General features: G+C 40.7%; 1 protein-coding gene across 1 annotated transcript; it reads left to right on the forward strand.

The window, feature by feature from the left end:
• Window positions 1–16,899: 16,899 nt before the first annotated feature.
• Window positions 16,900–60,141, forward strand: PIGU (phosphatidylinositol glycan anchor biosynthesis class U). The gene is made up of 12 exons (XM_089514066.1): window positions 16,900–17,094; window positions 19,589–19,653; window positions 20,442–20,501; window positions 23,966–24,028; window positions 28,495–28,604; window positions 30,684–30,784; window positions 32,221–32,318; window positions 36,132–36,286; window positions 37,780–37,923; window positions 44,916–45,040; window positions 48,302–48,444; window positions 59,607–60,141. The coding sequence occupies exons 1-12, from the start codon at window positions 16,965–16,967 to the stop codon at window positions 59,718–59,720; spliced, it is 1,308 nt and encodes a 435-aa protein (XP_089370192.1). The 5' UTR covers window positions 16,900–16,964; the 3' UTR covers window positions 59,721–60,141.
• Window positions 60,142–60,948: the final 807 nt, after the last annotated feature.

Here is a 60,948-nt window from a genome sequence, read left to right on the forward strand (position 1 = left end):
AAACTGACAAAACCACCTCTGAGTATTCCTTGCCTAAGAAAACCCTATGGAATCTATGTGGTCGCCATAACCTGACAAAGTGACCTGAAGGCACACACACACAAAGTCTCTGACAGTGAAGTTCCCTTTTATCAAATTTTTTATGCCTGCCCTGCCCCATTTTCCTTCTTGTCCTCTGTCTAGCTGGAAGGTTTTTAGCAGCATTGACATTGGGATGGGATGGGAGAATGGTGAAGGAGGCTTTAGGAAGATAGCAATTAAAGCTTGAGCTTGGAAAAAATGAGATTCTACTTTAGCTGATCCTACTGTAGCTCTGTATGCCTGGCTACAACAGGGAAGATAAACAACAGCCAACAAAAGAATGCCCCACTGAGCATGCATGAACAGTAAAGCAGAGAGAATACAAGAAAGCAAATAAATCTGACTAGATAACCCCATCATAGAGCTGTAAATCTGGCCACAAAAATTAAAATTAAAAGGAAAAAAGGATGCTAGGTTTCTAGCTCGCTCAGTCTCTCAAAACAAGTCTCCAGAGCCAACTTATGTGCCTAATTTCAATAACAACAACAATAACAACAACAGCACACACACAGCCAAACTGTGACCAACTTGCATCCAGCCCTTGTACCTCCTATTTTCCATCCCCTGTCTGTGTGCTTCAGTAGACATGTCTTCAAGTCTCCAGTGGACCTATGGTGACCTCATGAATTTCATAGGGTTTTCTTATGCAAGGAATGCTCAGAGGTTGTTTGCCATTTCTTTCCTCTGAAATATACCCTACAGCATCTGCTATTTGTTGGCAGTCTCCCATTCAGTTGCTAACCAGGGCTGAACCTGCTTAGCTTCCAAAATCATATGGGATCTGGCACGCTCATAGTATTGAGGCTTCCATCTCTTGCCCAGTAGCCTAAGTCAGTCCCTTCTGGTGTTGCTGCATTACTAGTGATGAGGAATGGAGGGATAATGCAGTCCAACAAGTTCTCGAAGGTCTCATGATTCCCATTCCTGGCCTAAATCCAATTGGTAGACCCAGTTAGAGTACTGTACTTCCAAGCTCTGAATGGGTTCTCCAGCTGCTGAGATTGCCTCATTCCTGTGTTGCCTTTTAGGTCTAGAATAGACCTTTGGCTGAACCCTGATTATCTCAGAGACTAGACCATCGCTCTTGGGTTTCTTTCCTGAGTCTGCTTCCATGAATATAGGCTCCCTAGAGACTGCCTACAAATCTTAAGAGAAGCCTTATTCATTAACATGCATATTTCAGTCTGCTTTTGTTATTTGCCCTCATGCTTGTATATGTAGCTTTCTACCTTTGTGACGCCATCAAGAGAATTTTATACATACAGAACAAGATAATTTATCTGAAAGGCCAGAAGAATTTCACCCAGGTTTTATTTACAGAGTATGTTTACATGTACAATCCCTTAAAATGTTCAGATACTGACTAAAGGATGTACAAATACTTCCTAGAATAGACCATTTTGAAATCTGGTACATACCACAAAACTCTGTGAGTTCTAAATCAAACTTAAGAATATTTTGTCCCAGTTTGTTGAGTGAATTTGTGGAAACAATAACATGGCAAGTGGATGTTACTTAAGCAGAGTAGAGTTGACCAAGGTCAAATAGAATAGATTGGTCAAATCCCTTGCCCAGAAATTTTCTCTTTGATATAGTAGTAATAATTATGATTATAGCTTCTATATATTGATCTATCTACACACAATAGACTTCTCAGTAGACTTGGTTTTCTTTTTATGAAGTAAAAAATAGTTTGGGAGGGGGAACCAGAGCAGACAGACCTTACTTGATGGGCAACAAATTCTGAGTCTTGGGGTGGGCAAGGAATTCTAGAGAACAGGAAATCAAGTGAAAGGAAAATGGAATGGAGTATCCTGGAGTAGGGCATGACTGGTGAGGATGCAGAACAGGAAGACTTCTATATTGCAACATTTTGTTGAAGATGTAATTTGCTATATCGGAAACAGAAGGTACTGGAGTGTCACAGGAGAAATTCTGCACTAGGAATTCGGTAATCAAAAGCAGCCGGTGTAGAAGAGGCACATTGATTTTGTCTAACTGGACATACATTTGTGGCTAGACTTTTCCTCAGCATGGTCCAATAAACAAAGGAGAGTGGACAACTTAATGGTTTCACTGTGGTTTTAGAGGAAAGGGAGACAATGGTGCTTTACAGACCACCCAAAAAGGGTGGTCTGCCGGCACCTCCGTTTCCGCTGTCGGGAAGCCTCAGCCTCCAGATGGCTAGGCTTCCCGGCCGCCGAAAAAGAAGCCCCCAAAAGGGGCTTCTTTTTGCGCCGTGCCAATGGCACACTCGCGGTGTCATTTCTGCGGTGTGACGTGTGGACGCTAAGCATCCGCTACCTCAAGATGGCGGTGCCCATGTAGAATGGGCGCCACCATTTTGTACGCACTCAGTGTGTATTAGGGTTAGGGGCGTCCGGAAAGGACGCCCCTTTCTAGCCCTAGTTCGTGCCATGCACGTACTTTCCGCCCGTGTGGAATGGGCCATTATCAAATAGAAACTTCTGAAAGGTGGAGGGTACTTTATTATCACTGTTTATCTTCCTCTGAATGTTTCACATCTTGTGGGACACATGCCAGCATGCACAAACTGTTCTCCAAACCCATACACCTCCTGATATTACTTCAGAGTCCCAGAGGTGTTAAGATGTTGCTTTTAATGGTGTTTGATACTTGTAATGGAAACTGGTAGCATTTCAACATGCATGGAAGAGAAAAGAAAGAAAGAAAGAATCTACTTCTATCAACACAATGTGTTGTTGTTGTTAGCCACCTTCAAGTTGACTTGATTCATGGCGACCCTGTGAATGAGATGTCTCCAAGCCCCCCATCCTCTATCTCTCTGCACTTAAGCAGGGAATTGAGCCCTGCTCTCCAGAGTCATAGTCCAACACTTAGCCACACTGGCTCTTTAAATTACCAACAAAAATAGTCCAGGGCAGGGGTTGGCAACCTCTGGCCCGCGGGCCGCATCCGGCCTGCGGGCGCCTTTCTGCTGGCCCCCAGTCCCTCCTGCCGCTGAAATCGCTGCCGATTTCGGCCGCTCCGGCCGCCATTTTGTCCTTCAAAATGGCGGTGAAGTCTCGCGCGACCAAAAAGGTCACACGAGACTTCGCCGCCATTTTGAAGGACAAAATGGCGGCACCCATTAGGAGGCCCACTGCAGCCTCTGGAGCCCTGAAACGGGGCTCCAGGAGCCGCACCGGGCCTCTGGGAGACCCGCTATGGCAGCCGGAGCCCTGAAACGGGGCTCCGGCGGCCACAGCGGGCCTGACTCCGCCCACCTCCCTCCTGGCCCCGCCCTCCCTCCTCCCTCCTATAAATGGAGGAGCGGGGGGGAAGGAGGAGGAGGCAGAGAGAGAGAGGGAGAGGGAGGGAGGGAGGGAGGGGAGGAGGGAGAGGGAGGGAGGGAGAGGGGGAGGGAGAGGAGGAGGAGAGAGAGAGTAAGGGTGGGAGGGTGAGGAGAGAGAGAGAGGGTGGGAGGGTGGGAGTGAGAGGGAGGGAGGAAGGGAGAGAAAGAGAGGGAGGAGAGAGAGAGAGCCACAGCCACTGAGCCAGGTGAGAGGTTTGTTCATTGGGAGAGGGGGTTATACTACCTGTGCCTTTGTGGTTTGAGACAGTGGCATGCATTTTTTGCTGTTTTGTGGCCTTGCCTAGTTGCTTCCATGCTTGCAAATATTGCTATTATTATTGTTGTTATCCCTTGGTATTCTCTTTGCAAAATCCCCCCACATGGACTTGCTTGCTCTTTTCTGGGTTGAGACAGTGTGCATGCATTTTTTGCTGTTTTGTGGCCTTGCCTAGTAGCTTCCATGCTTGCAAATATTGCTATTATTATTGTTGTTATCCTTTGGTATTCTCTTTGCAAAATCCCCCCACATGGACTTGCTTGCTCTTTTCTGGGTTGAGACAGTGTGCATGCATTTTTCCTGTGTTATGGCATTGCCTAGTAGCTTCTTGCAAATATTGTTATTATTATGCGGCTCCGCCCCCGGAGGGTGGAAACTCCGCCCCTGACATATGGCTCCACCCCCGGATAGTGGAAGCTCCGCCCTGGCATGCGGCTCCGCCCCAGAGGGTGGAAGCTCCACCCCCATGTGCAGCTCCGCCCCTGGAGGGTGGAAGCTCCACCCCCCAGCTTCAGCCCCCCAGTTGTCTGAGGGACAGCAACCCGGCCCCCGGATCAAAATGGTTGCCTACCGCTGGTCCAGGGTAGTGAACAGCCTGGTGCCTCCACCTGCAGTTAGCAACAGGTGAGTCCATCATCCACTGTCACAGTAGAACAGGAAGGGACAAATTGCAAACCTCCAGACATTGCTGAACCTCCATGCATAGTCAGCATAGCAAATGGTAAGGAATGATGGGAGGTGAAGTCCAACAGGATCTGAAGGACATGGGGTTGTCTATCTCTCCTGTAGAACCTGCCCCCATTGAAAATGAATTGTATATGAGGTACTGTAAGATACTAATATGAAAATGTGAAGTGGTGTAGTGGTTTGAGTCTTGGACTAGGAAACTGAGAGACCAGTGTCTGAATCTCTGCTCAGACAAGGAGACTCACTGGGTGACTTTGAGCAAGTGACACTCTCTTGGCCTCAGAGGATGGCAATGGCAACCCCCCCTGAAGAAATGTGCCAAGAAAACCCTATGATAGGTTTGCCCTAGGATCGCCATAAGTTGGAAATGACTTGAAGGCATGCAACAACAACCACAATAGGAAAAGAGGATGACCACATTCTAGATGGAGAGACTCAATCAAGGAAGTCATGGCCCTGAGTCTGCAAGACCTGAGCAGGGCTGTTGATGACAGGGTGACTTGGAGGTCTCTCATTCATAGGGTCGCCATAAGTTGAAGTTGACTTCATGGCAGTTAACACCACAACAGGGCAAACTCCAATTGCCCACAGTTGATGTGAAAGGGAAGGGGAAAAAATCTGGTCCCTTTAAAAGCAAAACCAACCCCCCCCCCCCTTTTTCAGGTAAAGAGAAGCAGACCCTGGCCAGCTGGTAGACCAGATCAAAACTACAGGCTATTAGTTGCCTGGCAACAAATTTTCCACTGCTATGATGGCTTGAGACCCATTTGTTGCCATTGGCAATGTCTCTTCCTTTCTTCAGAACTTTAACAAGAAGTAGAACAGAAAAAAAAGTTTACAAACGCCTGGCTTTTGGCACAAGCAGGAAAAAAGTGAAAAGCACACACAATGCCAAAAGTGAGCAGCCAGAAGATTCAGTCTGGAACTGGAACCTGCTCTGATCCTCAAAGGAGTTCACCCCCGTGAAGTCAAAGGCTTTCATGGCTGGCATCCCATTGTTTTTTGTGGGTTTTTCGGGCTATGTGGCCATGTTCTAGAAGAGTTTATTTCTGACATTTCGCCAGCATCTGTGGCTGGCATCTTCAGAGAATACTGGCAAGGAAGAGAGTGGGTATACCCTGGGTAGGGAGGAGTGATCCCCATGTTAATCTGTGTATTGTTCTGTTGTTGAATGGCAAGGCCTCAAGGTGGGAGGATATGCAAAGGGGGATTAGCATCTGCTTAATTGGTGATCACTGTCTGCTGGGAAAGCCCCTAACCCTGACTGGTTTTCCATTTCACCCTAGGCAGGCAAAAAGAGAGAGAGAGAGAGAGAGAGAGAGAGAGAGAGAGATACACAGGAATCACCTTTCTTTATTCATATCCAGCCAACAATACTTCCAAATTCTGAATCACATATTCTGTCAAGAGAAAAAAAAAATGCATCCTCTTTTACCGGCTTTGGTAGAGAGCACAAAAATGGTGCTGCTGAACTGGGAGAAGGTTTGGGAATGCCCCGCGACCGGCGCAAAGGGGGAGGCATGTTCTGCCCACTGTCTACCCTCTGACCTTTATCCCTCCCCTTGAACTTGACCCGATCATGATCGGGGCCCATGTTCACATTGGTTTGCACTGGGGCCTGTTACAGACTGCCAAAATAAAGCTGCTTCGGGTCTCTTTGGAGGTATGCTGTTTAAATGATGCATGCATCCTAAGAATCTGGAAGCTGCACCAAAGCTGCACTCCAGTGCTTAGGAATGGAGTGTGGCTTTGGCGTGACCTCCGGACTCTTAGGACCCATGCATTGTTTAAATAGCATACCTCCAAAGAGACCCAAAGCAGCTTTATTTGGGCAGTCTGTAACAGGCCTGGGTTTTCCAAAAAGAAATGGGGAATACCCCACTTTCAGAAAACCCGCACTGAGGGGGATTTGCCCCGGATCGGGTGTGCAAAGCCCCAATCCAGGTGTGCAAAAACCTGCACCAGTGGAAACATCCCACTTTTAATCCGGTTTGGGAGTCGGGGTAAAAGGTAGTCTGAACCACCCCACAGATCACCTCATTCAATGAGGTCTACTCCTCCACATGCATACATAAACTCAATACAACATTTTTAGGGGCTGCCACAGGAAGGAGGACTGGGGGAGTTCACTTCTTCCATCCCTGCTGCATCTCTAATCAGAGATAAAGTATTAAAATATGGACAAGAGAAAAATGAGAATGGCTAAGACCATCACCCCCCTGGTAGTTATGAACTACTAAAGCAGTGGGTTTCCCCATTGAATCCTTAGATATTTTGCCCTGGATAAAAATCAATATAAAGACGTCTTTGCTATTAGCTTTCATTGCTTTTCAGAGCTTCCTATTCTCCAGTTCACTATTCAGTTCTCTTTAAGCATATGACTCAGGATTCAGTGTGCAGAAAGGCTTTCATTTGTACTTCTTATCCAAAGGAGAGGTTTAATGTTATGGATATATGAACCTTGGACTGCTTTTTCATATTAGTGAAAGGAATAAAAAAGCCATTTGCCTTGAAAATCTATTAGTGCGAGAGTTCCTGACCAATGATACACTTTTCTCTAATGAAACACAAAAAGATGAAGTCTGCTGTGCACAAAAAACCTATCATCATTACTGGTCCTAGATTTTCACAGTGAGGGAGAATTTAATGAAGAATTTTAAACTGCTTGCAAAGGGGTTTCTACAAATGTATTCATTATGCAAGGCTTATACAATCCATTTAAGGTTTTTAAATAGTCAAACAAGTACACTGTGGACCAGATTTCTATCTAATTTCCCCCCGCCATGATTTGATGTGAGTTTGAACCTGATATGAAGCATTTTTGTCTGCTGTGAGGTCAGCTTCCCAAAAACTGTGTGACTATTATGGCAAATATGATCTAAACAAGAAAAAAAAAGTCTCCTCAACAATACATACCATATCAGATGGGTTTTACCATTTGACTAATGAACTTGCTAATAACACCAAGTGGTTGGTGGCTTTCTATTGGAAAAAGATGGATAGGAATGTAATCTTCAAAGCAGAGCACTTGTGAGCTTTATTAGATACCATTTGAATATAATGTCTTTGGCATGCTAGATGATTATTGGAACAGGGAGAATGATTATAAGTGACGGAAAGAAAAGAATAAGGACCTTTAGGAATAAAGTAGGTATGTTATTTATTTCTGACTTTCCTCCAAGTAGCTCGAGGTGAGGAGCCAATGAGATGCAATGGTTTGAGTGTTGGACTACAACTCTGGAGACCAGGATTAGAATCCCTACTCAGCTATGAAAACCCACTGGGGGACCTTGAGCAAATCGCATTCACTCAACCTCAGAGGAAGGCAAAGGCTATGAACAAATTCTACCAAGAAAACCCCATGGTAGGATTACTTTACAGTCACCCTATGAAATTCATGGGGTCACTGCCAACAGGTGACTTGAAAGGCATGTGCACATACATACACACACACACACACACACACACACACACCTGTTTTCCCCTGAGCATAGCCTCATGCAGGGTTTATTTTTCAGTACTTGTATTTGGCTGATATGAGGCTCTCTAGGTGAACTGCAAATGGTTAAGCCCATGGATGAAATTTGAACTTGGTGTAACTTCCCTGAGACAAACAAAGTTCTGTTGATTTATGGATACGTGAATGTTCTCTTTTGATTACTAGGAAGCCAGTGCTCTTTCATAGCTGATATTTATGCCTTGCTTTAATTTATTTATTTAAGTTAAAAGAAATAGGTGGCTTTAATAATCTCTCTGTGAAGAATTCAAATATGTTTCCAGATCGGGAAATATTGAAAACTTACTATTCATAGCAACAGCTTAATTGGCTTTGTAAGACGGTGTGAGAGGTGTGTTCAATTGGAGGAAATGAGAAGGGAAAATGCTCCTTCATATTGTTATTGTTGTTAAATAAAAGCTGTTCTACTGTTGTGGGAACAACTACTTTGCTGCCACAAAAACATACTTGCAGTGATGACTGTATGTTTCAAAGTGTATAAATAGCGCATTCTTTTCAAAAATGAAAGAAAGTATATAGCAGCATTTCCTAATCTTTAATCTGACTTGATTGTTGAGAAAACAGGGAGCTCAGCCTGTTTTTGTAACAAACATTCTGTTTGGAATAATTATTTATGGGACTGTGTTCTTTGGATCTGTATGCTTGTAAAGCTATTGTCATTTGGTATAATTAAATACCAAAGTCAGAATCATGCATGCATATTTCTGATTCGTATGTATGGTTGTGAAAACTGGAGAGTGAAGAAAGCTGTCTTTAAAGAGATTAACTATCTGAAATGTAGTGCTGGAGGAGAGCTCTACAGATACCATGAACCATCAAAAAGAATGGTAGCATGGTGCAGTAGATTGAGTGTTGGACTATGAGAGACTAGGGTTTGAATCCCAGCTTGGCATGGAAACCCACTGGTGACTTTGGACAAGTCACACTCTGAGCCTCAGAGGACAGCAGTGCCAAGCCCTTTCTGAACTATTCTTGCAAATAAATAAATAAATAAATAAATACATTCCTGTGACCTTAGGGTTGGCACTAGTCAGAAACAATTTGAAGACATACAAGGTAAAATCAAACCTGAAGTTTCACTAGAAGCCAAAATGACTAAATAGAGGCCATCTTGTTTTGGACATACAGTATTATGAGATGGCATGACTCCTTGGAAGAGACAATAATGCTGGGAAAAGTAGAAAGCAGTAGGAAAAGAGAAGGCCCAGTGAAGGAAGCTGCAGCCCTCAGCAAGGCTGCTGATGAAGGTCTCTCATTCCTAAATCTAAGCCCAATTGACACATCAAATAACAAGAAGGAGTTATTGTCAACACTATACCCTTGAGGTCACTATGGCCCTTGAGGTATTGTCCAACTCTATGATTCTATACCACACTGGCTTGTGCAATTGAAATTCCCTATTGTAATCCAACTGGCATCCAGACTGTGAGTAGCTCCCAAGAACCCCACCCCAAACTCTTTAACTTTCCCCCACATTTTCCTAGTGAGCACTCAAAGGAGTTTATCAAACGGGACAGGAAGCTCTCGATTTTGAAAGAGAAAATAGCGAGGTAAATTCAAAAATTCATGCAATTACGTGATTACTTATCACACCTTAAATTTGTTGTAATGGCCTCCCTGAACGCGACCCAGATTCTATGCAAAGTAAGCCATCACATCAGTGGGTTCTTAATTGCGAATTGGCACCCTTGCACATGCTCAGTGAGACTCCAGATGACTGGAGCATAGCATATTTAGGTGAGTGAGAGAGAGGAACCAAGGAAGCCCACAATTTACAAAAGAGATTGGAAGGGGGGGCGGGAAGAATGGTTGAAAGAACATGCTCTGTTCACATTAAAATGAGCATATATTCACTCTTGTCATGTTAAACGTGAATATAATGGTTATCCAATAGCTCCGGGTCCATGCCTCTTAATTAGCAAGCAGCAGTCCCTCCTCAGCAATGCTGAAGGACAAGCAGAAGCAAAATTGAAGCAGAATTGCAGTGTGGCTTCATGGGAAACCCCCCTCCAGATTGGGGGGGGGGGGACCAGGACCAAATGTGACATGTACATTACACCAAACAACAGCGCACTGAGTGCAAAGTTGCCTAGGAACAGAGTTTGTGACTTTGCTAGTTCACTGAATTTACTTAACTGTGGATTGACACGTGATTGCATTCAGAGTGCGTTCTGAGTGCCAGCGATCATGTGTGGTGACCTTTCGCTCAATAACGTGAATACGCATGATTCCATTCAGGATGACACTGGATTATATTTCCAATTTCAGTTGTGTGATATCGTCCAAAGTCTACCATACTTTGAATTTCTTTATCTTCCTCACATCGCTATTTTTTGAACTAAAACAGGGGTGGACCATAGGTCATCCCTACTCCACAAACCCGTTGCAGAAGGTTACATCATTCCTGGTGTGACTAGAAGTTACCCAACATTTTAATGGCATGTTTGTGTGGCTGTTGGGATAGTTTGGACTCATACCAGAAGAAGGAGGAGAAAGGTGTCATCAGCATCAGCATTGCCCTATAAAAGATCAAAAAGACAAATTTTATAGTACATCTTAATCCAATTATAACAAAAACAAACTTTCAGGTCTGTTAATATCCACATAATTTCTAGCTTCCATGGAATTAATAAAAAGGTCACCAGATACTAGAAAAACGGGTGATCTTTTATCTGCTCTCTTAACTGAACCCCCTCTGTTAGCTTAATTATCCCTGCAACTTTCCAAACTTTACACAACATTTGTTTAAAGTTGGATTAACATTACTCTTCCTGTTTCCGGTGATCAAAATCCTACAAGTAAACAATAGGTTCTGAATCATTTCTTTGTACATGGGGCCTGTTTCGTCCATCTACACAAATAGTTGAGGATTATAGGACACCCCAACTTGTATCATGCACAGAAATCCCTGTCCTCATCAGCATCCAGCTGCTTTCTCTTTCCCTCTGATCTTTTTTCTTCTCAACTGCCTGTAACACACCTTATCTATCTCATTAGTTTCCTCTCCCTCCCTCCATGCGCTGGTTCATCTTTTCCTTCTGATCACACCTTGCCTACCCTCAATAGGATGTAGGAGAACAAGTCTTCCTCTCACCTTGAAATAATGAGAATCTGAAGAGTTAAAAGGAGCCTACAGAGAAAGGCTTCTAAAAGCAAGACTTTTTTCAGACACTAGAGGCCCATTCCCGAGGGTCAATGTTGTGCAGTAGCTGGACCGAGACTCAAGGTGATCCATGTTCTAGTCCCTGCTTAGCAATGATGCCTACTAGATCATGTTGGGTCAGTTATTGACTCTCAGCCTAACTTTTATCACAGGTTTGTTGTGAGTGGGAGCTGCCAGCAGAAGGATGGATCTGGTCTTGGTTGCCCCCCCCCCCCCACCTTACGGAACAAAGACAGGGATGAGAGGGTGCTTGGACTGGGGCCCTTGGCCCTGCAGAAGTGGGGAGAGAGCAATCCAGAAAAGGAGGAAGAGGGTGCCACCATCACTGTAGCAGCTCCACCTGGCCTGATTCTACAAAACCTCCCCACAGGCAGTGTCAGGTGGGGAGAGAATGGGGTGGTGAGAGGTGCCAGCAGGCAGACAGGGCTCCTCACCATCCTTCCTCTAACTCCTGACTGCCTTGCTGCCCTCCCCTCCCAGCCACTGCTGCCGTCACTGCCTTTTCCTGACCTGGACAGCAACAATGCCAGACACTGAAAGGGCTGGACAGCAACCATGCCAGACACTGAAATTATGTTACTCTCACCAGCAGCTGCAGCGGGCAGATAGCAGAAGCACCCTGGCTGGCAAAAGGAAATGTCCAGGGCACTTTTGGGATGGACAGCCAACAACCACCCAACAAGTGTTCACTCCACTCTGAGATATCACCCGGTGAGGTCCGCATCGCTCTGCATCCCCCAAGTGATAGCCTCCACTTTTCTTACAATTTCTATTTTGATAATGAAACTTACAGAGTCTAAACACCCTAAAGACACAAGATCCCACTGATCTTGGCTGATAAACAGGGTCAGCCCTGTGTAGTACTTGGAGGGGAGACAACCAACGAATACCAGGTGCAGTAGGCTATATATCAGTAGAAGAAAGAGACAAAACCACCTGTAAGTATTAATTGCCTAAGAAAGCTCTATGAAATTCCTGGTGTTGCCATACGTCAACAGGCAATTTGAAGGCACATACAGAAAAGGCTGTCTTCCTCTGAGCATGGCCTCACGAGGGAATTATTTCTGATTACTTTTATTTGACTGGTATGAGACCATAAGTAGACAGGTGACTTGAAAGCACTAATATGCCAAGTGAGCTAGTGAGCTAGTGAGGCAAGCTACTCTGCTTTCTCCCTTTCTTTTGTTTTACTCTTCACACATGCCCAATTAGTGATTCTGGAGGCAGATTTCAAAGATATAGCTGTGTTAGTCTGTATGTAGAATCAGAGATGTATAGAGATTTTGTAGCACCTTTGACACTATCCTTTGAGACTTGTAGTCTCAAAGGTGCTACAAAATCTCTCTATACCTCTGCGGACAGATGTTTTCCTTGCCTGTTGTGCATAAGCATACACAGCTACAGTAAGATCACCTAGAGTAGGATCCCATTCTTTCCCAGGTCAAGCTTTATTGCACTGTTTACTGCAGACACACTGCTGAAACCCAATATGTAACTCTTGTCTTTTTCCAGCTTTCCTTCACCATATTCCCAATGCCAGTTTTGCAAAAAACAAAAAACAACTTCCAGCTAGATGGATGACAAAAGGGTTTGTGTGCTGGGCTGGACTCCTGTAAAGAGACTTTGTGAGAAGGAACTTCTTTATCAGAGGCTTTGGCCTATAGCTCATAATAATAATTTACCATTTCCCACCATCTACTGTGAGGATTGCAACCAAAATAGAACAGCAGAACAGCAGAACCAAGCAGGGTGACAGACAACATAGTCTCTGATAATCAAGCCATTCTGGAACTTCAAACCTATGAGCCCACTCTTCAGTGCACCACTACATATCTATATTGGAATGATTATCTACATTTATTGAGACTTATTAATTTTTCCAGCATAGCCACAGTTGGCGTGCAACATACTCAAGGCAAAAGTTGCTTGATACTATGAACAGAAGAATTCTTAATAATAAAAAAAGCTGTTCCAGAAGTATTCAGAAACACTGGAAATTTTGGCAACACACTACATAAATATTTGCTTTAGAAAGACACTCCAGAGAGAAATGACCTGGATTTGGAGTACTAAATATTTCACATTTTTTTCTAACAGTGATTCAGAGGCTCCTTAGGCTGAATTCAGCTTATATAAAAAGCACTTTGTTGTAAAGCCTGGATTTTCACAATCATAAGAGAAAAATCTGACAAATCTTGTACCAGATAATTCACCATTGCACTTCTCAAAAAGCAGTCCTTTAGTATATATATTGCATTGGACATTATACTTCAAGTAAGTAAGACCTTAATCATGACTCACAGGAGCCTGCCCAAATTTGAAACCACAGCAGAGACCCTGTTGTGTCTTCCACAACACAAAAAGAGGCTAGATTGATAAGTGCATAAGATTGAGCTTTCTCTTAAGCAGCACCACAGCTGTGGGACTTCCTCTCAAAGGAGCTTCTGGCAGGGTAGCCAAGACTATATTGGTTTTTTATGCCTTTGGTCCTTAAAACCAGGAGGGTTTTCTGATTCATTTACATATGTGCATTTAAAAAAAAAAAAGTTGTTTTAGTCTATTTTTAAATAGTGTTTTTACTTTTTTCAATTTCCTATTGTCTCTACATCACTTCAAGGGCATTGTAGGATAAGAGGTGATATATACATTAAATAAATACACAAATATATGACACAATGGAAGTAATGGCTGGATGATGTTTTCCGCATTAGTTTTATAAGATTACACAGAAACTCTTTCATTTCACTAGGGTACAAAAAATCTCTTTTTGTGGTGACAAATATGCCAATAGGCAAAATTACACATCCAGCCCTAGTTCTCAGACAAACGTAACACATGAGAATGAATGAGACATTATTATTTCACCCAGCCTAGCCTTGTAATGCTCAAAATTCTACAACAAAGACTTCTGCCATATTTAGAGCAAGAAATGCCAGATGCCCAGGCTGGTTTCAGGAAAGGAAATAGGCCCTAGGGATCATACTGGAAACATATGTTAGTTAATGGAGCACACCAAAGGATTTCAGAAGAAAATCAAAAAGCCTTTGATTGTGTGGATCATGGAAAACTGAGGATCAGTCTTAAAGAAATGGGTGTGCCTCATTTGACTGTACACAGAACAAGCTTTTATTGTTAGATCAGAATAGGGAGAAACTGAACGGTTTCCAATAGGCAAGGAGGATGGGCAAGGTTGCATTTTTTTCACCCTTTCTGTTTAACTTTTATGGAGAACATATCATATGCAAAACTAGATTAGACTCGGACGAAAGAGGCGTAAAAATTGGGGGAAGGAACATCAACAATTTAAGATATGCAGATGACACCATATTACTAGCAGAAAATAGTGAAGACCTTGGAATGATTAATGAAAAAAGGAAGTGGAAAGGCAGGTTTACAGGTGAACCTTTGTTGTTGTTATCCACCCTCGAGTTGATGTCGACCCTGTAGATGAGACCTCTCCAAGACTCCCTATGCTCCACTGCTCTGCTCAGGTCCTGCAAATTCATACCCATGACTGCCTTAATAGAGTCCATCCATCTAGCATGTGGCCTTCCTCCTTTCTGCTTCCCTCCATCTTTCCTAGCATTATTGTTTTTTCCAGAGAGTCATGCCTCCTCATGATGTGGACAAAGTACAACAGCCTCAGTCTAGTCATCTTGGCTTCCAGAGAGATTTCTGGTTTGATCTGCTCTAAGACCCATTTGTTTGACTTCTTGGCTGTCCATGGGAACCTCAGCACTCTGATCCCGCATTAGATCTCAAATGAATTAATTCTCTTCCTATCAGCTTTAACTGTTCAGCTCTCCCATCCATACATGGTTAAAGGGAATACAACGGCTTGTATGATTCTAACTTTCGTGCTCAGTTGTATGCCTTTACATTTTAGGATATTTTCTAGTTTTCTCATAGCTGCCCTCCCCATTCTTAGTCTTCTTATGATTTCTGTATGTATTTTATCTGTTTTGATCCCGCCTTGATCCGTAGGGAGAGGCGGAAATAGAAATAATAAATTATTATTATTCCACCTCAACATTAGGAGGAACTTCCTGACAGTAAGGCTGTTCAACATTGGAACACACTCCCTTGGAGTGGAGTGGAGTCTCCTTCCTTGGAGGTCTTTAAGCAGAGGCTGGATGGCCATCTGTCAGGGATGCTTTGATTAAGAGTTCCTGCACGGCAGGGGGGTTGTACTGCATGGCCCTTGCGGTCTCTTCCAACTCTACGATTCTATGATTCTATGATTATTATTATTGACTACAGTCCCCACTCTGATCAATATTTGATCCCTTTTACTATTTCTATTTCCTCATTGTCTAGGTTGAAGCTGTGTAAATTTTATGTGGTCATTATTTTTGTTTTCTTTATATTCAACAATAAGCCTGCCTTTGCACTTTCCTCCTTGATCTTCCTTAGTAGTTGTTCCAAGTCTATGACATTTTCAGCTAGTAGTATGGTGTCATCTGCGTATCGTAGATTGTTGATATTCCTTTCTCCTATTTCCACTCCTCCTTCTTCTGTCTCCAGTCCTGCTTTTCATATAATATGTTCTGCATACAAGTTGAACAGATAGGATGAGAGGATGCAGCCTTGTCTGACCCCTTTGCCAATTGGGAACCATTCTGTTTCTCCATGTTCTGTCCTGACAGTGGCCTCCTGTCCAGGTGAACTTTAAAGTAACAAAAATAATGACTACAGATTACAGGTTACAGCATGCCACCTGCAGTCAAAACTGAAGCACTGCATGAGGGGTTTTTCCCCTTTTCAATCATTGCTTCTGTATTAGTTGACCCCATCTTTTAGTTTAATTATCTTCAGGACAGTGCTAATTAAAAAAAATTAATATATGTTCTGTTTGCTTCCTGTAAAATACCAGTATAAGCCTTCTCAGAGGTAAACAGAGGTCCAAAATACACTGCAGAAATAATCCAGTTTGAGACTGTCAGTACTATGGAATCCTGGGAAGTGTAGTTTATTGTGGCACCAGAGCCCTCTGACAGAGAAGGTTAAATGTCACACAAAACTACAGTTCCCACGATTTCATGGCATTGAGGCAGGGCAGTTAAAGCGATCTCGAACTGGATTATTTCTGCAGTGTGTTTTGGGTTGACTCCAGTAAGAATTATTCACAGATAAAGGACTGCAGCCCCATTTATGAGAAGCTGTTAAAAGAACTCTCCCATAGAAACAAAACTGCCCCAAGAAATGTAACAGTAAAATAATAAACTGACGTTGGATTTCTAATTTTTAAAAAAACCACTATTTTTTAATATTTGGTGCTGCTTGGAGACAGAAGACAAAGAAGCATCCCGCTTTTATTATTGTTATGAGCCTTTGGGTCAGTGGCTCTCAACCTTTGCGCCTCCAGATGTTTTGGACTCCAGTTCCCAGAACTCCTAGTCAGTATGTTCATTGTTCAGGAATTCTGGGATTTGAAGTCTCAGGACCAAATCTAGAGGACCAAAGGTTGAGAAACACTGCTTTAGGTCGTTTCTGACTGAGGGATATCCTGAGTATTTTCTTGGCCAAGTTTCCTCAGAGGAGGTTTGCCATGGCCATCCTCTGAGGCTGAGAGAGTGTGACTTGCCCAAGGTCACCCAGTGCGTTTACATGGCTGAACCCTAGTCTCCTAGCGTCCTGGTCCAAACCATTCCGCCATTTCTAGTCATAAGAGCGCCCATATGTACATTTTATTACGGGGGGAGGGCAGGAAGAATAAAGTCCCAAAAAGCGAAGGCTTAACCACCGATCCCTATTTTGTCCCACCGCTTTCGCCGTCGCCTCCAGGAGCGCTAGAGGTTGCCGACAGCGCAAAGCATGCTGGGACTTGAAGTCTTGTGGCCCCAACCCCCGCCGTAGACACCCACTTCTACGGAGTGGTCCAGGAACTACTGTGGGCCTGAAGGCCGGCGCCCTGCCGCTTAAGATGGCGGCTCCCTTGGTGTTGGTGCTGTTGGTGGCCGTGACGGTCAGGGCTGTGCTCTTCCGCTCCAGCCTGGCCGGCCTCATCTCGGAACGAGTGGAAGTGGCCTCTCCTCTGAACGCCTGGAAGCGAGGTAAGGCCTGCAGAGCGAGCGAGGCGGGCAGGCAGGCACTGGACACCGGGCAGCGATGGGAAGAGTCGCCCTTCTTGGCTCCCTTTTCTCAAATGGGCAGTGCATAAATCATTTGTTTCGACCCTGTTTTAACTGCCATGGCTCCCTGCTGTGGAATTCTGGGAATGGTAGTTTGTGGTGGCACCAAAAGGTGCCACCACAAACTACCATTCCCAGAATTCCACAGCAGGGAGCCATGGCAATTAAAACAGAGTCGAATAATTGTATGATATAGAGAAGATTGGGATAATATAATTATGTATCTAGAAGTTAGACTGGTAGAAAGGAACTAACGAATCAGGAGTGTATGAGATATATATATATATATATATATATATAAAATGTTGGTTGGGGTATCCCTAGCTATATAATGGATATTGTTTTTGTATGGTTTGAATGATTGGTATAAATATATGTTCTCTTTATATATGTTTTTAAAATAGCTAATAAAAAGTACATCTAAAAACAACAACAATAATTCTGGGGAAGGTAGAAGGCAGTACAAATAGGAAGACCACAATCCAGATGGATAATCAGGGAGACTATGGGCCTGAGGCTACAGGACCTGAGCAGAGAGGAAGAGGACTGGAGACATTTCATCCACAGGGTTGCCATGAGTTGAGGTCGACTCCAAGGCAGCTAACATCAACAACAACAACAAACAGGTTGAGTCTCCCTTAAACAGAGTTCCAAAATTGCAAGGAAGCTTCCTCTTGAAAAATGGTAAGAGCAGAAGAATGAAGCATCTCTGGAATACTGTACCCAGTTATGGGTGCCTCAAATCGAGAAGGATGTTGAGAAGGTGGAACGTGTCCAGAGGAGGGCGACTGACATGGTGAAAGGGCACGACTGCTACATGAGACGCTGAATGGAAGAAGGATGGAGCTGCGGCCAACAAAAGCAAACCTTGTGAGGCGGAATCTCTCTTCCTGTGGGTCATGATCATCTGCAGCAGGGCTTCCAGAGCAGGTTCTGTGCTAGCCTGGAAAGGGCCACACAGAGGTGGGACTTTGATTTCTCGCAAGATATACCAGAAGAAGGTCTTCTGTGTGGCTGAGATAGTGATACCTTCGCTTCCTGATAGACACAAACCTTATTTCATGCAAAAAAAATAAAAAATAAAAATAAACTATTGTGTATAAAATTGCTTTCAGGCTTTGTGTATAAGGTGCATATGAAACGTAAATGAATTTCATGCTTAGACATGACTCCCATCTCCAAAATATTCAAAAATCCAAAATGTCCCCAAATACTCTTGGTCCCTGTAGTTCCTTTTTAGCTGAATGGCTGAATGGTTATCATCTGCAGAAAAGGGACCCTGTGTTAAAAGCTATAAAAAGAAGAACATAGACAAATTGGAGCAGGTTGGAAAGAAATGGTCAGGAGTGTAGAAACTAAATCTTATGAGAAGTACTTAAAGGGCTTGTGGTCAAGTTCAACCTGGAGAAGAAAAGACCAATGGAGAAACATGACAGCAGTCTTTCAAACAACTTAAGAGCTGTCAAACTGAAGAAAGAAAAGACTTATTCTTTGTTAGCCTGATGGGCAAGTCCAAATCTAATGCCTTTAAGTTCAAGGAGGATAGATTTTATCACAACACTGGGAAACTTTGCTGGTCAGTCCAGTGGAAAAATCTAGCAGGGTGCCAGGCTCCCCTTTCTTGGAAGTCTTCAAGCACAGGAGTGCTCAAGCGCTTGATTTCCTACACTGATCAGGGGCTTGGGCTAAATGGGGTGGAAAGCAGCTTTCTGCTCTTTGTTTCTGTGTTAATAAAAATTATTGGCCTAGTCATGCAGTAGCACAAAATTTAGTAACCGTGTTACAAATGTTATTGATGTTGCATATAGATTCCCTAAAGCAATCTGCTAGTTATATCTAATATTGCTGAAACATTCCATACTGCAGAACCCAACTCCAGATATGAAGCACAGCATAGATCCTCAAAATTATAAGACATCTATGAAGCAGTCCACTCATCAACAGACGTTTGCATTCATGTATCTCAGTGTATTTGATCCAGTATTTTCTGATCATGATCAACAGATGTAGGACTTGTAAGATTATATCTATTACCTTTTAGTTCTGAAAATGCTTCAAATTCCTGTTACACAGTCATGTGAGAATCACAAGTCTTGGGTTCCTCTGATATGGCTTATATGTTTTGTTTCTTTCAATTACTGCCTATGGACCATGAGGTGCTGGTTCTGTGATTTTTTTTACACTGTCAGCTGGAATAGATTCAAAATGAAATGTGATAGGAATGTAAAAATCAGGATACTTGAGGGTTCCTAGAGCAGAGATGTTTTTTTTTTTTTTTGTCAAGATGGTCTCTTTGTAAGCAAGAGTAAATGGAGGAGGGCTCTAAGGAGTGAATTTTTCTCTGAAAACAATGGGAATTCACCCATGTTTCTCCAATCTTAAACATTGCTATGATTTCTTTATTTTCTTTTTTTAGTGGTTGAGGGGCTGGCCTTGCTTGACTTGGGCGTGTCGCCATATTCTGGAGATGTCTTTCATGAAGTAAGTATGCAGTGTGTCATTTTTTCCATAAATTTATTTGGATTCATGAAATCCATGGAATGCCTTTTTAGCTTGAAACCCCTGAAAGTGAAATTCTGAAGGACGCAGATTCTTTCCCCATATGGGAGTTGAGGGCTGAATGCAGTAGGATTCCCATACAGCTCAGCAGAGTCCCTTTCTGCCTCCCTGTGGTTGCATGTAGGTTGCATGCGCACTGCAGAAATAATCCAGTTTGATTTAACTGCCATGACTCAAGGCTATGGAATTCTGCGAATTGAAATTTTGTGAGACATTTAGCTTTCTCTGTCAGAGAGCTCTGGGGCCACAACAAATTACAGTCACCCCTCCGTTTCCGCGGACTTGAAGTCCACTGTCTCGATTATTCATGAAGGGGTGAGCTCCATTGGCTAAAATGGCATGTGCACGCATGGGGGCGTGCGGCCATTCAAGCCAAAAAGCAAAACTTGATTGTACCATTTTATATAAGAGACACCATTTTACTATGCCATTTTATTTAATGGGACTTGAGCATCCATGGATTTTGGTATTCAAGTGGGGGTCCTTGAACCAAACCCCAGCAAATACCAAGGGCTTACTTGTATTCATCTTTGATATTTTCCCTCTTTTAAATCTTAGATCATACTTTGTCTATCCAGCCAATCGCTGTAGCCACATCCCATTTTTCTTCTTCATTGGAATTGTTGGCAACTGTACCTTCAATATCTGACTTAAGAAATGACCATGCACCTTCCCTTTAATTTTTTGCTGTTTATCTTTTTTTCCCTTAGACTCCACTAATAATATATCTGTTTCACTTTCTGATTGATTACGCTGAACTAGTATTTATGGTGAGTATTGCTTTAACTGTTATCCATAGTATAATTGCCTCTCTTTCGGAGCTTATTTCTTGATTTCCTTGATTTCTAAGCTACATAACACCCTGGTCAATTATTTGATGTGATTTTTCAGGTATGCTGGAACTGCTGTAAAGCATCCTTATGATTATGGATCCTTGTCACATAAAATGGTTGCTATTCATGAGATTGTCATGGGGCAAATGTGTCATTTCTACAACATGATTTGCGTGCATTCTACAGGCAAACTGTGTCTGTGCTGTTAGGAAATAGGAGTTTCAGGCACCAGAGTCAAGCTGCAGTTTTAAGGACACTTAGGGCTGAAACAGACAGCTCAGTAAAGCCATCTTCTTGGTGGCATGGGGGCATGGCACCTTGCAACCAGCTTCAAGACACTGCAGGATGCTAAAAGCTGTCTTTTTGCCAGCTGAAAAAGGAGCAGATCTTTGCCACTTTTTTTTTTTGGGGGGGGGGGGATGGCTTCAAAGCAGATTGGGGTCACAGCATATGCTTGCCATGGCCCCAATCCAGCTTCAGCGGGGGTGGCTTGAAGCCATCCCTTCAGGGTGTCTGTTTCATCTCTTAATGAGTACATACAGTCCACGTGTCCCATTTTGCTCAGTAGGGCTTCTGAATTAACATGTTTAGAATTATGCCATTACTTTAAATGTAAATATCTTAGGGAAATAATGGATATAGAGATTGCTGGAAGATGTTATCCAGAATTATGAAGCTGGATGAAGCTGGCTGGCTGGGTAATCTCTTCCAAGTCAGTCTACCTGGATTCTCTATGCAGCAGCAGTCAAGGCCTGGTAGGGCTGGGGAGGTGAAGCTGAAATGTACTTCTGGGATTCTATTGAACTACTTTGAATCCTGTGCTGGGGAAAGAAAGGTGGGAGATAAATCCAAAAAATAAAACAAGCTCTCTTGATCATTAATAATGCAGCAGCATAGACACTGTTTACCTCCTCCACAAGCTCCTCTCCATCGTGACGCTTTTGGATGAACAGGTGTTTGGGACAGGATAAGCAGTGTTAGGCTACCCTTACTCTAGAGTGGTTGACCAAGAAGTGTCATTTGTATTGGCATTCCTTTCAAACAAATATTATCTTGGAACATGTTAAAGCTTTTCTTTATCATCTTTTAAAAAAAAATGATTGCTGACATTTTTGGAGAATTGTTTGCTAAATAAAACAGGAAGAGGACCATCAGATATAAATGGAATATAGGAGATAATAAACTCCAGATATATTTCTGTTAGTGACAATGGAGAGTTTGGAAATTAGAAATTCCTGCTATAGGTTCCTTATGAATCACAACTCCAAAACTCTAGTGGCTTAAGTAGAAATAACGCTGTGCAGTTATAGTAACATTAAAATAGTATTTTTGTGCTGAACAAAACAAACTAAATTCACAAGTGGGACTAGTTATAGTTCATTTCATGGCATCCCTGTCTTGGTCCAGCTTGTGTACTACTTACCTCTGCATTACTTGTTTCCTATCCAGACTGGGAGATGAGACCAAACCTTCCCTATACCAATTAGTATATCATGGTATTGTCTTTGACTATAATTCATGTGCATGTAATCCAAAGCAGTTATGACCAAATCATACAATTGATATGGAATGAACTTTGCCAGCAGGGGCTGAGGACACAGTTGGCTCTCATAATCTAAGGATGCCAAACAGCAAAAGGGAGGCTTGGACTAGAACCAGCTGGTATGAGTCCATTTTAGAGCTGTGTCTGCCTGAGACTAGTGCTGGAAGCAACTTGTCTGTTTCTTGGCCGGCATATCTGTTTCCAGCAATTCAGACCTCTGATTACATGGCTGCCTTCTTTGATTCTTGAACTGTGTTGAACTTGCTTTTTGTTGATCTCCTTGACTTGGACTGCTTGACTTTCTCAGACTCCCACAGACAAGGATGCTTTCTGGGTGCTGGTAATTTACTATTTTTCCCAGAACTATTTGTAAATTGTGTGTGTGTATATAGCCTGTGTATGTGTTAGGTGAACCAGGACACCAGTTTTAACATTTTCACACCAATTTTATGTATGTTTCTCGACGTATACATACATGGACACAGCAGGTCAATCTAAACATTCAGGAGCAACAGCTTCATGAGCTGCAAAGCAGAGCTCAGGCCTATGTGAGTTTAGCCGTCCTGTAAACACTCTCTTTTCTTTGATCACTGATCGGGGTAATGGGGAAACAGAGTAAATGAAGAACCTCTTCTGGCCATAAGAGCCTCATTCTTGTTTCATATGTGCAAAATTGACCTCAGATTGTTTCATCTTGAGGGCTTCAGGACCAGTTCTGTGCTTTCCAAATTTAAGAAAGGCACACTTTTAAGTTCACATTGCTTTTTCTACAACATACTGAGCCACGAAACCTGATAGTAGAATAAACACACGAAGACTCATAGAATCATAGAGTTGGAAGAGACCTCAAGGGCTATCCAGTCCAGTGTTCTACCATGCAGAAGCACCTGTGACATATGACCATCCAACCTCTGTTTTAAAAACCTCCGAAGATGGAGACTTCACCACCTCAGAGGAACTGTGTTTCACTATCTAACAGCTCTTACTGCCAGGAAGCGCCTCCTAATGTTTAGATGGAATCTCTTTTCTTCTAGTTTGAATCCATTTTTCCGTGTCCTGTTTTCTGGAGCAGCAGAAAACAAGCTTGCTCTATCTGCAGTATGACAACCTTTCAGATATTTAAAGAGGGCTATCATATCACCTCTTAACCATCTCTTCTCCAGGCTGAACATATCCATCTCCCTAAGTCTCTCCTCATAAGGCATGTTTTCCAGACCCGTCACTATTTTGCTCACCCTCTTCTGGACATACTCCAGCTTGTCAACACTTTGAGACAAAGAGATGGTTCATCTGAAGTCAGGTGTCTGAACTGTAAAAAATACCCTGAGAGGTCAGTCTTAAACAAACTGGCTTGCAGCTCTGTTTAAGGATGGTTTTGTTTTGAGGATTAAGATATAAAATGGTATTTACCATCTAATAAGATTCAACCCTTAGCAAATAAATATTCCTCCTTTTGTATACTATCATATGTTAAAAAGAATCTGTGATGCATTTTTTTCTATACACAAGCATTGTTATGTTACAGCTATGGTTACCATGCATTTATAACATGATTGATTGCATGAATCAACTGTGATGCAGACATTCTCTTCGACATTATAAATTAGATGAACATGTCTAACTACCTGTATGTTCTCAAGGCATCCAGCTTTCTAGGCTTTCCCATGGGCAGTTAATGGACAAATGATAATCCACATACCATACTGAGCTAGAATGTTTTTACACAGAACAGCTTATGTTATCTCAGAGGATAAGTTTAATATAGAAAATTGTTTTTGAGTCAGTGACAGTAGGTAATACATTGTGTTATTTTGTATTTTCATCTGTTTTTCATTTTTCTTATTGATCTTTTCTCCAGATAACAGATATTTTGACTGCTGTAGCCCTCTATCTGGCCATTCAGGACTACAACAAAGTTCTGGTAAGCAAACAGGGTGACATTTTGGTCATCTGTTTTAGGTGAATGCCTCTTCCTGCATGTTGAATATTGCTATTGTGGTTTGTTAACAGTAGTTGCAATATCTCACATTCAGACAGTATTGAAACAAACAATCATAGACAAATAAAAAAGAGGAGGGAGACAAAATATTAATTGATCAAAAGACAGAAGAAGAATACAGTTGGAGTGGTCTATGGACACCACATCTGCTACGTTGTTTGTTGGATTTTCATCTATGTGTATTTTTGCAGTATACTGGTAAAGTGAGGAAATGGAACAGATACTTCAGATATGTCTTTGAATTTCCTTAGGTTTTTCAATACAAAGCATAACAGTTCAGGACTAATTTGCGTTAAACAAGTGATGCAAACAAGGTCACAGAACGCTTGTTGCTTTTTAAATCCTCTTCCCATGTATAAACATGGAAATCACTGTTATCTACATATTTTGGGTCAGAATGTCAAAAGAGCTATTGTGCTGTATGTTCATATATTCAGTGTATTCAATAGTGAGGGATGGAATGATCTTTTTCTAGAAATAAATTGGTTCAGTGTATCCCCAGGACATGATGAATCTGACTAATTCCTTGTGAAATGTGAGTGTACAGAATGTGAAACTAGAAACTTCTCTCTCAAAGAGAGAACGTAAGAAATATTACATACTTCTTTCATGGACACTAATGGAGTAGAATATTCTGATATTGCAGTTCATTTCCAGTGCCTATTATCTTGATTAATCCTTTAATTACTAATAATAAGGCTGCATCAATAAAAGTATAGTGTCTACATCAAGCAAAGTAATAGTGCCATTCTATTCTGCTCTGGTCAGGCCCCACCTGGAATATTGTGTCCAGTTCTGGGCACCACAGTTTAAAAAGGATGTTGAGAAACTGGAGTGTGTCCAAAGGAGGGCGACTAAAATGGTGAAGTGTCTGGAAACCATGTCCTATGATGAATGACTGAGGGAGCTGGGGATGTTTAGCCTGGAGAAGAGAAGGTTAAGGGGTGATATGATAGCCCTGTTTAAATACTTGAAGGGATGTCATATTGAGGAGGGAGCTATCTTGTTTTCTGCTGCTCCAGAGACTAGGACCCGGAGCAGTGGATGCAAGCTACAGGAAAAGATATTCCACCTCAACATTAGGAAGAACTTCCTGACAGTCAGGGCTGTTCAACAGTGGAACAAACTCCCTCAGAGTGTAGTGGAGTCTCCTTCCTTAGAGGTCTTTAAACAGAGGCTGGATAGCCATCTGTTGGGGATGCTTTGACTGAGATTTCCTGCATGGCAGGGGGTTGGACTGGATGGCCCTTGTGGTCTCTTCCAACTCTATGATTCTAACAAGAATTAGAGATGTTGCAGTTTAAAACACAATGTGTATTTGTCCAGTAAATCTCAGTATAAGTTGTTATTTGATCTCATTTTCATTAAGTTGTGGAATCAAAAAGGTAAACTAAAGAAACAATGATTTTAACTTAAGCTGATCTGAAACTCAAATGGTTATATTGGCTTACCAAGAGAACTTTGGTATAATTACCTCAATATATTTCTCAATTGTCCTCCAACAAATTTGATGCAAACCTGTAAAAAAAATTGTCATGGTACAGTCAGCTTTCAATATCCACAAGGGATCCATTCAGATATCCAGACTCCAGATGGTTGAATCTGTGGATGGCAAGTCCGCAGATACTGAGAGCCAACTGTATTTTGTTTACTGTATTTATTTAATGTATTTTCATTTGCACAATCATGTATATTCATATTTTATTTATATATTTTCATAAGGAAATAACATCATTCAAGTTAGTACAATTTTATTTAAGTAAATTCAGTATTGTTCTGGACTGCAGCCAGCACACATAAACAATGCTGATAAGGATGTCTCAGCAAGGTAATTAGCAAGCACTGGAACCAGTCCACAAACCTTGCAAGGAGTCAGAGTTAAAGAGCAATCCGAAAGCCAGAGCCAAAGTTAGGAAAACGGAGGTCATCGTAGTCAATCCGGTCCAGGGTCAGGGCAGCAGAAGGTAGCAAGAGTCCAGTCCATTCCAAGGTCAAGAGTCAAGACAACAAGGAGTCAGGATACACGGAGCCAGTGCCAGCAGCAATCACACCAAAGGATCATACAATAAACTCTGGCACTGAGTTGGTGTCTCTCTGCTCATTAAGTAAGGGAAACTCTCCCCCGTGCCATCTGAGGCTGATTTGCTAATTGCCTCTCTGCAATCCTCCTGGATCTACGCCTGCAAGCACTCTCAGCCCTTCTTTACTTGAAGGAAGGCACGTCCAGGCATGATTCCTCCCCAGCATCACCACTAGGCTGTTGCACCACAAGAGGAATCCCACCAGCACTAGGACCTGGCTGATCCTCCTCCTCTAGGGTTGGGAGATCAGGGCTGGACTCTGGCAAAGCAGGATTAACACCTGGTGTAGCCTCAACTACCTCTTGCACTGGAGCAGGACCAGCACCTGGTGTAGCCTCAATTACCTCCTGCTCTGCAGGTGCCCCATCCTCCTCCTCCTCCTCCTCGACCTGATCTTGACTGGCCATGACAAGTATTCAACTCGATGCGTGTGTAAATTTTTCACATAAAATGTTGGGGAAGAAGAGGGATCAGAGCCCCCCCCCCCCCCCCCGAGCAACTCTTAACACTCCCTCAAGGGTCCTGTCTCATAGTTTGAAAACCACTAGTGTAATGTTTTCCCTTACTGGTCACACAGAATCCCCACTCTTCATTTAAATTTCCCTTTGATTTCTCCGATCTTGTGAAAGAGGTCTCTTGTTCTTCTTTTTTTGTTGTCATCTTCTATTTGTATCCATTGATTATTACAGACGTTATCCTTTTTCTGTTCCCAAGTCACTGAACAGTTGCAGTCAGGGCAATGACACTATTACAGTTGACTCTCCATATCCATGGATTCTTTATCCATGGATTCAACCATCCATGGCTTGAAAATATATTTTGAAATATATAAATTCCAGTAAGCAAACATTGATTTTGCCATTTTATATAAGGGACATCTTTTTAGTATGCCATTGTATTTAATGGTTTACAAACCAACGAAGAAAATCCAGCAAAAGCTTCGCTCAGCCAAGGACCAGAGAGACCCTCTCACACTCACAGGAGTTTACTGCATACCATGCAGCTGCGGACAAGTCTACATAGGGACCACTTAACGCAGTGTGCAAACAAGAATCAAGGAACACGAGAGGCACTGCAGGCTGGGCCAGCCAGAAAAATCAGCAGTAGCAGAACATGCCACAAACCATCCTGGGCATAAAATACTGTTTGAAATCATTGAAATTCTGGACCATGCCAACCACTACCATGTCAGGATGCACAGGGAAGCCATTGAAATCCACAAACATCTGGATAATTTCAACCGGAAAGAAGAAACCCTTAAAGTGAACAAAATTTGGCCACCAGTCCTGAGGAATAGCAAAATAAGGACTCAGCAAATGCAAATGGGAAACCACTCAGAGTCAGGGGCTTTCCCAGCAGATAATGATCACCAATTAGCAGACGCTCATCCTCTTTTGCATTAGCCTCCCAGCCTGAGGTCTGCCATCAGCACAGAACAATACACATGCAAATCACTCCTGCATTCCCAGGCTCACACAGTATATATATATCCACTTTTTCCAGGCAAGCATTCTCTGAAGATGCCAGCCGCAGATGCTGGTGAAACGTCAGGAAGAAACTCTTCTAGAACATGGCCACATAGACCAAAAAACCCACAAAAAAACTATTTAATGGGACTTGAGCATCCACGGATTTTGGTATCCCCAGGGTGGGGGCTGGAACCCAACACCAGCAGAAATGAAGGACCCACAGTACTTTTGCTTCTCATACGTCTATAACTGCTGGAAGAATTTCATCTGTCATCCATTGATACTTCTCTCTCATTTAGGCTGCAAATAGTTTTTTTTTTTACTCCTCCCTGCCAGTGTCCCAGACATCAGTCCAGAATCCTTTTCAGTTCTAAATCTAAGGGCCTAAACTGACAGCCCTTTGTGTGCCAGATCAGGACTTCAGCAATCGTGGCCCAGATCTGGTGTTTTTCCAGTCCCATGCCTCTCCTTTTGGAGCCGGAAAAAGGGCACCTTTGCCGCTGCAGTGGCACTTTCTGACGATCCTTTTGGCATGTGTCATCTGAACGCCATGCCAAAGGAGCACCGTAATGCTTCCCATTATTCAATTAGTCAATCTTGACTAATTTCTTGATCCCAGGCTCAGTTTTCCTACAATCGTTGTCTTTGCAATTAGCAAATGGCTGGACTTGATTTAGTGTGTCTACCCTTGGTGAAATTCACAAGTGGATTTAGGCTAGGGATATATAAGCTGGATATTAGTCCAAAACCTGTTGTATTTTCTACAGACAACATGTTGATGGCTAGGATAGCTGAACTTAATGTTCATTGACCTTTGTCATTTTATCTTCCTCTCCAGTTTAAAAAGCAAAAACTACTAATAGAACTGGATAAATATGCACCTGATGCGACTGAGCTTATCCAGACTCCAATGGAAATGTATTATATTCCTCTCAAAGTAGCACTATTGTAAGTATTGTCTATAGAAGATGCAAGTCTTCTAATGCACAGAATATTTATTGTTACTATTCATGTTTGTTTAGATCCAGGGAGTTCTCTACAGGTGCAGTTCTGTGCATACATCAGGGCTTTTGTGTCCCAGCTTTTCTGTTGCATATCCACATATTCCTTCTCACCAAATGTTATTGTGAAAAGATGCCTCCTCGAAAAGCTTGGGATGTGGATTGCAGGTGTATAAATGTAGATGGAAAATGGGGACCACTGAATACACAGTTAGAAGAAGCACCTTGCATTCATGCAAGAATCTCCCTGGATCCTGCCCATTGCTTCTTACATAATTATAATCATGAGCAAGAATGTCCTTGTCAAAAACTCACAAAACAGTTCTACCATTTTGTGTGGTGAGGCTCAGTATCATATCTGAAGTCCTATTTAATTAGGCAAAAGAAAGGGAAGAGCAGCATTTAGGCTTCTTAGCTTCCTCCTTATCTTTGTTCTTTTCTTCTTTGTAATGAACTTACACCTATTGGAACCAGATTTGCTTTGCAGTGAGTTTCTTTGACTTGAATGGATCCTGAATATCTCAGAATTGGCCTTCAAATCTGATGCAGATCCATAGTGGGGGTTAGCCAAAAAACAAAAGCAAATTTCAAGCACAGATTGTCTCTTTTTGCATCCACAACATCCTTTCTTAGTCCCAGTAATATACTGTCATAGTAAATATTAACTCAAAATTTCATTTAATGACATAAATCTAGCCATAATTACTTTGATTAGAGTGTAAATATATTGCGGTGTCAAGCTCTTGATTAAGAAGCTGTATTATAAAAAATTTAAATTGTGGGTGGGGGGAATATTCTGTGAGGAATAATGAGAGTTTGTCTTGCCATCTCTGAATTACTTTAACTTAGAAGTAGGCAACTGGGAAAAGAGGGGGGGGGATAATTTCCTTACTCCACAAATATAAAATTATTTATATTTCTCTGATCCACCTGCCTCCCTTGTTTCTAAGTTGCCTCAGACCTCTTGTCACTCAGCACCTAAAATCGTCATTAGGCAAAGTGATAGGTGGGTGGACTATCTAAGTCCTGGAAAGCTCACATTATAACAATGAAATCCTCTGCATTTCTATTAGTTTGTTACTCCAGTTGAGTTAAGCAAGACTTACTCTTCAACATTAGAATATGATTCAGGAATGGGAAATTTACTCTTCCAGTTGTTGGTGGATTGCAGTTACCATCAGCTCTAGCCAGCTCATAGCCAGTGGTGAGAAATAATGGGAGTTGGAGTCTGACAGGATCTTCTAAATGGTTACACTGGTGTATAGGTTTGCATTCTTGAAAAGTCGAGATTAGAAAATGGGGGGAGGACAGGAATAAAATTTGTATTAAAAAATCACTCTATCTTCAAACTCATGTTCTTTAGTTTTATTGCACATAATTGGTTTGGCAGCTACAAACCTAGTTAATCCTCCTTCCCTGAATCTCCATCTCCACGTTCACCAAGCCCATCCTCTGTCAAATCAGTTTTTTAATACAACAGACAGCATCCCCTTCTACAGAATAAGATTGTGTTTAAATGTACTACTTCTCCTCTGATATTTCCCTTTCCTTCTTCAACTGTGTAATTAAGATTTGCTGTGCTGGGAAATAAAGAGATTTGTTTGCAAGAGTGAAACTCACCTTGGCAGTTCCCCAAAGATTCCATTTCAATTTAGAGTCTTGGATGATAAGGCATGTACATCCCAGACTTAAAAAATAAATGACAGAATTGGTAGTGCTTGCCATTCGTTATTCCTCAGCTTCTGTTGTAAATTTATTCTATATTGGATCATTAATGGACAAGGAACTTAATAAAGTAACGTGAAAGAAAGACAAGCAAGATGTGATGGGGAAGCAAGCGATAGGTGTGAGCAAGTACTTAGGGCCTGTATTTGCTGGAGATGAGAATTACAGTAATGGCGAATTCTGAAGGCTTCATAGGTGAGGTGGGTCTAAAGAGAAATGTGAAGGAAAGGAGAGAGAGAGAATGTGCACACAACATATAGGTTTTCTGAAACTTTAACTCTGGGTGTCTTTTCTTTTTCAGCTATCTTTTAAACCCATACACTGTGATGTCTTGTGTTGCAAAGTCCACTTGTGCTATCAGCAATACTGTAATTGCATTCTTCATTTTGGCAACAATAAAAGGTAATGTACTTGGAAAATATACATATCTCTGCTTTATTTCCCATAACAATTTATCTATGTAACATGTGAGCACAAAAAGGTTTGCAACTGTAGTTTCAGGTCAATGAGATCAAATATGTTTGTGGCTCTCAAAGTCTATTGGCTCTGCAGTAGTTTTCAAGTGGTCACTGTGATCTCAGTGTACAAATAAATAGGAAATTTGGAAGGCCTTTTCTGGACCTAAACTACCTTTTTCCACATTGTTTGAGGTGTTCATCACTGTTGTCTTGAAATTCAGCCACAAAAGAAGAACATTTTGTTCTGCAGAGAAAAAATACACGGAAAGCAGTCCACAATTCAGCAAAGTACAAGATCATTACATCCAGTGTAATGTAATTGTTGTGTTGTTTCTATTAGCTACTTCTAATATCCAGACTGATGTTTCTGTCAAAATACTGGATGATTCTGAAGGCTGTGCTATCTTAAATATTCCAGTTAAAAGCATTGGCCTGAATTCAACTTCATACTAGTAACAATTTGCTAGTGTTGATGGGGCTTTCTCTCCCTCCCTCCTGCTGCCATTTGCACAGCCTTAAAACCTGTTTGAGAGGGATTTCCAGCCTACCAGAGTATCTTATGGGGAGACTGTTGGGGAGAGGAAGAAAATCCACCATTGTTACTCACGATTCCAGTGACAGAAACATTTACAATCAGAAGAACATCCTTTAAGAATTCCAGGCATTTTTAAAAAGTATGAATATCTGGCACATGATGATTTAGATACATACAGCATATCCATTGTGTGTGCACTGAAATATAGGAACAGTTTTAATCACCTGACAGATAATTTCATATTTAATGACATGACTTAGCAACACATTTTAAAATATAAATTGTGCTGATACTTTTTTATTTATTTCATTAATTTTATTTAAAATATTACTGCAACATTACCTTTTCATTATGGGCTCAGCTGGTCTTGCTGTGAAGTTGTTTGTTTGAACTGTAATTTTTGAAAAATTTAAGCACTGCCTTGAACATATTCAGAACTGCGGTCACATCCATGCCACAAGTTCATTTGCTATTAGATTACACCTGTTTACTGAATTCAAGAAGGAAAATAGCCTTTTTGTGCAAGTAGAGAGTTTTACTGACATTAATGATGCTGTGTTCACTGTTGGACCTGGGCTGTAGCATATATGAACTGTGAAATGCAAGTATGCATAAAATATACATTCTTCCAATTGAGAACCACTGTCCAGACACACCATTAATTTATATTTCTGTCCAGAATAGACACTGAAGATTTACTGGCCTGAGTATTTAAGTACATTTAATGCCTGGAGATTATTATATCTTTTGTGTTGGCCAAAAAAGTATCTTTTAAAATCCAGTTTAGATATGCAACATCTTATAATTACTATATGTTACACTGATAATATTTTCCTGTTTTGCAGGCAGTGCCTTCCTAAGTGCTATATTTCTTGCCTTAGCAACATACCAGTCCCTGTACCCTCTCACTTTGTTTGCACCAGCCCTTCTGTATTTATTGCAGGTAAATATTCTAGAGAAGAAAAAGCTGCCTTCAATTTCATATCACCAGCAAACAAAAAGACTAACAAATATGGATTGATAGATACTGCAGTGGCAGGTCTATTAGCAGTTTGCAACTGTCAGCTGGTAGTCAGATGGTTAGAATCAGAAAGCAGCCTGCAAATTGCTCACAGGCCATCTTTGCTGAAGCACAGCATTCTCCTTGTCTTTTGTCATCAGCATCATTGAGCAAATTGTGAAACACTAGCCTTTTACTTCTGCTGATCTAACTCAAGTTAGGGGAGAATTGATGACTGGCCTGTCACTTGGAATCATCTAAGCTGAAGGAAAAACTGTATTTTGGCAAAGATTTGGTTTTGTTTGCCTCTTTAAGAAACAGGCAAGTTGTGGTTATTGAAAGCATCTGATTTCTCCCTATGTGAATGTTGACCTGAGTCCTTCAGGAAGTCAAATGCTGATGGAATCGTTAATTATTCATGTATCATATATCCCTGTAAGAAAGAGCAAATTAGCTTCTCAGAGGGCAGAGATCCAGGGATTGATATTAACAACAGAGCAGCCCTAACTTAGTCCTGCAGAAGACTGGTCCATTCCACTGTTAACTTGTAATTCCCAGGTGCTAAGGATTTCACACTGACGTCTGTTACTGAAATACAAGTGCTTTCTGAATTATGAATCCACTTCCATAAGAATTTTAAACACTTCACTATAAAGATTTTTCTTGAGGTTAGCTGATTTTTGCAGAATGTAATGAGGGGAAGAAAGGACCTTAGATACCATCCTGAGTTCCTTGAAAGAAAGGTGGGTCTGTTTAGACCCATTACTGTCAGGTCAAGTGTGCATTTGTCCACATAGTAATAAAAAACAAATCAGTAGGCATAAGAAAGATGTAAAGATAGGTGGGTGTAGCCTTATTTTATCCCTCTTCTAGGAATTAAAAGGTAAGCTAGAGCGATGATGTATATCCATAGTTTGCTCTGTGCTGTGATGTAAAGTTACCACTTCTACTATGTTATTGTCAGTGTTTTGCACTTGGTTACTGGCTTCAGTTACTTAGATGGAGGTTTCCGCAGCACATTTTCTAAAGCAAATTTTCACTTTTACTGAAAATGCACAAGCAGACTGATGTTTTAAAGTTACAGTTTTAACAGTTTTTCTTGGACATTGTTCCTATTGATTTCAGTGGGACTCCTTAAACATAAGCATGGCTGGCAAGCATCAAGCTGTGTCTGCAGAACAGGTGTCCTTAGCAATACAGTGGGCCTTTGTTATCTGCTGGGGTTTGGTTCCAGGACTCCCCGTGGATAACAAAATCCATGAATGTTCAAGTCCCATTAAATACAATAGAAAAATAAAATGGTGTCTCTTATATAAAATGAAAAATCAAGGTTTGGTGTTTGGAATTTATACTTTTTTTGAATACAGTATTTTCAAGCCATAGTTGCTTGAATCCGTGGATAAAAAAATCCATGCATAAGGAGGGCCAACTGTAATTAAACTGCTTGTTAAATGTAAACAGTGTTGTTAAACTTAGGATGCTATTGGTTTATGTCCCCCAACCCCAGCCAAGAATTTTGCCTTTTATTCTTAAACACAACGTGTATGGCTATGATGCAGTGTTGGCAACTGTGAGATAATGTGAAATGTCTTTGGGCTCATAACAAGATTTTTTTAAAAGAAAGAGCTGCCTGTCTTTTAACTGCATGGGGGGAATCGTGATTTGTTTGGAGAAAATCTTTTAAATTTTAAAATTAATGTTTTTCTGTATTGTCTTATGAATCTTGCCAGACTTGTAAGTTCATATGGTTGTGAACTGATTCAGAAAATGGTTTTTATATTAACTGAAGTAGGATTCATTTTGATAATTTTTTTATAAACATTGTGTGCCACAGGTGTTAATGTTTAATAAATTCTTAACAATTTGGGACTGCACACTTTCATGGAACAGTATCAGAATGTCAGTAGTAATTTCTGACTGAACCATATGTGAATCACATTTGGATACTACGTTAGTTTGTTTATTCTTTAGCTGTGTCAAATAAATAATTCTGTTGTCACAACCTGAAATGTTGTCACAACGTGTTGTCACAAAATCTCAACTGCTGGTAAGTTCAGATCTTAAATTTTGGTTTTTCTGTTCAGCCAGAACCTCCTTGGAGTGGTAACAGTGCAATCTTGACTGAAGGATGAGCTGGCTGATTATAATTAGACATAAGTCTCTTCTACTAACAGAAATTTCCTTTTGCTAAAAGAACTTTTTTCTGCTGGCTGATGTCAGAGAATTTCTGGTAGAACTACTCTGCAGGCAAAGATCTGCAGAGAAGAAGCAACATGAGACAGAAGTCATGTTATATCAGATCCAGGTCTCCTGCAGTCCAGAGACATAGCCCAATGCTAGCACAAGGTTAGGCCAGGATGATCGTAATCCCAAGTAATTTTCAACCCACCCATCCACCCCCACCCCCGAATAGTAATGGTTTGGATTGAGTATAGCTTCAGTGCACCTAGTGTTGATTCAGCTGGCGCTTGGTTGTCTTGACAATTTATTAAACTCTAGTCTAGGGTGTCAGTACCAGCTCATCTATCCATCATTCTGACACAGCAATATAAGACTTTGACAAGCCAACAACTTTCTTTGAGTGCCCTCACCTTATTTATACATAAAGAAATGTTTTAATAGCACCTTTCCTTGTGTGACAGTCCGTAAACTTAACCAAGTTATTCTGCATTTTAGTCCTGTTTCCACGCAGCAGGTTCCCGATGTCTCTGATTTTGAATTTGTTTTCTGTTTGCTTGTCCTGAATCCAGTTCTTGCCCTGCCATTCTTCTATCATTTGTTTATTTCAGTTGAACTCCCCCTTTCTCCCAAAGAGGAACCCAAGACAGCTCCCAGAGTCAATTAAAAAACCTTCACAAGAAAAATTTAAAAATAATTAAAATCACCACATAACATACATACAAATGTTTAAAAAGATAAATAAAAATTCTAATAAGAGGCTCTCATTAAAAGTCCACTTTAAAAAAAAGATATTTACCTGCTGGTGAAGGGAAAGCAAAGAGGGGGCTACCTTAGCCTCCTGCAGCAGAGAGTTCCAGAGGAATATTCATCAATACAGTTGTTCTTCTGCTATTGTCTTCTCTACACAGCTGCTCTGCACTGAATGCCTTATGTCTCCAGCTCATCTTATTTAGCTTCACACATAATTTCAAATCTTCCTATTTTTGGATCCTCCAGCTTGTGTAATTTCACATTTAGATCCTTGAGTGGAGTGATGAAGGAAAATTGCAAGTACCTGTGGTTGCCAGTATTCTAACAGTTCTTGTCTGTAGCTTTTTATCCCATGTTTTGCAATAAAATATTTGAAGGATACTTGCTACCATACTATGTGCAATGTAACCTGTATGACAAATTTCTGTAAAACTACACAACCACTAAATATAACTATAAATGAATAGAAATATGACCTTTATATAATATTTTAAAGTGTCCAGAATGGTTGGAACACATTACCTCTGTGAGATAGATCAGTACAGTTATTCCCATATTGCATACAGGGACTGAGGATAAAAGAGTTCCTGTAAGAATTATGTACTGGTGACTTCCTGATTCATAGTTCTGCCCCTTGGTTATTCAGTACACTAGTTTCCAGGATTTTAGTATGTATACCTCACTTAACATAGCATTATTTGATTTCTTATAACAATATCAGACGTAAAGGGCTATGTCATAAAAATGAAGGCCTCAAATGATTTTTTGTTGCCAGTGAAATTATGAGTTAATTTCAGAAACTTATTTGATGTTTCTTTCCTGTAGCGGCAGTTCATACCAGTGAAAATGAAAAACAAAGACTTCTGGCTTTATACCATGCAGTATACAGGGCTCTATTTGGGAAGTATGGTGGTGATTATTTGCCTCTCATTCTTCCTTCTCAACTCTTGGGATTTTATTCCATCTGTTTATGGTTTCATGTGAGTAGCACTTATTTCTCTGCACTGGTTCTGTTCTGCTTATAAATCAGTTGTCTCTTTCCTAAACTGTTAGTTCATAATACAAAACCAGACAATAATTAAAATAAACCAAATCAGGCTCTCTGTTGTTAACAAGTACATGCTCACGTAAAACAGAAGCGTAGATACATTTGTGTACTAATTATCTAGAGCTATGTTGACATTTTACATATGAATTGCACACAGTGCTGGTTGAGATGGATATAATGGTGGTTTTGTGGATCGACAGAAAGTGCAGCCTGTAACTCAGAGCAATCTTAGTACCTTTTCAGAAAAAGGATTATTACAAAAAAGGAGTATGTTCATCTGATGGGATATTTTATTATAGAGTCAGAGTTTGAACTGCATTATCTCTTTGGTGCCTTTGTATTCTCACATGCTTCTAGTCAGTGGCTTCCGCAGCAATGGTGATGTTGAAATAGGAGTTAAAATGATACCCGTTATTGTCCCAAGTCGTTGTCACTAATTCTGTATGATTGTGCTGTAGCAATTGGCATAGTTGACATCTGGCTTGCAGGTAATCACAATCCCTGGAACAATGTCTTGGATCATGTATAGGTTAGACATGACAAAAATGTGTTACAGGCTAGCAAAGGAAATGCAACAAGAAACTCCAAGATACAGTTCTGTAAAAACAGAGCTTATTGCAACCCTGAGGTAAATTTTAAGACTTTAATATTTTGCTGATGAGAAAAACAATGTCAAATGTTCAATCCCCTAAACTAGTTTTGTATTTGGCGTGTTTCCTTTCCATATACTTGGAGACATAGTGGCTTAGTTGTTATCCTTATGCTCATTCTCTTTCTGTGTAATATTTTAAGTTATATATCTGCATTAAAATGTAAACAGACCATTCCCTTCCCTTCTTTTGGAATGTTGCTATAACCTACAATAAATACTGTGACATACTGTGCAGGCTGCAATTCTTGTGTCAGTTACTTGGAGCCTGGTTTTACTTTGATAATTCCATATTTTCAAATATTTACTGAATTTGTGACCAAGATTTTTGTCCTTGTTCCTTAAAATACTTTGAGGATAAAATATGCCAAGAGCCATAAAGTTTCCAGATATTTTCAATCTGAATGTAAAGTGCAGAGATGGATCCACTTAAATGAAAAGTGTCCCACAAGCAACATTTCTCTTCTTGATAGTTAACTGTTTTTTATCAGTTCTACTTTTCATTAATGGTTTTTATATTTACCTAATAACAAGGCACTACTGTCTGTTCCTTGGATTTGCTGTTGAGACCAATAGATGGCACTGTTTGGAGTTGTATTTGAGCTGTAAATGCCTTACTGGGAAAGGGAACTAAAAAATTAGAGTAACTGAAAATTCACTACCTCTGTATACCTTGGGAACAGTTTGGCTTTTTTTACACTATATTCTTTACCGTTTTTGAGTCTTCAGTATGATCATTCAGTACAGTAATTGTGATATTCCTTTGTCAATTCCAGACTTTCTGTTCCAGACCTGACACCCAATGTTGGCCTCTTCTGGTACTTTTTTGCTGAAATGTTTGAGCACTTCAGCCTCTTTTTTGTATGCGTCTTTCAGATCAATGTCTTCTTCTACACCATTCCCTTGGCAGTGAAACTAAAGTAAGTAAATTATTTATTCAATGCAGCGTGTAGAGTGAAAGCTCCAAAGAGCAGAAACAGAAAACGCATGTTCATTGTTTTTAGTAGCTGTGACCTCCTTTTTTAAAAAAAAATGTAATATTTCTGTGTCCTAAAAATATAACCACTGTTAATTCCAACTGGGAGGAAAAACAGTTGTGGATTAAAAAAATTAGGAAGTGGTTGTAAACCCTGAGTATTCTTATTTATTCTAAGAAGATCAAACGTTACTGGCATTATCAGGTAATTGTCTGTCCCCATAACAAAAAATTCACTGCTGATGGAACTGTTCAGCCTCTCTGCAGAAAACCAAGTTATGTCACTTGGATGCTGTAGTGGCCCTTGCAGACAAATCTCCAACATATGGTGCCCTGTCATAACTGCTTCCCTACTTCAGAAATAACAAAGGGTTTTTTGCTTTACTTTGTTGAACTTCTGCCATTTCTAAGCTGATGGGGGGGGGGGGGGGAATGCCAGCCACACATTTTATCATGTACAGAATATAACCAAGCTGGATTTCCTGTGGTGTGCTATTATATAACGAAGCTAGGTGTCCTGTGATATACCATTATATATCTGCTTGATCCTTCCAAGCAGCACTTGTTATTTTGCCACTTTTGACCAAAGGGAAAAGCTGTTCCTCAACTTAGCAGTTTCATTAGCTTCTCTACGTTGTGTTACATCCAAAAAATAGTGTGGACTATTTCTGTTCTGATACAACACATTATATGGGACACAAAAATGTAAAAAAATATAATACATGTATTGGGACAGTTTTTGTCCTTGTTGCTTTTTGTACATAATCTCCTCAAACCCTGAAACTGTATGTGACAGGTAGCTCAAACTTGGTAACATTGATTAAAACTCTTCAGGTGACCAGAAAAAGACTACCTCTTAGGTTCCATTCTAGCTGAATTCTACAATAAATCTGAGATTCTAAAATGTCCCATCTCTTAGGATGAAGTCTAAACAGACAGTTTTATGACCAGCTGTCACTCATAACTGACCTCAGGTCATTCTGTCAAAGGGTATCTATTCTGGCATATCAAGAGGATATTTTAGGAAGCATAATTATTGAGCCTGTTTGCCTACAGACTATAAAGGGTTGATTCCACATAGAGTATAATTATCACTGTGCAGTCTTATTGTATTGAAGTCAGGATGGCTGTATAAGGATAGAAATAGTGGCAATGCTGTCTATTCAGGGAATTGGGATTCAGCCTGTATTAGATGGGGTTACACTCCCAGTGAAGTCTCAGGCTAAGAGCTTGGGTGTGCTCCTGGATTCCTCTCTGAGCCTGGATGCCCAGGTTTCAGCAGTTACCAGGAGTGCATTTGCACAGCTAAAACTTGTGCACCAGCTGTGGCCATTCCTTGAGATGCCAGATCTGGCTACGGTAACGCACGCCTTGGTTACATCCTATTTGGACTATGGTAATGTGCTCTATGTGGGGCTGCCCTTGGAAACTGTTCGGAAACTGCAGTGGATGCAAAGTGCTGCAGCCAAGCTGTTGATGGAGGCTGGCTATGGGGATCGTGTCACTCCCTTGCTGAAACAGCTACACTGGCTACTGGTCCGTTTCCGGGCAGAATTCAAGGTGCTGGTTTTGACCTGTAAAGCCCTAAATAGCTTAGGTCCAGACTATCTGAAGGACCGTATCTCTCTATAGAAGCCAGCCCAAGCTTTATAAGTGCGGTTGGTGAGGACTCAGGAAAGAGCCTTCTTGGTGGCTGCTTCCAGACTGTGGACCTCTCTGCCATGGGAGGTCAGGTTGGCCCTCTCCCTGCTCTCTTTCTCCCAGAAGCTGAAAACATTTTTATTCAGGCAGGCATTTGGTGGGTAGATTTTATTTGAGTAATGTGGTGTGCTGTTTTAATGTTTCATCATCTTTACTGTTTTAAATGATGCAGTTTTTATTTATGTTTTAATGTTAGCAGTATTTAATTTATTTTTTTAACTTTTCTAATCAATGTTTTAGCTTTGTCTTTTTAATATATAGTAACTTGCCTTGAATCCCATTGTGGGAGAAAGGTGGGATATAAATCCAATAAATAAATAAATAAATTTATTTCTGGCTTGCAGTGGCTTTCTAAGGCCTCAGATATTATTCAGGAATAAAATAACTCTGCTCCATTCAGTGACAGGTACTGAAGTTTTCTGAGAAAGGAGGTTTGTCCCATATTTCTGACTATCTCTAAGAAGAGCATGTTGCATCCCACCCCCACCTCCTGAGCTCTTTTTCTACCTCCCATTTTTGTAGGACAGGTCTACATCTGTTAGTCTTTAAAAAAAAAGATATGGCTTAAGTTTTACCCTAAATGTTTGAGGAACTGCCTCTGAAAGGGTATCAGACTAGATGACGTGGGGACCCACAGATCGCCTCTTTCGAGAGGCGTTCTACCACCCCTTTCAATGCCGGATTGGGGCTGCGGCAACCGCATGCCATGGACACGATCTGGCACTTTGCCAGTGCTAAAGGGACAGCAAAAAGCTGCTCTTTTTAGTTCCAGCAAAAAGGTGCCCTTGTTGCTGTGGTGGCGGCCTTGCAGCAATCCTTCAGCACAGCATGTCTAAACGCTATGCCAACAGAGCGCTGTGATGCCCCTGCCGTGTGGTTGAGCATGCAGTGTGATGTTGGCATGGGAGTGGTGTGGTGGCAGCTGGTGTGCATACGCCACACCTCCATGACAGTCTGTTTAGTTCCTTGGCCTTCTATTAAAGAATGGCCTATATTCTTTTGAATTTGTTTAGGGTTTGTAAACACATAGACCATTCTATTAGTGTTCAATTGAGCATGAGTAGAACATACTCTTTATACCTACCATGTTGACAGGGAGAGGCTTGGAGTGGCAAGTGTATGGGGATTAGGCCAACATATGCTGTTTACTTGAAACCTTAAGTCTACTCACTTTTCAAGGCTAAGTAACCCCAGCTGGCCATTCCTGTATTATACCTGGTATGCCTGACATGACACTAATACATCCTATTCTCTTACCCTGCCCTATTCTAATGCTTTAAGTATCAACAGAAAAAGTGCAGGACATAGTGGAAAATAAATTGATAATGTAAATCATCTCACCTTTTAATGTTGCAGTTTTCTTGTAAAAATTTTTAAATACTTTTTGAAATAAGAGTTTTTCTGTTGTAGGGATTAAGTCTGAAAGAAAATGTAATATAAAAACTGGAAATGTGGACAGGGTTATCTCATCTAGTGCCTGTGGTTTCAGTAATTAAATTTCTGTAATTTTATCTGAAGGATGTACATCTTACTATTGACTGCCTTTACCAAAGTATTACGGTATATCAGTCTAGTTCGTTTGTTTTTAGATAAGTTAACCACATTCCAATACCTTTAGCCACCTCCAGAGTAGCCATCCTTCAGTGGATTTTCTTCTCCCACCCCCACCCCCGGCCACACGTTTCCAGTTTCTTCAGTTACATTTGAACATTTCTCATATAATTGTGACTGAATTGAGGGTAGCAAGATGGGACTAGTGTCCCCATGATTCAGTGTTAGGACAAGGATTAACAATTTTCAGTCTATGTCTACACAGACAGCGAATTCATATGATGCAGCCCTGAGGGAGCACCGCCAAGCTGCAGCAATGCAGCTATCGCGCCCTTTGCAGGACGCAAAAAGGAGCCGCTTTTTGCAGCTCCTTTGTGCGCCCTGCAAAGGCCAGACCGGCCCCGTGGCATGTGATTGCCGTGGCGTGCGGTTGCCGCAGCCCCAATCTGGCTATAACAGGGGCGGCTGGAGGCTGTCCCTTCGGGGCTGTGTCTACAGCCCCTTAGTTTCCCCTTCTGTGTTGATCACATTCTTTTTCTTTCTCCCTTTTCTTCCTTCTGCTTCTAAAAAGGAGAGCTATGAAGAGATGTTGTTATCCATTGTACATAAACTGCTACAGCTGAGGAGCTTTGGACTGTAGCCCCATAAAGTCAGGAACACAAGTTTACCTAGCCATCTGGGACAAATGAGAACCAAAATTGACAGAAAATGGCTTAAAATGAAATAATAAAAGTATGGGGGGCTTTCTTATTGAAAAAACAGCTTTTCCACTAGATAAGCTGCCTTGGAGAAAGGGCATGGGATCTTCTTCCTTTGTAGTTTTCAAGGTAAGGCAGTATAATTCACTTCAGCAATGCTATGGCCATACAGCATTCACTTCATTAGGGAATGAATGAAACTTAAAACAAATTTTGCTGCCTTAATGCCTGTTTTTTACTAAAAAGCCAGTTTTTAGTTACCAGAAGGACATTTTTATTCCTTATGTGTCATTCTAGAGGCTTCCATCTTTTCCTCCTCCTCTTACTGATGTAATAATTTGCAGTCTTAGGAGATCCATTTTTGTCTTCTCAGATGGAGCCATGCCACACTGTGTGCTTTCCACGTGCTTGGAAAGCTAAGAATAGTATGGCAGGGACTCATATGATACTCTGCTGTGATTTCAGTGCAGTGACAACACCATGGTGTCACCATCCTTGAAGGTAACATGCTAGGTCTCTTTTAGGCCATATTTTCCCTTCTCAGCAGCTGATCATGGTAACACATTTCATGAGGTTAGTTTTTTTTAAACAAAAAACAAACTTTCTGTCTCCCTCCCTCACTTAACCTCATAACATATGCTATAAGGCCAGCTTCATATAAAATTGTTGAAAGGGATATGGCTGTGGTATGGCTACTTTTAGTTTCTAAGCATCATATTTGCTCTGTCATGATAACAGATCAGTCATGTTTCAGCCCAACATTCCCACCCATTACCTATGCTCTCTCTTGCAGTGACAACAGGGAGATGCCTTCTCCTGCGATCCCTGTTCATTGCCTGCTGCTCCCACTGAAGTCAAAATGAGGTGCCAAGCCATGTTATCGAATTGGGTGTGAACATTGTGAAGACAGTCCATGCCTGATTTGACATTTTGGTCCTGTGTCATGTAAACAGGATGCAGTGAGCCTGGGGGGAATTCAGAGTAAATAACCCATGTAGACAAGCTATATTGATTGCTTTGTTTGCAAGGCTAAAATGGAGACAGGTATATGGGAATTCCTTGGTAAAAGGACAGAAAATAAATATAACAAATGCACTGGAAATGAGACTACCAGACTGCAGTGTCATTCTGCCAAGCTTAATTCCTCAGTATCATTGTTCCAGATTTCAGATATTCAGTCAGACAGTGGGTCTTCTGGATCCCTTTTTATGCATCTTTTCCATCTCTTTAGTGTCCTTCTGTAGCTATGTCAACCAAACTCTATATTACACTCTAAGTGTAGGAACACCATAAATTTATGTAGCGGCATTATAATATTGACAGTTTTATTTGTTATACTTTTCCAATGATCCCCAACAAAGTTTTTTCCCCCACTCCTGCCTGAAAGCTGTCATTTTCCATTTCCACTACTTTTCCATTATTTTTTCCTGGTCATTAATTAGCAGCTCCTACCTCATCAGCATATGTGTAGAGGCTGGAATTTTTCATCTGAGTAGCATGTTATACTTCTTTGTAGTAACCTGAATTTGTCATTTTGTTGTCCACTCCCCCAGTCTAAGAGGTGCTTTTGAAATTGTTTACTGTCCTATTTTTGTTTCAACCACCCTAAATAATTTAGTATCTGGAACAAATAATGGTAGTTATCCTTCTGGAAAGTATTTTTATTACTACCATAAAAAATGATGGTTTACATATACATAGAAATTAGAACTTAATGTATTTAGAGAGGGTGAATACTATATATAATCGACTATAAGTTGACCTCACGTATAACTCAAGGGCAGATTTTGGGGCCAAAATTACAGATTTTTGTATGACCTGTGGATAAATTGAGATAAAACCTAGGGTCATGCAACAAACGATCTAAAGAAAGAAGCAAAGAAAAAGAATGCCAACAAACATAAAAAATTCCAGGAGGCATAAATGTTTGTGCTCTCAGTAAAGGCTGGATGGATGAGAGAGTAGTGTGTGTGTGTGTGTGTGTGTGTCAGTGCTTCCAGGACAGATGGCACTCTTGCCTTTCAATAGAGGATGATTTCTTTTTTTATAAAAATTAAAGTACAGTACTTACATTGACTCATGGATAGGTTGACTCAGATTTTGGGGGTTAAAGTTTAGACTAAAATATCTGGACTTACACATTAATATATACAGTAATCTAATAGTTTGCATCTTCCCTGAAATAAAGAGTTACTGTATGTGTCCATTAAAGCATACACTCTATGACTGTTCTGAAGTTAACTTTTATTGGGTTGTGATGTAAGTCAATTATTTTTTGGTCTGACATCCCAAAGGTAATTGTACTCCATTGTCTGTAGTAGTTCTCCACTGAAGTGCTAGCCATCATGTTGCCTTATACTATGCAGACACTATAATGATAGAGAAATGATATCTGAGGCCTGAGTGAAAGCTGTGATAGTAAAACCGTGCTACCAGTAAGGCAGAAACTGAGTTCTTGGAGGAGAGGTAAGAAGTAATATTTTAAACATTCTTTTTTGTAGAAGAACAAAACAAATGTAAAACATCCTCCACATAGACTATTCAGAAGACTCGACTCTGCTCTAACATGATAAATCAGGGGTTGGCAACCTACGGCCCGCGGGCTGGATCTGGCCCGGCGAGGCCTTGGGACCAGCCCCAGCCCGGTCCTGCCGCCCCTGCCGCAGCTTCCGTGCCACTCCGGGTGCCATTTTGAGTTCGGCCCCCCAGTTGTCTGAGGGACAGCAACCCGGCCCCCGGCTCAAAAAGGTTGCCTACCCCTGTGATAAATTTTCATAGCAAAGACTTCTGCTGGTGTGAAATATTCAGACATGATCCCCAATGTAGTGTGAAGTGGTACTAAATGCTTTAGTTCACTTGGTTGACCTACATATGGCCCATGAGCATCTTGTCCTAATCTTTCTCAAAAGGTATATAGGTGAAATCTGAGCATCTTCTATAGCATCTAGCATGCAATTGTTTACAGTCTTCTTTGCTTCTTTTCTAGGGAGCACCCCATGTTCTTCATGTTTGTTCAACTTGCCATCATTTCCATCTTCAAGTCCTATCCAACTGTAGGAGACATTGCCCTCTATATGGCTTTCCTTCCACTCTGGAGCCACCTCTACCAATGTAAGTTCCTTGTGCTGGTTTTTCTTCCTCCACCAGTCATATTTCAGCCATTTCAATCCATATCTTCCATCTGTTGTGAACTGGTACCCAAAGCTTTCATTTTGTTGCTAGGATTTATTTCTTTATTTAATATTTCCATATCATTTAGTTATCCAGAATCCAGAACAGTGTTTGCAAATATCCTACTGTTGCAATGATGCAACAAAGTAATTCTCACAAAAATGAAACCTGGAAGACTGAGATGTTTGTACTGTAGCAGTGTACCAGGTTAGCTACCATAAACTTACTAAAAGGATTTTGAATCCAGTCATGTTGTAGTCCTGGTAGCCAGGTTCTTCTTAGTGTGGCAGCAAGTGTGGCTTATGGATATGGCACCTTGCCTCCTCAAATGTGGCTCATGAGTTCTTCTTGATTGGACCTAGGGTCTAAAACAGGGTGAAGATCAAGTCTTCCATATATTGTTGGACTGCAGCTTCCAGTTTTCTTCACCATTGCCTATGCTAGCCAGGAATGATAGGAGTTGCAGTCTAGCAACATCTGGAGGACCACATGATTTCTATCCCTTCTCTAACGGTATAGTACTGCGCCAACATATCTTGTGTGAAGGTGTTGCCTCAGAACCAGTTCATTTGCTTAGAATAATTGTAAAAGAAATAGTGTGAGTTATTCAAGCATCATTACCCTGATTCAACTAACACATACACAAGCTGGCTGGAAGAAAACAGTTGCCAGCAAGCACAGTAATAGCCAGCTCCCAGAAATCATCTTTGTCTGTGAGAGTCCATCTAGAGAAATATGTTTGTCAAGTAGTCCAATTCAGGAAAACCAACAAGCAGAAAGGTCAACACAGTCCAAAGGGTGAAGAAGCCAAGAAGTCAAAGGTTTGAATTACGGGAGTCTGAGGATCGGAACACTAACCAGAAACTAGACAACTTCCAGCACTAGCCCTACACAGACTCTGCTCTCAAATAGGGTGATACCAGCTGGTTTTGATCAAAGCATCTCCATTGCTGCTTGGCAAGCCCACTATGCCTCATCCTTAGACTTGGAGGCTGTAATGCCTTAGACTTGGAGGCTGTAATGCCTCCCCAACTGTATCTTTTGCCCCATCAGCTGCAGTTGAGTCCCTCTGCTTGCTGAGGCGGCTCTTCAACAGGGAGAGCTGGCTGAGGCTGCTCTGCAGCTGCAGACTGTTATTCACCTGGGAGGTTTGCCTAAGTCCCTTCTACAGACTCCTCTTCCAGGTCCAGATCATGGCCCGTGAAAATCACAGACAGCTGTAGACCTTATTAGGCATACCATGGAGAAGACTTATGAATATCATTCTTTCACTGTTTCTTCCCCAGGTGGCTTGTGGACCAAACAGAGGGCTTTTCTCCTCACCATTTCATAGTGAGCCATCCCCAAATTCTACAAGTTGCCACTTTTTCCTGCGTGTTAACAATTAGAATATGAGTCTACTGTCTCTTCCACACTACACAATTGTAGCACTTTGATACCACTTTAACTGTCAGGGCAGCATCCTGTGGAATCATAAGATGTGTGGTGAGATGCTAGACCTCTTTGATAGAGAATTAGACATATTCACAGAACTACAAATTCCAGTATTCCATAGGATAAAACTATTGCAGTTAAAGTGGTATCAAAATGCTATAATTGTGTAGTGTGAAATCATTAGAGTTTTAAAGGGTTTCATTTACCTGTCGTCTGAATCAGTTGAGAGTATTTTATTGAAGCTCAGAAGTCTAGCACTTAACCATCACTCTGACTACTCAGCTATAACTTACAAATTGCATTTGCTCTAGTTTGGTCTCTGTGTTTGCAGACTGGGAATAAATCATACTTCGAGCTGACTTTAATTGCCCCACTGTGATGATGTTTACAGAGGTTAGGGATCCAGCATCCTTGCTGTACAGGAAACTCTTATGTTATATTTCCTGAATGACTTGCCTGGGGGCAGCTTATGTCCTTAAAATCAGCCAGCTGTGATGGATTGTGCCAACCTGTTTCAATTTAGTTTACTCTCTTCAATCGAGCTAGTTTCTTTTACAATAGGTTTAAGTGTTAGAAGAATAGTTTTTCCCTTGCATGTAAAAGAAGGGAAAAGCCATGCTTAAGATGGTACTTGCCACCTGTAATTTACATATTTGTCTTAAAATGACTGTTTCTTTTTTTAAAAGAACTCAATTAAACAGGGCACTTTTTTTAGACAGTGTTTTAAAATTGATTTATCTTTGTACTTAACTGATTAAACATTATCGTCTTACAGAAAATGAATTTTTTTTATAATTAAAAAGATTGTATGTACAGCGCTGTGTAAATTTACAGCGCTTTATAAATAAAGGTTAATAATAATAATAATTATAATAATAATAACCTAGTTAAGAATAATTGTCAGATTATTAGATGAAAAGCAGGGAGATGGGCAGGAAATGATACTACACTCTTGGTAAGTTTATCAGTGAGTGTTGTTCTATTAATTTTTATATGCATGGACAGACAAATAGCTGTAGAATGTTTTCCCCTGAAATCTTTAGTTATGATGTTCTTTGGTCATTTTGGAAAGGTATCTGAAACATTATATCATGCTTTTAGGAGTTAAATGGAATCTGTTTTAAATTGTTTTAAACTTGATGTGTGTTGTTTTAGTTGCTTCTAGACTTAGTCATGCAAACAGTACACCCACTGAAATCAGTGGAACTTGATGGTCTTGTCCTACTGAGTTAAGTGCTATAACCTACATTTTGTCTGTGAACACATTTGGAATATTTTTCTTAAAAGGTTTTATTTAAATATTGGAACTAATGGAATACAAACATTTTATTTGAATAGCCATATTCTGGTATGACTAGTGCATCTAAAAAGGGAAAAAGAGAATACAATGAACTACAGAGTGTTTCCACTGTAATTCAAAAAAATATTAGTCCAGAAATAGTTTACCATCCAGTTCCCACCCTTATCCGCCCATGGCACTGCTGGTAATTTTGTATTATGCACCTGTTTTTAAAAATCCGAGAAATAGAAGAAGGGAACCATGAAGCTGTGAAGTCAGTACAGAACATACCTGTCAAAGCCTTCATTTCCCACAGGAATTGCAGTTAATTATTGATTCTAAGGAGAGAAATTTCTATAGCAGCTGTCTCCGGAACCACCCTATAAATTAGTATCTGTCCTACCATTGCAACTAATATAGCACAAAGCCAAGGGTTCATTAGTATATTAGTTAACGAATGTTAATGATGCCTCTGCTTTTCATTGCAGTTCTACGGAACGTCTTCATCCTTTCCTGTGTACTTGTTGTCTGCTCCCTGCTGTTCCCAGTTTTATGGCATCTCTGGATTTATGCAGGAAGTGCAAATTCAAATTTTTATTATGCCATCACATTGACATTCAACATAGGACAGGTTAGTGAAAAAATGTAGTGGGTAATGATTACAGTTCCTTGTAACTTAATTCTATGTGTTTTGTGATTAACAAGCATGCACGAAAGTACCACATTTGTTACTAAACACAGAAATCCAAATTCTTGAAATTACAGTTTTCATTGGTCAGTGGAAGAAAAAAAGACCAGAAAATAAATAAGTGTTGGTCAGTGGATGAAAAAAGACCAGAAAATAAATGTGTGTGCCTGCGCGCGTGCGCACTCTCATGTACACACAGACTTAATTAGTGAAATTTCAAGAATGAAAAAGAGGACCAGTAGGGTTCCTATTAAAAAGATCTTTGTATGTGTATTTTGTGCTTTCAAATTGTTTCTGACTTATGGTGACCCTAAAGTAAACCTATCATGAGAGTTTCTTGGCAAGATTGGTTCAGAGGTGGATTGCCATTGCTTTCCACCAAGGCTGAGAATGTGTAACTTGCCCAAGATTACTCAATGGATTTCATGGCCAACTGCCCTATGTCTAAAGGAGATAGAATAAGTTATGCAGTATAACAAAAATATACGGTAGTCAAACACACTTCATTTTATATAATAAACATGCATAATTTACAGAGATTACCCAAACTAGCTTTTTTTATTTAAACTTTTGCTTTGTATGCAAAGACACACACAACTCTTCCTGGGCAGTGTCCTTTGTAGAGGTAACATATTGCAAAAATGTAACCAAGTTGTGTTTACTGGATTGAATTTGTTGCCTTTCTTCTGTCCTTAAATCTGCAAGGCAAAGATGCTTTCTTGGACAACTGAGCATAAAAATGGGGAAGTGAAACTTGGGGTTTTGTTATCTGACCACTATCCTCCAAAGAACCTGATTTAGCACTTGGAGGGTTAAAGCGGCAACTGCTTACTTTGTGATAGGTAGGTTTTTTTCTGCTTCCTAAACCCATCTGTTCTTATCTGGCTCAGTACTCATCAGTGTGCAGCTGGTTCACAGTGCTCATGACTGCCAAATGGCAGATAATGAGAAATGGGAAGTGGTTCTGTATTCACATGGAGGCAAATCAGTGTTTTGGGGTGTGCCATTTCATAAGATTAGAATTTCCTGATCATAAAGTAAACTGTTCCTCCCAGGGGATGTGGACTGGAAATAACAGAGGAGATTGTGGGTCTGATATAAGTTGTATAGTTGAATGCAACAGAGGTATCAGCATAAGAGAAGCAAAGAAGAGTGTGTGCTTCAAAGCACTAATCATGTCATTGAAAATTTTGACTTCTAGATTAGAGCCTCAGTGCAGAGTTACTTTATTTGTCTGCTTGTGTATTCCATTACATAAAGCAGCTTATTTCCTGCTCTAAATTTTCTCCCACAAACTATTTCTGTTCTATAGAAGCAACTATTGAATGTTTGTTTAGTGCTGATGTTTAAGAAAGATAATGCCTGCTTGAAGAGTTTCAGTTGAATTTTCTCCCAAAAGAAACTGAATGGTCATTTTAATATTAAAACATTAAAGAATTCCTTTGTCAGTCTCAAGGACTGGTATGTTTCATTTTGTATAATAAAAGATAGTCATGTTTTGGGGCTCAAGTGAGCCACCTTTACTGAGCATTCTTGCATAGAAAATCAGATAAATTAATAATAAAATAGTTTATTCTTCATTTATTAATGAGATTATTCGGCACAAACGTGAAAAAGATCTTGGCATCACCAAGATCTAATCGTAATAATCTAAAATATGAACTATCTTCAGGGACTGACACACAGTCACTTTTCTCCCTTTTCTTTGCAGAAGTGATAAAATAGATGAGGAATTGCAGGTAATTGTATCTTCTAAGAACTGTGGTTGATGCCTTTCAAGCAAGTGGGGATGTAGAAACTAACGGTAAACTCTGACTTTGTATTCTTTGGAAGCCGTTAGTCATAGATTCTCTTATCATCTGGACCAGGAAACTGTTTACCTCCAGTTGCTATCTTACCTGTGTGAAGGGAAGAGTGAAGTGGTTGCCTTCAGGCATATTTTAGCCAAGCACCTGATCATCTAAGTGTGTCCATCTGTCACAAGGATCTATATGTCTGTTACTTTATTTTCCCCTGTCTTTCCCACAAAACTGGATACTCAAGGCAGCTAAGTGTTGAACACAAATAATCTGACTGGTTCATAGTTGATCTTGGAGAATAACCATTCCTTGGATAGTTGTCTAAATTGCATCTTGAAACTATGGATTAATTATTGAAACAGTGTTTTCCTTCAGCCCTCAATACAACTCTTTTAAACCATGGTGCTGGTATGTTGCTGGGCTAAGGTTCCCATCATCCTAGCCCATTGGCCATTCTATTTAGGAATGGTAAGCAAGTTTGGGAAGGGCTGTCTTAATAGAAACATAAATACACTTATTCAGATATGTTCATCAATTCAAGCTCCTTACAAATACTGTATTAGTGAGGGGGATTTTTTGAGATCTCTTATTCTAGAATTTATAATAAATATTAAAATTGTTAAGTTCACCCATCTCTAAGCTATGATACAGCCTTTAAATGACAGTGGTTGGAAAGCACAGTGAATTCATGGTTTGGTTTGGTTTCTAACCTTCTACTTGATGCCTGATAGTTTCAATGTTGGACTACAACTCTGGAGATCAGTTCCCTGTTTGGCCATGGAAACTCATTGGGTGATCTTGGGTGAGTCACATACTCTTAGCCACAGAAAATATATTGATAGATTCATCTTAGGGTCTCCATAAGTCAGAAACAGCTTGAAAGCACACAACATCATCAACAACAACAACAGATATTATCTTTGCATCTGACTTATTGTTCTTTAATTGTATGTTATTTTACTGCTGTAATCCGCTTGGATTCCCTGAGATTAAGCAGAATATTTATTATTATTATTATTATTATTTAGTGATTTGCTTCTTAGTTGAAGGTATTAGTAAACAGACATCCTGGGTTTTTGACTCTGAGATAAGTCTTACATCAGTGAAAAACAGATCATTCAAATTGGGGAAGGACTGTAGTTCCTAAGCAGAGCATGTTTTGTATACAAAAGATGCCAAGTTCAGCCTCTGGCATCTATCTCCACATAGACCTGGGAGAGTTTCTTGCATCAAAACCAAGAGATGCTGCCGGTTAGTGTAGACCAGAGGTGGGCAACTGTTAGGGGTTAGGAAACCATATTGGCTCTCCAGAAGACCTTGAAGGGCTGCGCTCCACCAATGTACCCCTTCCTCCCACAGAAAAATGAAAAAAGTATTTGTGCCCCAAATGTATCCAGCCTCTAGTGGGTGTCAGGGTCATTTTGCCATATTTTGGGCCTTCCTGTGCCATTTTAGGACATGCTTTTTTTAATAACAGGAAGTGCCCTTGAAGCAGCTTCTAATTTAAAAGAGGACTTTTAAGAGCCTATAATGGCTGGGGGACACCCATCCCCTCCCCCAGAAATATTTGAGCATCAAAAAAATCTCTTAAAAAAATATTTTGGGGGGCAATTCCTGGTGAGTTCTTGGAGGTTGTGTGTGGCATATGGGCCACAATTTATTCACCCTACTATATACAGTACTAAACTAGATGGTATACTCTTCTGATTTCATAAGGCAGATTCTTATGTTAATAAGCATGAGGGCTAGCAGCTTTCTTAATAGCAGTAAGCAGGAATGCTCAGGTTGGACAGATGTGCTTTGTGAGATGTTTGTTCCTAAGTCTTGTTTACAAGAGCTACAGGTTGTTCTTTCTGCATTTCCATTAACATCATGGTTTCTCAAAAGTAATCCTATTGAATTAAGTAGGTTCATATTCCTAAGAAAGTATGTACTAAATTTCAGACTTAGGGGCAAAACTGACAGCAGGTAAGGAGAGTCTCTTTGCTTGCTGGGTTGGGGCCGTGGCAACCGCATGCCCCACCCCAAACCTGGCCTTTTGCCTGCACGTTTTCTCCAATGCACATTATTCTCTATCCTCAGGTCCTGCAGACTCAGGCACATGTCCTCTTTGATTGTGTCTAGACATCCAGTGCTCAGTTTTCCACTCTTTCTACTGCCTTCCTCTCTTTATAGCATCATTGCCTTTTCTAATGACTCATGCCTTCTCATAATGTGGCCAAAGTACAACAGCCTTGATTTAGTCACCCTGCCTTCTAGGGAGAATTCGGGCATGATCTGTTCTAGGAACCAATTTTTTGTCTTTTTGGCTGTCACTGGTATGCTCAGTTGTCACTGGTATGCTCAGTACTCTTCTCCAGCACCACATTTCAAATGAGTTGATTTTTTTTCCTACCAGCTTTTTTCACTGTCCAGCTCTCACATCTGTACATGATAATGGGGTTACAATGGTTTGGATGATCCTAACTTTAGCATTCAGTGTTATGTCTTTGCACTTTAGGATCTTCTCTAGTTCTTTCATAGCTGCCCTTCCCAATCCCAGTGTTCTCCTGATTTCTTGGCTGCAGTCTCCATTCTGATCAATGTTTGATCCAAGGCATTATTACATTTTGACTATTTCTTGTTTATCTTCATATAGAATGAATTCATGTAGTTCCGTCATCATTATTTTTTTCTTAATATTCAGCATTAAGCCTACCTTAGCACTTTCTTCTTTGACTTTCTTTAGTAGCTGTTCCAGGTCTTTGTTGTTTTCTGCTAGTAGTATGTTGTCATCTGCATATGTTAGATTTGTAATGTTCTTTCGTCCAATCTTGACTTCTCCTGCTCGAGTCTAAGTCTGCTCTGTGTACAGTATTTTCTACATACATGTTGAATAAATAGGGTAATAGAATGCAACCTTACCTGACCCCTTTGCTGATTGGGAACCATTCTATTTCTCCATTTTCAGTTTTGGCTAGAGCCTCTTGTCCTGAGTATAGGTTACACATCAAGACAGTGAGATGCAGTGGCACTCCCATTCCTCCAAGCGCAAGCCATAGTTTTTCATGATCTAGGTCAGTGATGGCGAACCTATGGCACGCGTGCAAGAGTTTCTTACTAGAAAGCCAGAGGAACATGGCACTTTGCAATAAATAAGTGGGGTCTGGGTTGCAGTTTGGGCACTTAGTCTGTAAAAGGTTAACCATCACTGATCTAGGTAGTCAAATGCTTTGCTATAGTCAATAAAACACATGCAGACTTTCTTCTAGAATTCCCTTGTGCAATCCATTATCTGTTGTATGTTTGCAATGTGATCTATATTGCCTCTTCCTTTCCTTGAAAGAAAAGGATTTCTGCTCCATTATGGTAGTAATTAGTGCAGTGGTCCTGTAATTACTGCAATCTTTTGTGTCTCCTTTTTTGTGGATGGGAATCTATATTGATCACTCCCGTTATTATTATTATTATTATTATTATTATTATTTACCTTTATTTATAAAGCACTGTAAATTTACACAGCGCTGTACATACAATCTTTTTAATTAGACGGTTCCCTGCCCTCAGGCTTACAATCTAAAAAGACATGACATAAAAGGAGAAGGGAAAGGTGATGGGGCTAGTAGGCTAATACATATAAAGTACATAGCAATACAGGAAATGGTTCGATAAAACAGGCATGTGGGCTACTGTTTTGTTTTCTGTATTTGTTGGCAGTTTTTAGTTAGAACTGAACTTGATTCTGTTATCCCTCATTAAATTACAGTTGTTATATATGTGTTGTTGTGTGCCTTCAAGTCATTTCCAACTCCCTAAGGGAAACCCCTCATGGGATTTTCCTGGCACGCTTTGTTCAGAGGAGGTTTGCCACTGTCTTTCCCTTAGGCTGGGAGCATGTGATTTGCCCAAGGTCACCTAGTGAGTTTTATGGCTGGGCAGGGAATCAAACTCCAGAGTCACAGTCCAACGCTTACACCACACTGGTTCTCAGGTTATACCTTAATTGCTGCAAACTAGAATTAACGATAAGAAATTTATTTTTCATACAGTTACTTCAAGTGCTGAAAGCTCTCCTGAAAGAGCACAGTTGTCTATGGCGGGTTATAAACCGCCACTTGGGACGTCCGCAGGACATCCCATTTTAAAAAAAGGGGCATCTCTTCTAGACGCCCCTGGCTCTAATACGGACTCTGTCCGTACAATATGGTGCCGGCCGTTCCACACGGCCGGCGCCATCTTTACGTATCGGATGCTGTGCGTCCGAACGTGTCGCGGCGTCTGTGACGTCGGGAATGCGCTCCTGGCGCCTCACGACGTCACAGAGGCGCCACTTAAGCTCCATTTTGGAGCTTCTTTTTCGGGCCGTGCGGGAGCCGCGCAGTGTGGCTGCTGCGGCTCCCGCACGGAGCAAATGGCGGCGGCGGCAGACCGCCTCAAAGCGGCAGTTTATAACCCGCCCACGTTTTGTAAAAAGCCCAGGGGTCATGTAGCATTGCTTGTTGGCCTTCCTATGTAGGCAGCTGTAAATTTCCCTTCTTTATCCTTGGAAGTTGCCCTCTAGGTAGAAAACCTGTTATGTTACACTGTCAGCAGTAGAGGTTTCGTAGTTGTTTTCCCTATATAGAGTTCTTTATCATTGCTTGTGCCAAGACTGCATAATCAACGAAAACTGGAACCAGAACAGGCTATTTTGTTCTGTGATCTCATATCTCTTCTCAGTGCACTGTGGTAAAGGCCAGAGCAAAAACATTTAGTCAGCTTACAACAAAAGGAGTGACCAAACCACCACAAGTGAGCAAGTTTATGACATCTTCTTAGGCTAGTTCCTTGACTGATGTAAGATATGGCAGTTATATAGCTTTCTCTGTGGAACAGACAGAAAGCAGCCTACTTCTTGAAGTGACAGGAAGGGCAGTGAATGTGTGTCTTTGATGCAAGAATACAAGTCAGAGCTTCTGTAGATTAATACTCCCCTAGAAAAAACATTTACTGCAGAGAAGCTTTAGCTAGAATCCTTTGCTGGGACATGCTAATTGTTTATGTTCAGAGAGATTTGTTTATTGACATAAAGGAGAATTCAGGTGTGCAGATCACCACTTACAGTCCGATGTTTTCCATTCCTTGTGGAACTCTTAGTTCATCTGCTGAATGGAATGAAGTTAGTGTTGGGTTTTGATATGGGAAATGTTGAGCCCCTCATTCAGTGTCAGTTTGATGTGATGTTCTTTGATGCCTTTTTGAGTTCTTTGGCACAAATCCCTTGCTTGTTCTTAAGTGTTTGAGAATGCATATCTCCTCTTCATCCTTTGAAAGGAACCTTGAGAAACTTGCAGCTCAAATGTGCAGTGGCTGTACGGTGGTCTTACGTGCAGTGACTAAATTGTTAGGCACTGCACAAAGAATCCAGATAGAATCTGCTGAAATTACTTAATTTAGTACACCGTGTACAAAAGGAGCAAGGGTGCAGTGGAGGAAAGAGGAAAACAATACAATTTTGTAAATCTACTTGGATCCCTTTACAAATGACAAGGCAGAATTGGTCACTGATTGAATCCTTTCTGAGAAAGAGGAGCCTTTTCTTAGTCAGTCCAAACTGTACTTATGGATGACGTGTGTTTCCCACTCCCTTGCATTTTCAGTTGCAGTGATGGAAGAACTGTTTATTGAGCCTGATCAGAGGCTACAATTTTCCTCATGCAAACCTACCACTCTCTTTCCAGTGTACCTAGGGTTCAAGATAAATCAGGCAAAGTCATAAAATATGAAGGAGAAAGATAAAGGGATATTTAGAAGCTCAAGAGCAGAGGTGGGCATAGTGTGATCTTCTAGGTGTTGCTGGACTGCAGCTTCCAACATAATACCGAGTTACACTGCAACTCCTCTTTTTGTAGATAATAAGATGAAAGGAACACATCTTTGTTTGTGGTCCCCACTTACATTTTAGACAGGCTTTATGTTTTAGACTGTTTTTCTGAGTACTGCTTTAAGTAACTGAGAACAATACTTCTTGCACTATCAGATATAGGGGACTGGTAAATGTTCTCCCAACCCAACATGCCAACACCATATTTGCGTCCTCTTACTACAACTGTTTCTTTTTTCCTGGAAACTCACCACAGACCAGCTGCCAACATTAGTCCACAGACTACCACTTTGCGTAACACTGCTTTAGAATTTAAAACTTATTAGAAAACATTCATTAGTCCTAGTACATGGATTTTGTAATGACTTATATTTTAAGTGTGTATGCCAGCTGTTGCGAACTGTTCATAGTTATCTCTAGTCTCTTTCATGTAGACTCAAAGTGACACATCTGCCAAGCTGTGGGATATTAATTTGTAAGAGGGAGAACTGGGTCAAGTGCAAAGCCTTAGGGCTTGAATGCAACTCACTGGAAGCCATTAAAACATTTGATGCTCTGCTAGAGAAATATAAGGTGTCTATACTCTGCATACAAATAAATGTGGGTGGACAGTGCCTGTTCTTCCTGTAGAGTAAGATTTCTGTTCATCCTTCAAGCTTATTTTGTTGAGTTTGTGCAATAGCTGCTAATTTTAGTGAAAGGGGTTAGTGAATAGAAGCAGGAGAGGGAAGGAGATAATTGTCTAAGATAGCTGTGTGAGTTTTTCATGTAGACACACACAAACACACACAGGGTCTGTACGTAGGCCCTGGAGCCTCTCAGGGTAAGACATACAACATTTTATCTTTTCCCTTCTTCTGACACTTTCCATACTTTGATTTGTGGCAAAGATTTGTCTCTGAGTTCTAAAAAGAAAATGAAGAAGCATTCAGGAAGGACTATATACCTGTTCATAATGCTTCTGAACTGATTCACTTTCCATGGAAACCAGAGCATCAAGCAGCCTGTAAATGAAGTGGTTTTTGAAGTAGCTTCTTTGCTTCCAAACACAAGGCAATGAAAATGAAGAATAACACACCGCAGAAGAGGAAGACCCTTCAGTCTGGGGTTCAGATCAGTTATCTCCATTTCCATGTCATAGTTTAACATTTCATTCCTGACCGTGTGATTTCACCTTACTTCCCCACTTTGTTTCCAAAATCCACCCACCTGCCAACCCCTGGTTCATACTGATTAGGTAGGAGAACCTGTCTTATTTTACACACTAATCTGGAAAGCAGGAACATTTAACAATGATTTTACTCTACATGTACGATTGTAAGAACATTTTTAAATTAATAAACTTTGTTAAACAAACAAACAAAAACACAATGATTTTACTCTAGAATGATATGTATTCAGTGCAGTCCCATGAGAATAGGCCAGAAATTTTGGCTGTTTTCTAGAGACAACCTCAGAGAGGAACAGTGAGCCCTATTCTAATAAAGTTTACTCAAACCCAAGGTAGAGATACTTTTAGAAGGACTTAATAATCCCCTTCCTTCCTCATTTCTGAGATGTAACATCAGGATTCATTTGGTGCTGTTCTTGCATTTCAATAGCAATAGCATTGACATTTCAATACGACTTAATAGTGAACTCAGCACTCTCTAAGCGGTTTACAATCTGTAAGCCAATTGCCCCCAACAAGCTGGCTGCTCATTTTACCAACCTAGGAAAGGATTAAAGGCTGAGTCAGCCTTGGAGCCCTGGGATCAAACTCACAACCTTGTGGCTTCAGTAGCAGTATTTAACTACTGCACCACCAGGGCTCCTCAAATGCATTACAAATGTGGGATCATATAATTTAATATGGTTTCATGTTAACAACTTGCACATAGAAACGGAGAGGGAGAAAGATAGTTTATCACATACTGATGATTTGCAGTGTTCAGGGTGTTTCATACTTCACAGTAATCTTTACAATAACCTTGTAGCCAGGCCTAGCATCAGGTCCTAGCATCCTCAAGCAACTGTCAGTACTTTATCATGATGAAAGGATCCACTGGCTCTGACTACGTTAATTCTTAATCTGTGGCAGGCAAGGGTGACTGTGTGTACTTGCCATGATAAATGTCACTCCTTTCTATAATGTAGACAAGTATTATTGTCCCCATATTGCCACGGGACAGTTGAGGCTGACCCTTGAGATATGAGTTGAGGATTTTCTGATTTGATAACTGACTGGTCTATTAACTCTTAAACTGGATCAGCATGAAATAACTACTTGTCTGGATGCTCATGTTCCAGCTCTCCTGCAATCCTATACACCACTAATTCCATTGAATACATTTATACTCTCTTCCAAGGAAGTGTGCTCAGGATTGCACTGCCAGTTGCTTTATTAACCATATTGGGGCAAGTAAATGTATAAGTCTGTGTGGTATGTCTCAGACAAGCATAGGTAGATCAGAATCTGATAACTGATTTTTGCATAATTTGGAATAGGTTGGTAAGAACCTCTAGTGCCCAGTTTGTTAATAATGGACGTTTTAGGATCTAAAATAGACCATTACAATCTCTGAAATGAAGTAGGTCAGATATAGAATTATGTGTGCATGTAAGCTGTGTATGACTCCACCTCTGAGCCATCATTTTGCATCAGTAGGACCATAAAAGTTAACATAAGCATAGTCATAGATGTGGAAGGGGCCTCCTGAGCTATTGAGTCCAACCTCCTGCAGTACATCCCCAGCAAGTAGCTGTCCAGCCTCTTTTCCTGTGAAAAGCAAAGGCAGTCCCACAGCTCTGATATCTGTCCTTCCTAGCTCTGTGAACTACTACTGGTATTTATTATATAAATATTTGATTATGGTTTTTTGAACTGCTGTGGGAGCCCCTGTATATATTGGCCCTTTCAAGATAACCATGTAAGCATAGTGTAATGTCTTGGGTGTTGGACTATGACTCTGGAGACCAGAGTTCGATTCCCGGCTCTGTCATAAAACCCACTGGGTGACCTTGGGCAAGTCACATGCTCTCAGCCTCAGGGGAAGTCAATGGCAAACCTTCTCAGAACGAATCTTGCCAAGAAAACCTCATGAGAGGGACACCATAAATCAGAAATGAATTGAAGGCACACAACAAAGACACACACAGATCATGCAACAGTATTTTGTCTTTCTGCTGTAAAGCACTAACATAGCTGTTCTTCAGGAATTGCTTTAATGGCTTTGTCACGCCGTTTCATGGTTTAAAACCCTTTTTGGTTTGTATTATTGTTTGTATTATTATTATTATTATTATTTTCATTTGTTGTGTGCTTATAACAGTAGATGGAACCCACAGATTTTAGCAGTGCTTGATAATGTCTGACTGGCTTTTAAAATACAGTGCATGAGCAGTCTCTCGTGATCTGGAACTGCAGCCATTTTGTCTCAAAGGAGTTAATGTCATTCTTGCTTGTCTTTTTCTCTGTCTTGCAGATCTTGCTCATCTCAGATTATTTCTATGCCTACCTACAGAGGGAGTACTACCTCGCTCATGGGATCTTCTTAATAAGAAAAGACAGGACAGACCCCATGTTGGTTCTCAAATAAAGCTGCCATCCAAAATGACTTGGGGAAAAATACTCCTATGAGAAACAGACAATACTTGGATGGGTTAGTCTGAATTTTAGGAAGATATCTTTTTTTTTTTTTTTTTTTTTTTTTTTGCATATGGAGAAAGGGCTGCAGTTTGGAGAAAAACTGATACTGGTACAGACTTTGTTATAAAGAGCATGGGAATGGGTTGTGGGCTGTAGCCCCCATTGGAAGCTTCTTTCTCCAGCCATTGTATTTCTGTGAACCTGTCATCAGTCGTGGGAGAATCGTGTTGAAATGCATTTGGACTGAAACCAAGTTTGCACCTGGAGAAAAACAAGACCATAGTTGAGGATGCTCACAAGTTCTGCACAAACTGCTGGGAATTTTCTCTTTCAGGAAAAGGAATGGTTTCAATAAACATCTGTTTAGTTCCTCTTGCTGTTCTGCTTCCACTGCTTGACTTGGCAACTCACCTGCCTGATATACAGAACCTTTGGAGAATGAGCAGCTGCTCTTATATATTGGACACCTTTTTCATCTTGCACTGATGTTGGAGGCCCTGGATGGCTTGTGTATAGGATTGTGCTCTAGGAAAATGGTTGATGCCAGCATGATAATTCAGAATGAAGCTGTTGACTGAACCTTAGTTAGGAGGGACATGGAGAGTTAAGTTTTAAATACTCAGACATGAGGCAGAGAACTGTTAGGATAATTCTTGCTTCCTCTTTGAAAAAGAGAAGACTGCCCATCCCTATGAATGTAGAACTGTGTCATTTATGTGTGATTTTAGTAAAAAGAAATGCATAATGTAGGAGACCCATGGCAAGGCTTATACACTAGAGCAGTCATGGAGAGGCTACCAAATCAATCCATCTTTTAAAGATATTTATCAAAATTCCTCCAACCTTTCAACTGTTCTTTTATTTTGCAAGCATGTCATGTGTATTCATACTTGTGGCATTTTGAGACAAAAAACTGGAAAATATTCAGTTTCTTTGTAAATGGGAACATTCTTTTTCTGTGAGATGTTTAGGCCTTTCAGTAGTTCACCATTACAAATTTCACCCAAAGTGTTAAATCTGTAGCAGGGGGGAGTAGTAAAATGTGACTGTATTAGAAAAGCAGCTATGCAAAAATGGTTGTCCCAACCCACCCACTTGGAGTGCTGTGTGTTCTGTAGAATTTCCTCTCTTCAGTAACCAAGATACAGATATTTTTGTTGATTTGGTTGGTACCTGCC

Source organism: Sceloporus occidentalis, unplaced genomic scaffold (assembly GCF_023333645.1).
Source record: "Sceloporus occidentalis isolate IW3139 unplaced genomic scaffold, rSceOcc1.0.p SCAF_3, whole genome shotgun sequence".
Classification (NCBI taxonomy): Eukaryota; Metazoa; Chordata; class Lepidosauria; order Squamata; family Phrynosomatidae; genus Sceloporus; species Sceloporus occidentalis.

Excerpts from the sequence above, each read along its gene's own strand:
- PIGU (XM_089514066.1), top strand. The coding sequence starts at position 16,965 with ATGGCGGCTCCCTTGGTGTTGGTGCTGTTGGTGGCCGTGACGGTCAGG. Across the intron at positions 20,502-23,965 it reads ACGCTGAACTAGTATTTATG|ATAACAGATATTTTGACTGC; the intron begins GTGAGTATTGCT and ends TCTTTTCTCCAG. Across the intron at positions 45,041-48,301 it reads CTGGAGCCACCTCTACCAAT|TTCTACGGAACGTCTTCATC; the intron begins GTAAGTTCCTTG and ends TTTTCATTGCAG.